Source organism: Camelus dromedarius, chromosome 8 (assembly GCF_036321535.1).
Source record: "Camelus dromedarius isolate mCamDro1 chromosome 8, mCamDro1.pat, whole genome shotgun sequence".
NCBI classification, from domain to species: Eukaryota; Metazoa; Chordata; class Mammalia; order Artiodactyla; family Camelidae; genus Camelus; species Camelus dromedarius.
Window position 1 is genome coordinate 20,880,542 of NC_087443.1, and position 69,752 is coordinate 20,950,293.

General features: G+C 52.2%; 4 protein-coding genes across 4 annotated transcripts; 3 read left to right on the top strand and 1 right to left on the bottom strand.

Moving 5' to 3' along the window:
- Positions 1–2,169: 2,169 nt before the first annotated feature.
- GDF10 (growth differentiation factor 10) lies at positions 2,170–15,945 on the top strand. Its single transcript, XM_010998718.3, has 3 exons — positions 2,170–2,764; positions 11,300–12,225; positions 14,142–15,945. Exons 1-3 carry the CDS (start codon positions 2,449–2,451, stop codon positions 14,331–14,333), a joined length of 1,434 nt encoding a protein of 477 aa, XP_010997020.2. The 5' UTR covers positions 2,170–2,448; the 3' UTR covers positions 14,334–15,945.
- An 8,678-nt stretch (positions 15,946–24,623) lies between these two features.
- On the top strand, positions 24,624–29,179 carry GDF2 (growth differentiation factor 2). Its single transcript, XM_010998717.3, has 2 exons — positions 24,624–25,029; positions 27,425–29,179. Exons 1-2 carry the CDS (start codon positions 24,684–24,686, stop codon positions 28,372–28,374), a joined length of 1,296 nt encoding a protein of 431 aa, XP_010997019.2. The 5' UTR covers positions 24,624–24,683; the 3' UTR covers positions 28,375–29,179.
- Positions 29,180–39,071: 9,892 nt separating this feature from the next.
- RBP3 (retinol binding protein 3) lies at positions 39,072–48,346 on the top strand. Its single transcript, XM_010998716.3, has 4 exons — positions 39,072–42,119; positions 44,120–44,310; positions 46,179–46,321; positions 47,868–48,346. Exons 1-4 carry the CDS (start codon positions 39,072–39,074, stop codon positions 48,344–48,346), a joined length of 3,861 nt encoding a protein of 1,286 aa, XP_010997018.3.
- Positions 48,347–56,903: 8,557 nt separating this feature from the next.
- ZNF488 (zinc finger protein 488) lies at positions 56,904–57,887 on the bottom strand. The gene has a single exon (XM_010998715.3). The coding sequence runs from the start codon at positions 57,885–57,887 to the stop codon at positions 56,904–56,906; it is 984 nt and encodes a 327-aa protein (XP_010997017.3).
- Positions 57,888–69,752: the final 11,865 nt, after the last annotated feature.

A 69,752-nucleotide genomic window follows, 5' to 3' on the forward strand; every position in this document is an offset into this window, starting at 1 on the left:
TTCTTTCCCAACAATGTCAGAGAATCTGTACCCTACAGGTTTTAGTGCCGGCTAAAGCCTGACCCTCGGGTTGGCTTGAATGGAGCGGGAATGAGTTAAGGAGAGCAAGGAGGCTTTAATGGACACAGATCCCGAATAGCCCAGCTTGGCCTGGCCTCCTGCGGACTCACCCTCCTTTTCACAGGCCTCGATTGTGTATGGCCCCAGCAGAGACAAAACTACCCATGAGCAGAGGTTACCCCCAGCCGGTACAGGTCAGAGGCATTCTGGGGGAGAAGGGGAGAGGGGGGCAGAGGGGAAGTGAGGGGCACACGGAGAAGGAGGGAAGTGGGGGCGGGGGGAGGGAGCAGTAAAAGTTAGTGTGAATCATTTACGAGGAGAGATTCATCAAGTCCAAGACTGTGACTGGTCCTCTCACCTCCAGGCCAACCCTTTTCGAAAACTGCTTCACGGAACAAATGGGAGATGGGCTAATGGGAGGTTGAATGCGATGTGTGCTAATTGTCAAAAGAAGGAAAATGTTTCCCTATCGTCTTCCAACAAAGCTACAGGCCTGAGGTTCCGAAGCTCTCAACAGGATGACCTCTCATTTGACACTGCAAGATTTTGAAAAATTACAAATGGGTGGTTTTACCACCATCTTTTCAGCAGTTTTTCAATTATAGTATTGTAAGCCCTCCAAGCAAAGTCATGATTTGGGCTTGCAGAGCCCAGAGTTACCAACAAAGGGAAGAGCATGCTTGCAAGTTTGAAGATAATAATGTAGCATAGACAACATCTTGGACTTCGCTGGAAGAATGCAGGTTTGGAGATGTCCTTTCCTTCCCTCAGAGAGGTTCCTAAACCGTTCGTGTGGGCTTTGAACCCCTGACTCAGTCTGAGGAAACCCTAGACCCTTTCTCAAAAGAATATTCTTAATATGCGGGATTATAGAGGAGGCTGATGACATTAAACTAGTTACCAAAATGTTTTTTAAAACAGCTTTGCAACATAGTGATACATGTGCCTTTTAATTAATTCGTTAAATAACTAACAGCAGGCTTAAGTACTTGAATTTCAGAATAGTGATGAGCAAGAATGATAGTTTCAAGAAGTCTGAAACATGATAGGGAAGTGTGATATGAAAGTATCTGTGGGTAGTGGCTATCACTGTAGTTTGATTACTTGTGTTTCTAATATTATGGAACGCTAAGTTTCTGGCACAGGTTAGCAAAAATAAAGATGTCATTTTTCCCCATCCAAATTCACAGCCGCCCTGGAATTCTATCCATAGACAAGAAACCTTGCCCCCAGACTAGACTGAGGGGTGGTGAGCCAGGGGTTCATCACACCCTCACTACATTGTGAAACCTTCTTAGGAAAACCAAGCTTTTCCTTCTCCTATCCTGAAGCTTTGGAAATGGTTTTGTAAAACAATTTGAAACCGTGTCCGTTCTTCGCGACAACTCTGCTGGCCACCTGTCCAAAGATTAACAAGCACCTTTGATGTGTTTCTTCAATAACTGGAATCATTGTCACCAAATAAAGTGTCTGTTGATCGACTAATTCTGAATTTTAATCGAGATCTTTTTCCTTTAATCAGGATCGCCCTGAGTTGGTTGAGCTTTGGTGTTAGGGTTTTTCTTTTCAGAGGCTGCCCAGGGAGGGTTCGTGTTCCCCTCGCGCTTGCATTTTGCACACACAGTGGCTCAGAGACAACTGGGCGCACACACATCCCCCCATCGGGTCCTCACGGGGGAGCTGTCATCTCACAACCACATAGTCATCACATGCCATTGCAGGGGCAACCCGGCAGGAGGGCCCCCCTCTAAAGGCCGCCCAGCCCCCGCGCTGTCCTGCCAGGCTGAGGCGCCGACACACAGGAGCCGGGCCGGGTCCGGGTCTCCGGCTCTCCGCAGGGGAGCCGGGAGCGCGCTGGCCCACGCCCACGCCCCCCACACGCCCGGGCGCACACTCGGGCGCACACCCCTGCGCGCGCACGCCGCCACACTCGGGCGCACGCACACCGCGGCCCGGCCAGGGACAGCCGTGACGGCGGCGGCCCGGAGTGGTCCGGGGCGCGCAGCCGGGTTCTCCCCGAGGGCGCCGCCGGCCGCCCCGCCCCGCCCCGCCCCTCGAACCCACCGAGCCGGGCGCGCCTGGGGCTGCAAAGTTTCGCTGCGAGTCCGCCGAGGCAGCGCGCTGGCTTGGGCTCAGCGAGGCTCTGCGAGGCTCCGGGCGGCTCCGTGACCGTCGTCCGGGGGCTCGGGCGGCGCAGACAGATCGTGCGCTTGGCTGTGCGCCCCACTCTGCCCCGCGCCCCGCGCGAATCTCCGCACTTCACGCCTCTGGCTTCCCGAGCGGGCCCGCGCGCCCTCCGGCCCCGGGGTCTGTTCTCAGCCTCCTGTGCGCCCTCGCTCTCCCTCCTCCTCCTCCCCGGCTCCGGCCCCTTCGTCGCCGCCACCCATCATGGCCCTTGGCCCTGCTCGGACCAGCCGGGGATCGGGGTCCCGACTGCTGCCGCTGCTGCCGCTGCTTCTGCTGCTGCTCCGGGACGCGGGCGGCAGCCACACGGCCCCCGCCCGGTCCGCCCCGCCAGCGGCCGCCGACGGTCTGATGGGGGAAAAGGACCCGCAGCGGTCCCCGGGGGACGTGGCCGCCGCTCTGGGCCCCAGCGCCCAGGACATGGTCGCTGTCCACATGCTCCGGCTTTATGAGAAATACAGCCGAAGGGGCGCGCGGCCGGGAGGGGGAAACACGGTCCGCAGCTTCCGGGCCCGGCTGGGTAAGTCGAGGGGGCCCCAGGGCCCCTTCTCTTCATCCTCCCTGGTCCTCACTTGTCTATGCTCCCACCCCTTCACCTCCGTTTTCCTCTTCCTTATAGTCATTGACTGGTTCATTCATTCTTTCATTTAACTGTTCCTCCAGCACTCCATCCCAGGCCCTGAGCCTCTGATGGGGACACCAAAGTGGCACAGAGTGACAGAGTTCCTGTCTCTGGGGTGTTGCCGAGCCTGGGAGGGTGTCACACTTGCTGGACACAGATCACCCCATACACAGGGCTTTAAGCACAGGGTAGAGTAGGGACTGGGCTGGGGAGGTTCATAGCATGGGGGGTATCCATGTCCTAGGGGTAAGCTGTGTTAGCTCTCCACAGAGGAGGTAGGAGAGCCTGTCAGGTGGATATAAGGCAGCCCTGATAGACATACCAGTCACTGGGCCTGGACAGACGGTGTGCCCCTCTAGCTGGGGCCAGTAGGTGGGTGTGGTGGTTGGGGGAGCAGAGTGGACTGAGAAGGGTCCTGGGTCCCCAGCCTTGGGTGCACAGGACTTAGGCCTGCTGGGCACTAGCATTGAAGTGTTGAGACTATGAGGGCTTGAGGAAAGGTCTAGAAGCTTGGGCAGTGGGGGATCCCAGCCCCTCCCCTGCCCTTGCCCCACCTGGGCAGATCCTTTCCCCTCTCCCTACTCCTTGGATGGAGCTGGACAGAGACCACTTGCAGAGCCCTCCCTGCCTTGCCTTTGAGAGCACTTCAGAATCCAGCCTCTGACATCTGCCTGTCCAGCCTGGGCTACCTCTGCCAGCCCTGGGTGAGCAGAGAGGATGTGCATCCTGATGGCAGGGGCGGTGGGAAGACCCTGGTTGTCATGGAGATTACTCATCATCCCAGAATGCCATGGCAGAAAATATGGGGAGGGGTCCCCTGCAGCCCTTGTGAAGGAAGAAGCCATTCATCAGGGGCGAGACCATTGATCTGTAGGGTGGAGGGGAACCAGACCAACGTTGGGGCCAGACAGCCTCGGGTCAGATCTGCCACCTACCTGTTGATCACTGGCTGTGTGACTCAAGGTAACATCAGTGGCCTCAGAGCCAAACATGGGAAGCTTGGTCTCACATAAACATGTCCCGGGGAGCACTAGGATGGCCAGACTCACTAGGTCAGTGTTCCTGGGCTCCAGGCCTACCAAATCTAACTCCGTCCTCCCTGGTACCTCTTATTCACCTCTTGGGGCCCATTTCTGGAACATCAATATTAAGCTACTCAAGAATCATTTAGCATGACCGTGACCTTGGGCAATCACTGAAGTTCTGTGGACTTGAGTGCACTCATCTACAAAATGGGCAGACCATAGCTGTATCTTCCCTGTTGGGTAGATGACATGAGGTGATATGGGCAAGCCCTGCGCCCAGCACTGACAGGGTTAGGTGTTTCCCTGGAATACAAAGCATTTGTGTTCATATAGGTGTAGACTTGACCTGGCATGCATTAACTCGGTCCCCAAAGCTTTGCAGTTGAGGAAAGCAAGGCTGGCAAGGTCACTACTGCAACAAGAGGTGAGCATGCCTGTTGAGCCCACCAGCTGCTTTTGCCCACAGTCTGTTTTTTTATTCTCCCAGGCTAGGGTAGTATAAGGAACAGCGAAGCAACAGTTATCCCTGAAAAGGACCTGGAGATGGTACTTTAAATCCAGCCCTCCCATTTTACAGATAAGGAAACTGAGGCCCGGGGAGGGGGAGCTGTTCACAGTGGCACTTTCCATCTGCCAGGCTCGTGTTCCCCTCACTGTTAGTCCCCTCCACCCACCTTCATCAGAACTGAGCCCAGGATGTAGGAGACAGAGGGTGGAATAGACAATTCTGGAAGGTCAGAATTATTCTGGAGCAGTCTGGGACTGTCTGACAAATCCAGCACTCTTGTTTGGAACCACCTGACAACCATGGGTGCAAGTCCCAGCTCCATCAGCTACTGGCTGAGAGCTGTGGTACACATCATTTTACCTCTCTGAGCATCGATTTCTTGTGCACATAGTGGGATGAGGTGGATTTTGTTCCGGGCAGAGAGTGAGCCCAGCCAGCTGGGTTTCTCATCCCTTCCCTTGCTTCATGCCTAGCTCCTTGCTAGCCCTCAGAGGTTCCCGCTTTGTGACCCAGAGACTCAACGGTAAGGAAGCATGAGCTTGGGCAGAGACCCCCTCATCTTATGGATGAGGCACAGATGTTGGGGGCTTCAGCTCTGGTTCTGAATCGTACCGGTCCCAGCCTGCTCCATGACAGTAGCCTCTGCTGCCTCAGTTGGGTGGTCCTGCAGCTCTCGTTGCAGTGGAACCATGTCCCTTGCCTGCCACCAGGCAGCATAGCTGAGGCTCTGAGTGCAGGCTGTGAGCTGGACTGGTGAGGTCCCAATCCTGAGTCTGTGATCTGGGCCAGGGACTGAACTTGGCCATGACTTTTTTTTTTTTTTCCAGTTCTAAAGTGGGGCTTTTCTTTGTAGCATTTTTTAATTGAACTGAGATAAGTGCGGTGCTTAACACAGTGCCTAGCACATGTAAGTTCAGTAATTTATTAGCTCTACTATTATTATTCCAGCCACCCCACTCCTTCCCTCTCCGAAGGGTGTCTTGTTCCCTTTTAAGTCTACATCACCCCCAGCCCCAAACGATTTGCACTTAAACCTAGGCCTTTCCAACTACCTGTGTGATATAGGGCAAGTTTCTTAACCTCTCTGAGCTTGATTTCTCCATTTCTAAAATAGGAGTAATAATAATGCCCATTTGTCGACATTGCCGAAAGTCACATTCAGTTTCCCGAGTCTTTCCTAAGCACCTCATTCGGTGGCGGGTGCTGTAAGCTCGGAGGACACAAAGAAACCTGGCCTACTGACCCTGCCCAGAAAAACTCACTAGCTGGTGGAGAAGGGAGAAGTAAACAGGAGAATGTGAGCAGTACAGCAGGTGGTACAAGGGAGAGAGAAAGGCCTGGGGGTGGGCACTGATCCAGCAGGGGAAGGGCTGGTGGGGAGGGGCCCGTGAAGCCTTCACAGAGCAGGCGGAGCCCAGAGAGATTTAGAAGGGCAAATGGTGTTAGCCAGAACTGAAACAGAGCCCTGTGTGCCAGGAACTGTGCAGAGGTGGCTTCAGTGAGGAAGTAACAGGAGGAGAGAGGTGGGAAATGGAAGCAGATCAGTGGGCCGCCAAGGCCACCAAGAGCCTCGAATGTTATGAGTTTGCCTGTAGGCAGTGAGGCTGTATAAAGTGTGTATCCAGTGAGACAGGGAAAGAGGGAGCGAGAGGGAGGGAGAGGGAGGAAGGAAAGAGAAAAAAGGAAGAGGAGAGGGGAGGAGAGGAGAGAGATTATAAAAGAAATGCATACTTATCCAGAAATAATAGAAAATCAGAGTAAAGAAAAGAAATCAAACTCAATTGCAACCCAGGTATAACCAGAGTTAATATTTTGGTGAAACATACATATATATATATATATATATATATATAGGTTTTTTCACCCTAATGGGGTCATATTTTCAACATGCAGGTAAAACTTGTTATAACCTCATTCTCATTTGAAGTTTCTGTTTTTGTTTTTGTTTTTCATTACTAGTCATCTTGAATTGGTTTTTCATGCCTTTTGGCCATTTGCAGTTTTTCCTGTGGAAATCACTTCATCTAATTGAGGTTCTGGTCTTTTTCTTACTGATGGGTAGAGGTTTTGAAGGATATAAACTCTTCATCTGTAACAGATGATTTCCTTGTGAAGCATGAGTGTGACGTGAGGGTGGCAGTGTCCTGGGGTCCCATGGCGGTTGAGGTCAGGCTGTGGACGAAGACAGTCGTGGAAGGATGGGGAGTTCCAGATGGTAGTGGAGAAACAGGATGCGGCGCCAGCAGGAACTGGGATTGGTTGGATGCAGGAGGGGGTCATGGCCATGACAATTCTCAGGCTCCTGCTGGAGAGGGTGGATGCGTGGCAGTGCCTCCGATTGGGCATGAGGACAGGGAACAGAGGTGAGGTGCCCTGAGCATAGCAGTAGCTTGTGACATCACATGACCAGTATGTTCTGAGCACGTGCAGGGTACCATGCACCTTGCTGAGAGCTCTGCGGAGAGGATCTTCCAACTTCAGGAGGCTCATATACAGATTCTGCCTGGTTTACAGATGAGGAAACTGAAGCACAGAGAGGTTTTGTGATTTGCCTTAGGTCCCACCGCTAGTAAGTGGTGAAGCAGGTTTTAAACCCTGACTCTGGAGCTTACCTAAAAATAGACCCTCTTCCTTTCTCTGCTGCACCACTGGCCGGCGCACTGCTTTCTTCCTTCATCCCACTTCCTTCTGGTGTTCTCACTCCAGTCACCCTGATGGCTGTTTCAGAGGCAGTGGGTGAAGGGACAGATCTCCAGGTGGCTTGGATTCTGCTTGGAACAGTCTTGAGGGTTCTCAAGGGTTGGCCAGCAGGGAGCCTGGGAGGACCCGCAGGCTAGGGCCCCTTCCCTACCTCTTTCCTCTCCAGCCCCATCCCTGACGAGTTGTGAAGGAGGTTGAGTCCCCAGTAGAGTGGAAATGACTAGGGCTCTAAGATTTCCAAAGATCCATAGAGAGATCAGCTTGTCTAAATAAGGTCGATCCTTTCTTTCTTGAAGAGTCAGAACTCAAAATCATCCAAATAATGACTTGTGTTTTTAAACTATTTTAGAGCTCACAGCACCTGATCTTTGTTACATTAGCTGTTAGGCAGATCCAGAGCACGTGGTATGGGAGGGTGGGGAAGGGCCTGGGCTTGGGGTCACGCAGGCCTGGGTGCACATCCCGGCTCTGCCCCTAACTGGCTGGGGGACTCCAGGCAATTGATGTAGTTCCGTCTCCTCTCTGAAGCGCCATCTTTTTGTCCACTCGCCATCTCTGCTCCCCTCATTGTGAAAGTGAAGAATCAAGTGTGCCTATATGCTTTGAGCTTCATAATTAGTAAACCATATTATTCCTATTTTAAAGATGGGAAAACTAAGGCTCAAGGGGGAAGCAACTGGACAAAGATTCCACTGCCCAGTGCCTCCAGTTGGATTTGCATAATCGGCTGTGTCTTTCCAAAGAAGGAGGCTTTCTAGACCTCTTTCAGGATGTTCGCTGAGCCCCAGGGCAGCAAGCCAGGAAGCCCCTTTGTTAAGTGAAGCGGACAGATCTAGCAGACTCCACCCTCCCCTGCCATTCAGCATGTATTTCTGAGCACTGACATCACAAAGTGCCAGGATGTAGGGATGCAGCAGTGCGCACAGCTGGCGAAGCCCCACTCTCATGGAGTTCGCATTCTAAGAGGAAAGAGAAACAATAGCAACAAAATATATATCAGGGTGTCCAAAGGTGAGGTGAAGACAAGTGAAGCAGGGGACAGACAGAGCGAAGGGGCTGCTCCTCCAGCCAAGGGAGCCAATGCGACCCTTTGTTGAGGATGCTTCTCAAGCAAAGATCTGAAGGAGAGGGGAGTGATTCCTGGAGGAGGAGGGGTGATGGCAGAAGAAACAGCTGGGACAAAGCCCTGAGACGGGAGCTTCGTGTTGGAAGGACAGGAAGGCCAGGGTGACGGAGTAGAGATCAGGGTGCTGGGAGCAGATGGAGTTGGGGAGGTCGGCAGGCCAAACCAAATAGTGCCTTGGTAAGGTTTTGAGTTTTATTTGGGGGGCAATGGAGGGCTCTGAGTGGATGGTGACCTGAGGTTGAAGGCACCTGCCGGGGCCTCACCTTCACTGTGTTCTTGAAGCTGTGACAGGTGCTGTAGATGGACATCCCCACAGTTACCACTGTCTCATCCCTGGACTGAGCTCCTCTGAGTACCTCTGACCACCTTTGCCAGGAGCACATTCAGTTGGGAACTTTGATGTACTTTAAAGGAACTACGATAGATCAAGGAAGGAATCAGCCCAGCACTCGGCCCAAGTAGGGGTTTCCCAAGCCTTGATCAGGCTGCCTGACCCATAAGGCTGCCAGACCTCCCGGTATGAGTTCTTGAGCATGCTCTCCTCGGTTTTCCATCCCGAGGGAGGGGCAGCATTGGCCGTCCCCTTCCTCCACCTCAGGCAGAAATGACCTCCAGAAAAGGCCCCCGCCCCGTCCTCCTCAGCACCCAAGGAGGTGGTCTTCCCAGCGTCTTCCTTGGGCCACACCCACCTCAAGCCGAGGTTGCTGTGCCCATCCTGGTGGTCACGGTTGTCCTTCTTTGTACCCTCTCTCATCCTTCACCTCATCACTGGAAGGGGTGGGGGAGCCAGGTGCTTTCCTCTCTGGGCAGCCCCATCTCTGTTCCCCCAAGTCTGCCATTTTTCGTTCTCACCAGCAGCCGTAGGTTCAGGCCAGCGTCCTGCTATGAAAGGCCAGCTTTTTGGAAGGAGTCAGAAATGTCTCTCCTAGAACCTCTTAAGTGTTCTCCAGCAAAGAACCTGTTAGCAGAACAATGGAGTTAAGACTTGAGTTGGATAAAAGAAAAACACTTTTTTCCGCTATGCTAGCTGGGCCATTGTGTGACAGGGACCTAAACTGGTATAGGAGGAATTTGCTCTGGCAGCCTTGGTCCTTTAGATGAAAGTGACAGGGAACCACATTTGGGGAGTCTTCCTTTGGGCCTGGCACATCACATGTTATTTATTTAATCCTCCAAGCATTCACGTGAGACAGAGATTCTGTTGTCCGTCTGAGGCAGATGAGCAAATCGCGGTCCCATCGGGGCCTGGGAGCACGGTTCCTAGGGTCTTTCCTAGCTTGGAGGGTGGAGGTTGCCTCATTGGTGATCTTGCATCCCCACCCACCACCTGCCAACCCCAGATGCTGTGGATACACAGCCATTGCCCACCATTGCTTCTTAAACTTCCCTGATGTTTAGAATCCCTAAGATGCTCATTAAAATATGAATATCTGGGCCCTACTGTCCCAGACCCTCTGAATCAGTATCTCCAGGGGAGGGAGACAGTGATCAGGGAGGTTTGGGAAATGCAGAACCGGAGACCATGACACTCAGGGCCGCAGGGTTTGGGGAAGCCAACTTTAAATGTGCGTCAAGACCATGAACTACTTCTTACTTGTGGACATGTTGAGGGGCCGCTGCACCTCTCTGCGGGTTTGTTCTGAGAATTCAGTAAGGTAGGATCTTTGAGTGTCACCCAAGTCTTGACTGAAATTTATCAGACCCTCCGATTTTTCTTTCCTTCCTCTCTTGTAGAGCCTTAAAAATACGTGGATGTTCCCAATTGAATTATGCCTTCTTCTCAATAGAAACAAATAACCTTAAACTAAAGATTTTGGTTTAAAAAAAAATACCAGCTGATCCTGTGGGTGCAGGTGTCAGAGAAGCTGTGGCCTTCACACATGCCCTTTGGAGAGCCCATTGTCCGCACACACATGCATGCATACACGCACACACACCCATGCATACACGCACACACACCCCCACTCTTGGGAGCCCTGTACCTCTCCCGGCCTCACCCAGCAGACAGACACCTGGCAGCAGGAAATAGAGCAGCGGGAGGGAGGCAGCTGACATAGCAGCTCTGGTCTCCTGTTCATCTGCAGCATCACGGGGCGACCCCAGGAATGATGCTTCCGTCCATCCAAACCTTAGAGAGGGCTTGCTATTTACAGAACTCATGCTGCCAGGGCTTGGGGCCTCTTCTTGAGGCTGCAGACAAGGGTGTTCTGCCCTGGGGCTCTGCGGTACACCTGGTGGACCCGAGAGACAAGGGCGGGCTGGTTGACAGCCCCAGGGATGCGGGGACGGAAGGGTTCTTGAGCTGCAGGTATGATGTTTGCGGGCTCCCGGTCCTTTTCATGGTTTGGGCCTCTGGAGAGCAACCTGGATGTTGGCGATTTTGCTGAGTGACCTGGGGCAATCCTGATATTACTCTTTCTTTGTAAAAGAAGTGTAAAAGGCCTTGGGCAGAATAAATAGTAGGCGCCCCAGTGGCTGTGCTCTTAAGCCCAGTTTCCCTCAGGAGACACTCAAAATGCAGGAAAAGTATGGGGCACTCTACTTATTTTAACTCATTTGGGAAAAGGGTTGCATTTAAAGTCTATAAAATAGAGGGCTATGCAAATACAGGGTGGGGGGGCTGCAGTCAGCAGGGCCTGGACCCATCCCAGACCATCCTGAACACCTGATTCCACCTTATCTCATGAATGAAGGTGTAGGGGATCATTTGTTTATTTGCTCACTGAGAAGTGTTGGAGCGCAGAGGTGGGAACAGGAACTGCAGGGTCCAGCAAGCCTGAACACCTACCCTGCTTGCTACCTTTTTTTCTTCCTTTTTTTGCAATGGGATATTGACAGTCCCCAACCTTCTGACCTCCATCCCTCATCTCCATCCTTTCACTGAAAATAGCAAAGGGTGCCCTCATCAGTTTACTGTGAGAATTACATGAGATGAGGAAAGCCTGGCTAGGCTGGCAGCGCTCCCTGGATTAGCGAGTTCCTCCTCCACCCTGGCCCTGGGCCGGAGACCCTAAGAGCACGGGGCCTCTCCAAGGAGACAACCTAACGGGCTGTGGTCTGTCCTCCCCTCGCAGAAGTGGTCAACCAGAAAGCCGTGTATTTCTTCAACCTGACTTCGATGCAGGACTCGGAAATGATCCTCACAGCCACATTCCACTTCTACTCGGAGCCGCGCTGGCCCCGGGCGCGTGAGGCACCATGTAAACAGCGGGCCAAGAATGCATCCTGCCGCCTGCTGCCCCCGGGCCCCCCGGCACGCCAGCACCTGCTCTTCCGCAGCCTCTCACAGAACACCGCCACGCAGGGGCTGCTCCGAGGGGCCATGGCCCTGCCACCCCCGCCACGGGGCCTGTGGCAGGCCAAGGACATCTCCCCCATCGTCAAGGCAGCCCGCCGTGATGGCGAGCTGCTCCTGTCGGCCCAGCTGGATTCTGGAGAGAAGGCCCCTGGGGCCTCCCGGCCCAGCCCCCACGCACCCTACATCCTCATCTACGCCAACGACCTGGCCATCTCAGAGCCCAACAGCGTGGCAGTGACACTGCAGAGATACGACCCCTTCCAGGCTGGGGACCCAGAGCCTGGCGCAGCCCCCAACAACTCTACAGACCCCCGAGTGCGCCGGGCCACGCAGGCCACTGGGCCCCTCCAGGACAATGAGCTGCCGGGGCTGGACGAGCGGCCGGCACACGCGCCCCACGCCCAGCACCACCACAAGCACCAGCTGTGGCCCAGCCCCTTCCGGGCGCTGAAGCCGCGGCCCGGGCGCAAGGACCGCCGGAGGAAGGGCCAGGATGTGCTCATGGCCTCCTCGCAGGTGCTGGACTTCGACGAGAAGACGATGCAGAAAGCCCGGAGGAAGCAGTGGGACGAGCCGCGGGTCTGCTCCCGGAGGTATCTGAAGGTGGACTTCGCGGACATCGGGTGGAACGAATGGATCATCTCGCCCAAGTCCTTCGACGCCTACTACTGCTCGGGGACCTGCGAGTTCCCCATGCCCAAGGTAGGGTGTAGGTGTATTCTACCCCTTGGCTAATTGTGACTCTCAGCTCTGCCCCGCCTGGCGAGCCCCTCTGCCTTATGACTGTTTTCTGCCTCTAAATAGGGATAATAACACCTCCCATCTATTCAAGGCAGGGAATAGTACATAGAGGTGCCAGCGCAGCAGCCGGCGGGGTGGATACAGCCCACAGATGGATGCAGCCTGGCTGTGCTTTTGCAAGTGTTGCCTTCTTGGAATTTGAATTTTAAATCAGAACAGTTCTCCTTTTGCAAAGCAGGAGAATCCATCTCCTTAGGGATGTGTTCCTACATAGCAAAATCTACACAGGTGGAGTAGACACTGCCCCGCTGCACGCAGGTCAGACCTCTGAAGCCCCCTCCTCGCAAGGGCTCTCGTTTCTGTTCCTGGGCTAGACCTCGGGGCGTTGGTGTCTGTGACCAGTACAGAGCTGGCCTCAATGGCTTCCCAGGCTGACTCCCCCACCCTCTCCCTTCCACTCAGGCCGGGGATTCACGGGGCAACTAGCTCCCATTGTGACCGCATGGGGCTGTTTTATCCATTGCACTGGCCTCATTTTTCAGATGCTCACCTTCCCTCCAGGCTGGGCTATGGCTCTGTCCATCCATCACCCCACCGCCTGAACACCGGTGGGCCGGCGGCCAGCTGATGTCGACCTCCACAGGGAACACACACTTTCCTCCTACTTAGCTCCTCCTCTGAGTCCCAGGTCGTGCCTTTCCCTCCAAGAAAGGAAGTCAGTGCATAAATCCAGCGCGAACCATGAATGAATCAGCCATCTGGGAAATCCCAGACCCAGACATGGGGCCGCATTAACCTGGTGGGGGAATTAAGAGGCTTCTTCTCCAAGCCGTGCATGTGTGGGAGAGAGGAAGGGAGGAGCCTGACAGAGACAGGCGTCCGCCGGAAGGGCCCAGCACAGACCTGGGGCAGATGCAGGGTGAGTACTGGCTGGCTGACCCTGCACTTACCTTATCAGTCTGCCTTGCTGTCTTCCCGCCTTCCCTGACACTAGCCTGATCTCCCCAAACGCCGGTGTCCCTCTCCTCCCCTCCTGCCCACCGGCCGCCTCCCTCATCGATGCACTATATATATAAGACTGTCTTTGGCCGACTACGAGCTGAAGCACCTGTGATGTGGTCCTGGTCATCCTGTGGGAGGTGCTTAAGGAACAGCCTTCTCTGTAATTAGGGCTGGGACCCAGACCCTTCTGGATGTGAGAGGCTGCCAGGGGCGGGAGGTGGGGAGAGTCGGTGTGGGCCCAGTGAGCATGGTTTCCAAGCCAGACTGCTTTCTAACTGAGGGCTCTTGGTCAAGTTAGTCATGTTAAGCCTCAGTTTCCTCACCAGTAAAATTAAGGTCCTACCCACCCTGTAAGACTGATGCGATGACACGGCAGGGTGATGCAGGTGACACCCTGAGGTCAGACCCGCCCAGGAATGAGGAGTTTCCAGCCCTACAAGCCGATGTACATGTGTGCCTGCAGGCCTTCCCCTCCAGTGCTGAGAACATGCTCACGTGGCAAGCGCGTCGGTGTGCCTCAGGCTGACGTCTGGGCAGCTGTGGCCCTGGGTGGAACCAGCTGGGCATCTCCCTCAACCTTCCCTCTGGAGTTCCCATCCAGTTCCAGGTGCTCCTTGGGGATGTGTGACGCACAGGTGCCCCCAGGTGGCCAGTGCCATGTAGGGGATGTGACTTCCTCTGCTTGAGGGCCAGGAAGGCCTTTTGCAAACGGACTTCACAGGAAATGTGTACCCTGCCCTGGGACCTCACCTTTTCTTCTAGGCTGATGCCTTTCCTGTGACCTCAGTCAAGGACGTGCAGGTGGTACGGTGGGCGGGTGAGGACTGCCAGGTGGGCTGAGCACAGAAGTAACCATGCTCCTTTCCGCCTTGCAGATCGTCCGCCCGTCCAACCACGCCACCATCCAGAGCATCGTCAGGGCCGTGGGCATCGTCCCGGGCATCCCAGAGCCTTGCTGCGTTCCCGACAAGATGAACTCTCTCGGGGTTCTCTTCCTGGATGAGAACCGGAACGTCGTTCTGAAGGTGTACCCCAACATGTCTGTGGAGACCTGTGCTTGCCGGTAAGACCGGCCACTCTGGAGTGGAGGAAACCTGTCCCGCCCCCACGCCCAGCAGGACAGCATTCTCAGAACCTTCTGGAGCGAGCACTTGACTCAGAATGCAGCCGCAAAGGCAGGGCAGAGCTCCCAGGGAGCCATGCTGGGTCCCAGAAAGATCCGTCCCCTGGGGCATCATTCTGGGGTCTTTCATTGCTAGTGACTCAGCCCCCTAAATGTCGGTCTGAATCCTCCGAAGGGATCTGAATTAGCCCTGGCCTTATGGTCACCCACCGCCTGTCCCCTCTGTCCTCAAGGCCTGAAAACTGGACGTGTCCACAATGTTGGGTTTTGTAACCATCATCTCATAACCTGGACAGAAGGCTTCAAACCTGAGAGCTTCACTCCCTTCACATAGAAAGAAACTCTGTTTAAATAATCAGTTTGAAAACACTTGGGGCCACGTAGTGATGCTGGAAAACAGGGCCTAAATGATGATATCAATGGCCGTTTTCTTTCCAAATCCACTGCAAAAGCTTGTCTACATACCGAATACACATATAACCAATTTCGGTTTCTTTTCCTCGATATATTTTTTATTTTAAAACAGAAAGGATGGAACTGACATCGTTCCCCACAGAGGTGATCATCGCTGGTTAAGTGTGCGTTGTTTAAACATGCTTATGGAAATAACAGCTACAGTGCTATGTTGGAATACTAAAACTTAACCAAGATTTTATATTTTTGTAAATTATACTTTCTCTACCATAGATGGTGTGTGTTACATGTTTTTATGGAAAGCTAATAAATTAAAGGGACAGTGCTATCTTGAAAAACTGACGGTCACCCATTCCAAAATACAGATGGACCCCCATGTGTCAGTATGACACCTGGGTGGCTGCGGGGACACAGCCACTTTAGGAGCCGACATCCTAAGCTCCAGACATCATCTACTCCTCGGCCATCCAGGGTCCGCCCACTCACTGCAACACACGTCCCCACTCTGAGCTCGTCCAGGCAGGACAGTAGCTTTAGCCTCAGAGGACATCCATTGATGAGGGGGTGACTGAGGCATTTAAAGGAACATCTGTGGTAGCCTGGTCAGGGACCTTTTACTCAAGCCACTTCAAGCAGGAGATCCAGTGGAAGTGAGGGATCTCTCCTGAGATTCAGGGGCTTCTGAGGGACTGGAATGTCTGCTTCTCCCTGCTTCTTTGTCAGCATCTCCATCTCAAAACAGCCTCCCCACAATTGTTCCCTACCCCCAAGCTGACATCACCTTACAGCTGTAGCACCCAAAGCTGGTTGACTGGCATTTCTGAAGAAGCTGGGTCCAATTTGGGGCAGGTATGTAACAGTCTTTGGCTGGGAACTCTGAGGATGGCATGGTCCCCAGTCGTACCTGGAGGAGGCTGAAAAGCCAGGAGCAGTTCTCCAAGAGGGGACTTCGAAGGAGGAAAGAAGCCCAGGGCTTCAAGGACTCCTGAGGCCAGGGTTCCCGTGCAAGGGCTGTGGGAGGAAGTGCTCCCAGGAGAAACAGGCAGGGAGTGGGTAGAGCAGGATGAGAGGGCAAGAAGCTCAGCATCCCAGCCTTGCCTGGACCCTGAGGGGAGCTCTGGAGCTTCAGCTGTACCTCCGGGTTAGTCTAGCTTTGAGGTAAGGGAGCTGGATGTTCAGACCCCCTCCTCAGGCTGCCCCTGGTGGAGAGATGGAAACTCGCCAGCTCTCCGGCCCTCTGCACAGGCAGCCACTGTGGTTTAGGAAGCCCAGCAGCATCTGAAGAAGGCCACAATCACAGCTACTGGAGGTAAGGAGAGCGACACTGACGACAGTACCGAGGACAGGCAGGTGAGGGCTGAGGGTGCCTGGATAGGGGTGCAGGTATTTTCCCCATAGACATCTTCGCTGCAAGAAGTTCCTTCACAGGCATTTTTGCTGCACAACTAATTGACCATGAAGCCATTTTGCCATAAAAGATCAAATAACTGGTTGAAAATTACATCAACTAGAAAGTGATCGCAGGTCAGCTTTTCCAAATTCTTCCGTGAGCAGTCATCCCTCCTACCCATCAAAACCAAAAGTTTACCAAGCTATCAAAAATGTAAGAGGCAGCTACTAATTCATGACAGTCTTCAAGAGCATTAATGATGAATGTTTTTAAATTGAAGGATAATTGATTTACAACATTGTGTCAGTTTATGGTGTACAGCATAGTGATTCAGTTACACATGTGTATATTCCTTTTCATATTCTTTTCCATTATAGGTTATTCCAAGCTATTGAATAGTTTCCTGCGCTATACAGTAGGACCTTGTTTTGTTTTCTATCTATTTTCGATACAGTAATTTATATCTGCTAATCCCAAACTCCTAATTTATCTCTCCCTGCCTTTCCCCTTTGGTAATCATAGGTTTGTTTTCTATGTCTGTGAGTCTGCTTCTGTTTTGTAAATAAGTTCCTTAGTCTCATTTTTTTTAGATTCTACATATAAGTGATAGGATATTTGTCTTTGTCTGGTCTGACTTTCTTCACTTAGTACAATAATCTCTAGGTCCATCCATATTGCTGCAAGTGGCATTATTTCATTCTTTTTTATGGCTGAGTAGTATTCCATTGTATAAATATACCACAAGTTCTTTAACCATTCATCTGTCAATGGACATTCAGGTTGCTTCCACGTCTTGGCTGTTGTAAATAGTGCCGCTATGAACATTGAGGTGTATGTGTCTTTTCGAAACAGAGATCCCTCTGGATATATGCCCAGGAGTGGGATTGCTGGGTCATATGGTAAGTCTATTTCTAGTTTTTTGAGGAATCCCCATACTGCTTTCCATAATGGCCGCACCAAACTACATTCCCACCAGCAGTGTAAGAAGGCTCCCTTTTCTCCACGCCCTCTCAGCATTTAGTGGATTCTTTAGCTCATTTAGATACAATGGCTTGTTCTCTCATGCCATCTTTACCAGATTTATCATGTGGTATCAGAAGTTGGAGGCAAAGAAAGAATAAAGCTCCTCTTATTCCCCCAAAAAGGAGATGGTTATGTGATTCCTGGTTAAGTATACATCCCTTGAAAATGATGAAAATTTTAACAAAATCTTAGATTAGCTCCACCAAGGATTTGCAAAAACTGATGTGTTGCCTTTTCTAGTGTAATATAACTGTCAAGCAGTTATTTTATTTTTTTACTGCAAAACGGCCTTACGGCCAATTAGTTGTGCTGCAAAACCACTTGCGGCAAAGCTGTTTACGGCGAAAACGCTGGACACACCTGGCTGGGGCCCAGCCGCATCTGCTCAGCATCTCCTCTGAGGTGCTGCGAGTGGCCGCGGGGCGTGTGTGTGAACAGCTGCCCTGGGCACATGGCCCTGCCTCTTGGCAGAGATCAGGTGAGGCGATGGGGGTGGTCCTTAAGGCGCACACTGCCGTATTCCTGCAGGACTTGTACTGGGGCTAAATGATTCACTCATTGGATTGCTGCGATGTCTCAAATTGGTCTGTAAATTGGTCATGGCTTGGTTTGCCAGGTCTAATCCTTTTTGAAATATGACAGGATATAAATTACTAGCAAAATAAGTCAAAACATTAGGGCTTGATAAGGTTCCAAATGTCTTGCTTCTCAATATTAGATTCCTCATTTCCCCTTCTCTCCCTCGGTTTTTTTTTTTTTCTCATCTAACTGCTCCCTTTCCATTTCTTGGTAAAGATGGGGTGTCCTATAATAGTTCTATCTTACTGTTCCTGGCAGTTGCAGTTTCTGGGAGATCTTCTGAGTCACCACCGAGGCCTACGACGTCTCTGAGCCTTCATTTCTGGATGAAAGGGATAGAAGGAGCAGGCTGGGGGGATCACCCCTGTGTCCAGCCACGGACAGGGGCTTTGGGCTTGTGCCAGGATAGATGGTACCCAGTGGTGATGACTTTGGGGTGTGGTGGAAGGAACCAGTATCGTCAGTGACCCATCTCCCATGTTTACAGAGCACCCTACAATTTAGACATGGCCTTTCCGTGAGCCTCGGAGCAACGTTGCAACTTACTATCCACTTAGTGCCTCAGAAAAACAGGCTCAGGACATTTAGTAATATGACCACCACCATCTTTCCAAGACCAAAGGTAACGTCAGCTCTGACACCCAAGGCTGCCTAGTTCAAGTCTCAGGTGTCTGGTCCTGCCTCCCAGCTTCCTGACCAGTGACCCCTACTACCAGCCTATTAAGGCTGTCCCAGTGCCACTGAATGGCCTTCCAGTAAAGCAAGATTTTAAAAGAAATGTGGGTATGAAACAACTTTTTTTCCTCTTAAAACCAAAATATCAATGTCAGATTATCACAAGAGCAAGAGATTCCAGCACACAGATATGCATGGGTCCCTGGATCTCTGAGGTCATCAACTGCCTCTGGGTCAGCCTGGAGGGAGCAGGGTGGTGGCCTGCCCCTGAGCCCGTTTCCTGAAGTCACACATCCTCTGATAGGGTAAGGCTTTAGTTCATGTGACAAATATAACAAACAGTACAATTATGAGCTAGAAACGTTAAGGCTGGGAAAAACTTCCAGAAAACTTCTGATGCAACCCTTTAACTCCACAAGTGGGGAAACTTGAGTCTGGATGCCCACCAGGTGTCTTGCCTGAGGCGTCCCAGCAGGTACCTCTTTATGTCTAAGTCACTTGTAAAATATCACAGCGGGAGCCTTTAACTGATGCTCCTGTGACCAGGGTGGACACAGGGCCATGATAGAGGGGCCTCCAGAAATCTGAGGCGGGGATGGGAGAGTTTGCAGAGGAATAGAGACGGCTCCCCCAGGATGCACGAGCTGGACTTAGCTGGCGGCATGAAGCCACTGCAGGCATCAGCTTGTGCAAGATGAGTTTGCTGGCCGCACATGCCAAGGAGGGCTGGAGAGGGTTTTGAGGGGGAAGAACCAGTGAAGCAGCTTGGCAGCACTGGCTCTAAGTTGTGCACCAAAACACTGAAGTTAGAGCCGAAGGCTATTTCCTTTTGCCAAAAGCTGGAAACGTAAAATCCTTCACTGATAAACGGATGCTTCTGTGACTTCCATTCACCTCCTCTCTTTTGCTCCCTGAGACGATCATGCTCTTTTAAGCTCTGGTCCACTTTTCCTTCTCACTCACTCTAGAGCCCTCCAATCGCCCCCAGCAGTCCTGGTGGTATGTGTAGAGGGTGGGTGAACAGAGGAATGACCTGTTTATTCATTATTTAGCCTCTCCTGTGTGCCAGATACCGTATCAGGCAGCGTACACATACTTAATCTCTTGGACGGTCTCTCTGAATTTCTTCTTTTATCAAAAGCAACATGCAGACTTGAATATGCATCGGAATCACCTGGAAGGCTGGGCCAGGTTGCTGGACCCTGACCCTGACCCTGATTCAGGACAAGACTTAGCATTTCTAACTAATTCCCTGGTGCTGCTACTGCCGCGGTCCAGGGACCACACTTTAAGAACCACTGTTCTAATAAATGTGCTGACAGCCTGGGCACAGTGCAGGAACAGGGAGCACACACTGGCTGAGGACTCACATTTGGCTGCGTGCCAAACAGAAGTAGGCTCTCAGGAAGGCAAGGCCCAGAAGTGGAAAGGACATACCCCCCTGCTCTGCCTGGCTCGTGCTCGCTCCTCAAGGTGGGTCCAGTCTTTATTCCTCTGAGCAATGTGTGGGTGAGTGCAGCCCCTGAGAGGCTCACAGAAGGACAGATGTCTCATCGTCACACCTCCTGAGACAGAAGGGACCCCTGACCCGCTGGAGGCAGCTGTGTCACAGACATTCAGGCAGATCCTGTCCCATCTCCATATGAAAGCTGAGGTCAGTGTCCGCTGGAAGGATGAGCTTCAGTCATCCTTGACATAAATGGGTGAGTCAGCCCTGCCTCTCTTGTTCACTAAATTGTACTTCTCCCGTAGTAATGGCGTGTGATGACTCTATTTCTGTAATTCCAAAGTCCTGGGAGAGATGATGTTACAGAGGCTTCGGTTAGAAGTTGCCACAGCACAGTCATGCCAAACTGACCGGGCATCAATTGTAGACAAGTGCACCAGGCTGAGCTGGCAGCCACAGAGGCAGGGCCAGCCTGGTCCACACACCCGCTGGAGTGCCCTGAGGTGTCCAAGGACGTACGTAGGGATGAGCCCAGAGGTCTGCCCGGGAGGGGCTTTAGACCCTCTGTGAACACAGGGCTGGCCTGCTCAGCACATCAAATTGTAGGAAGGATGCCATTTGGCCAACCCAAGGCAACAGCAGCCAGCAGTCCTAGGGCCCTTTGCAGTGGTTGTAAGGCAGATCCAACAGGATGTCATCACTCAGAACACAGAGGCTGCGAGGAGGAGGGGATCTGAGCAGGCACTGAAAGGCAGGACAGGGTGGCCCCAGGTGGAGGACAGTGGGGAAGAGCATGAGGCATCCCTAACGGAGAACACAGCCAAAGCAGGGGCTCTGAAGAAATGAAGGGCAGGTTCCCCACAGGAGTAATAGAAACAGTGATAGAAAAATCAGCATTCATATTGACAAGAATGCTGTTGAATGTTTACCACGTGCCAGGCTCTGGGCTAAAGAGCAAGCACCCAGGCATCTGAGGAAGCCTCTGGCCTTCTCCCTGGACTGAGAGCATGGTACCAAATATGACTCTCCAGCATAGCCTTGGACCAGCATGGATGAAAGGTGGCAACTTCCATACCTTCTGGAAGGCTGAAGGCCTTTGGCTCACTGAAACAGGAAAAAAGAGTCCAAATCAGCTAGCAATGCAAATCACCGTTACTTTGTTCATCAAATTACTAATGATTAAAAGGAACTACAAGTGAAGGGTGCAACAGGTGCTCTTAGAGTCTGCCAGCGGGAATGAATCTTAAAAGAGTATTTCTGGAAAGCGGCTTTGCAACTTTTACCAAGAGTTTTGAAAATATGTATTTTCAAATATTTAGATATCCCCCTTCTGATGAACTCTCTTAACAATATATATTTATATAATTGTATGTATGTAAAATATGCCTTGCAATATTATCTTAATAAATAATCTGTCCTGTAGCTGGAAGATGTTGACTACATCAAGATATGTCAATATGGTTGGGTATTGTTCAGTCATAAAAATGGAAGTACATGAAAATTTTTCATGGCGGGAGAAGATAGTTACATAATCTTTTAGCTGCATCTTCTTCCAGTGACCAAATCTAGGCCCCTCTGGGGAATCATCCCATCCTGACTCTCATTCCTTGCTACCAGTGACGTCACCTCCACCTAAGCCAATCAAGGCATTGAATTTCCGTGGCCACAGTGATTGGCTGGGGCCTGGGCAGATGATCCAATCCGGACCAAAGAGATACCATAAGAATAACCAGGACCACCTGGAAAGGGGGCTTTTGCTCCTCCCTCAATGGATGTGAATTGGATGCAGGCCAGCGATAGCCATCTTGCCAAGATGCAGAGATGGAGCTCCCACAAGAACCAAGAGCTTTCTGGAAGAGGGGAGAATGGGATCAGAGTGTGATCATGGATGACCTCTTCTCTCAACCCAGCCCCCTGGCACAGGGGTGTGCCTGCTGGAGAAATGGGTAAGCCTGGGAGTGTGTCTTAAGAAAGTTGTTACCTTGGTGCCCAAAAGGAGACATCACGGGGACCTGGGCAGAAACCTAGATCAGCCGGCACCAGCAGCTGTAGGATGTGTGGGAGCCACCCCGACAGCAAAACTGGGTGTCATTGAGAAGCAACAGCAATTGGGACCTACCAAGACCCTTACCCCACCCCTCTTCCCTCTTCCAGCATGAAGAAGCTGGACTGATACCAACTCACCTCCATCTCCTTTGGACTAAATCAACCTACAGGCTCTTAAACAATTCAGGAAAGAGATGCCCTGAGAGAGGAAACCAGACTTTCTGATAATACAGATCAGGAGGCCTCATGCAATTACTTAAAAACAATAAAGGAGATGTGAGCATAATGATACTCTGAATTTGTGGGCAGATAATTCCAGAAATGCATAGGCATGCCGTACTGCACAGTTCTGGGGGTGCCTTCCCCGTCACAGTCTATGTAACCGGGACCTCCAGGAGGTGTTCACATGCGACCTTCATGGTTGGATGTGGTGACCCCATATGTAAACAGGTCCCTAGTCCTCAAATCCAAAACTGACTTTCTTTCAATCCCTTGCATGACAAAACTTGATCTGAATGGGTATTTGTGTTTTGATTTGTTTCATTACAGAAATATTAATGTGTATGAGTATAGGGTGTTGTACCCAACCCCGCTGGGGATATCACAATATACTCACCATATCAAATTCCCCAAATCTGAAGCTTTCTGAATCGCAAAACACTCCTGGCCTCAAGGATTTTAAACAGGGGATTGTGGAGTTGCAGCTGCCTCAAAATGTTGCCTGCGCCCATCACTGGAGGGTGAGATTGCAAGTTATTTTTATTTCCTCCTTTCTAATGTTTTGCATTTCCCAAATTATCTGCACTATATATTACTGTTATAAGCAAGCAGGAAAAATCTGTCCTGTTTTTAAGAAAACATCAAATCAGCAGCATCTCCAGCTTCAAGAGACAGCACGTTCAGGCCGCCCTCTGGCAACCCTTGGCTCCACCTCTTGAATGTGACAGGTTTCTGGGTGGCCTCCAGGGACCGGAGCACTGTGAGGGATGCCTGCTCTGCCCCCCAGCTCCTCCCAGCCCACTCCCTGCTGCTGTGAAGTTGAAGCTTCACTGCCTGCCCTGTGCACCCATTCTCCTCCCTGCCTCAGGGAGTTCATGCTCAGAGCTGGCTCAAAGCCAGGCAAGCTTCCTGCCCCCTCTGCAGGCAGCACTTCTGAAGCTGCGCCCTTCCCGTCCATCCTCCCTGGCAGTGTCCCCAAAGGATGGGGACAGCAAGTTCTGTCCGAGCCTGGCCCCTGGAGATTCCTGGTTTCACACACACACCCCCCCCACCGCCACCACCACCACAAGGAGTAGAATAGAGCTGGGTGCACACCGGGATCTCTGCACCTACCTGCCCTGGCCCCTCGTCCATCCTCCTGAACCTGCTCAGCTTACTGCAACCCCTCCCAAGGGCCCCACCAGCTTGGAAAAACTCCGTGTTCAAATCCTCTTTAGAGTAGACCCCTAGAATATTTTTATGCTCATTCTTTGCTGTGGTCGAACCCACATGCAATGGAAATGGACAGGGTCTAAGTGTGGGCAAGCTGCTTTTAAAATAACAGATCCTGGGGCCTCCCAGGCCCTGACTGGGCCCTCAGGCAGGGGGAACATCTTCTGGGCATGTAATGGCCTCAGAGCTGCACCCCCCCCCACCCCAACTTTGTCTCCCAGATGACAAGTGTGGCCCAGGCTGACATGACCAAAGGTTTCCCCCCACCCCACCCCCCCGACCAGTGACAGAGCTCTCCTGGGGTCCCCAAGCCAGCAGGCCTCAGTGTGTAAGTGGTGTTTTCACACAGCAGGTCAGGGAGGGGCAGGGCTTCCTCCCCAGCTCCCATCTCAGTCACACCCGGGGTGGAGAAGTGGCAGCCAGAATACAGCCACCCAACTGACTGAGTCTCACGGTGACCTCTGTGACGTTCAGCACAGAATCCCCTTAAATCCTTAAAACTCTCTTCTGAACCAGAGGCTCAGAGAGGCTTGCTCCAGGTTGAATCACTGAGGGAGCTGAGACTTGAACCCGTATTTGGCCTGACTGCAGAGTCTTCATCATCTCACTAATTCCATGCACTACATCCACCCATGATCTCTAAGGCTCAGGAACTTGCTTGACAAATGAGAAACCAAGGCACAGAACGCTTAGCCACAAATGCACATTCTGGTTCCCCGGGAAGCAGGCCTCTTATTAACACTGACAAGTAAGGTCCCCACCCCGCCACCCACCCCAGGTCCCAGTTAGCTGAGGTCTTCTGGGAGTTTCCTGCTGTTGTTTCTATATTTGGAGGACTTTTTGGTCTTATTGGCTTCCTGGATTCTTTATTTCCGTGGCCCAGGAGAGGAAGCATATGTCACCCTGTCTGGAGATGCTTCTGAACAGAGCTGGCAAGGAAATGAGAAAGGATCCTAATGAGAGGGCGATAACCCCATGGAGAAATTCAGATTCTTTGCAGCAGGCCGTGTCCTTCCCACAAGCCCTGTGTGCTCGTGAGATGTTTATAGAGCCTTCATTAAGGGAGAGCTCCCTTAGATAAGAGGCCGAGCGCAGCATCGAGGGCCAGATAAGAACAAGTGGGGGGCAATTCGGGGACGGCGGGTGAGAGCCTGTGAACTGGCGGGGGTGCTCGGTGCAGAGCGTGGGCAGGACAATGCGGGCTGGCTCCTTCCGGCCTCCTCCCCGAACCCGCTAACCCACCGCGGCTGCCGCACGCAGTCTCCCGTGCAGGGCGAGAGCATCCCAAGATGTGCCGCGGGGCGCTCTGGGCGGCCCTGCCCGTGCTCTCCCTGCTGGCCTGCTCCGCGCAGGGGAAGCCGCTGGAGAGCCGGGGGCGGGCGTCGGTCGGGGGAGATGCGCACCGCCTGCTAGGGGGGCCCGGAGGTGAGCAGGATGGGGGCACCTTCGACCTGAGGATGTTCCTGGAGAACATGAAGGTGGATTTCCTGCGCAGCCTCAACTTGAGCGGGGTCCCTTCCCAGGACAGAACCCGAGCCGAGCCGCCGCAGTACATGATCGACCTGTACAACAGATACACCACGGACAAGTCGTCCACTCCCGCCTCCAACATCGTGCGCAGCTTCAGCGTGGAAGGTAGAGTCGGCTCCGTCGGGGCGCCCCGGGTGGGGACGGGGGACTCAGTGGTCCACTGCTGCGTCTTGCCCGGTATGGTGGCCGCTGGACCCGTGGGGCTCCTTAAGTTTCTATTTAAATTAATTTCAATGAAATGAAATCAATAGCTTAGTTCTTTAGTTTCACTAGCTTGGATGCAAGTGCTCAGCAGTCATGTATGCCTAACGGGGACCCTATAGGACAGCGGAGATTATAGAACACTTCAATCTTTGCAGACAGTTCTTCTGGACAGCTCTGCCCTAGAAGATTCTCCCTCCCTAGGCCCAATGCCAAGTTTAATGTGTTAGGTGCCAGCTCCCCTTCGTCCATCCCTGCCCCACTTCCCCATTCCTGTGCTGACCCCTTCCTACTTAGACACAGACAATTTATTTAGCCTCCAACCAACTGGCATTTTTTTAAACACTGAATGAATGTCTATTTCACTCTCAGCAAAAGGTGTTTCAAATTCTGAGAAATTCCTCCAAGATAGAAACATGGATGGGCAACTTATTTCCTAAATATAAAATAATTTCCCTGATTTAGGAGGACTGGATGATAACAGACGTCAGCATAGGGTGTACATCCACTAATCCACACAATGGAGGTGAAACGGCCTTGCGAGCAGGGAAGCCAAGGCTCGTCCACCCTGAGGGGACCTGTCCAGTTCACATATTAGCTAAGCTGCTGGATTCTGACCCAGGCCCACCTGCCTGCAACACTCAGACTTTTCCTGCAGCTGCAGCCTCTCTCTAACCAGCCAGGCACACAGGGCCTCTTCCCTCTTGAGCGCAAGACCAGCAGACTCCTAACAGGTGGACGCCCCATCTAAAGGAGGCTGCGGTCATGCTGCGTGCCCAGCGAGGCTGTATTTTCTGATGGCCCAAAATGAGAAAAATATGGATTTTACATGGACTTGCCTGAATTTTAAAACATTGACCATTTTTTTAAAAATGCAGTTTGCAGGTCCCACAGATACTGCCAGCCTCTCAACTGTGCCCACGGGGCACATCTGTAACCTCTGCTTTGGGGGAAAGCCCGGCTTTTTTGGCTGGATCTAATCACCAAATCCCATAGTCTGGGAGTCCAGCGTGTGGAGACATCTAAGTGACCCCTCCCCCCAGGACTGTCCATGTCCCGGACACAATGCACCCATCATAGGCCCCGCTGGCTACTCACATAGGCCGTGGTGGCTCTGCAAGAGCTAGAATGGCACACCCACACTGGGTGAGGGGACACAGAGGGCTGTGTGAAAGCCACGGGCTTGGGATGGCAGGGCATGCACAGGTACGGAAGATGGTCTGGGGAGGACCCAGAAATATTGACTGAGCATCTGCAATGAGTCATGGACAGTGTTGGGTTAAGTTCCATGTGCCATCTTGTCGAAGCCTTACACCAACCCTGGGAGGCAGGGTGGATGAGCCCCCATTCTACAGATGAGGAAACTGAGGCCCAGAGAGACTCAGGACTTCTCCAAGTTCACACGTCTGGAGGGGAAGAGTCAGGACTGGTACCTCCTTCTGTCAGACACAGCCCGGTTTCATGGCAGCACACAGTCTGCCCTCATGTTGGCATGTAGTAGGTGCTCACAAAATACAACTCCTCTTCCCTTTTTGTGACCGAGCCACGGATAATAGAGATGAGCTAATGGCTATGTATCAGCCAGAGAGCGGAAAAGTGAGAGCCCTGGGGCGAAAAGGCAAGCTCCATTTATGCCTAATGGGACCTGCCGTTGACGTTAAGATACTTTTTTCCTCAAACAAAAAAAATGACCCACTTTGGTTTCGCTCTGAAGTTACTGTTCTGAATGGTTTTTACATCTTTTCGATGCTCAGATTTTTAACATCGTTGTAATGTTGGAATTTCCCCTGCTGGGATCTTTCCTTTAAAATCATACACTCAGGATCCACAATCTGAGGCTGACAATGTGCTTTGCTGTTTTGTTTATTTGGTTCTTTTCTTTTTTTTTTTTTTTTTAAAGTGAGGATCTTTACAGGATGTGTGCAGTTTGGCAGTTAAACACCCTAAATCCCAGTTTCCACATCTGTAAAAGTAGAATAATAACGAGATCCTCCCAGGATCAGTGCGAAGAGAACAGTGAAATAAAGGACACAGAGCTCCTAGTGTAATGCTGGCAGCAGAGTGATGCCCTGTCAACAGCTGGACCTGTCCACTCCAGTGCAGGGTATTGCCCGCTTCTGTTTTTCTTTGGAAGATGCCAAATGTACCATTTACAATCCCGTTCTACATTAAGGGCTTAAGTGGCACCAGATAACGTCATCCTGGATGCCCTTCCACCCAAGCCATGAGTCTCAGCTTTGGTGTCATGAAAACAGACCCTCCCAGCAGAGGTGACCGTCACCATGTATTTGCATTTCAGATGCCGTCTCTGTAGCCGCCACAGGAGACTTCCCTTTCCAGAAACACATCTTGCTCTTTAACATCTCCATTCCCAGGCATGAGCAGATCACCAGGGCTGAGCTCCGACTCTACCTCTCCTGTCAAAGTCACGTGGGCTCCTCCCACGAGCTGAAAGGGAACATGGTCATTTATGACGTTCTGGATGGAGCCAACGCCTGGGATGCTTCGGAGGGAACCAAGACCTTCCTGGTGTCCCAGGACATCCGGGACGAGGGCTGGGAGACCTTGGAGGTGTCCGGTGCCGTGAAGCGGTGGGTCAGGGCGGACTCCACCAAGAGCAAAAATAAACTGGAGGTGACCGTGGAGAGTCACAGGAAGGGTTGTGACAAGCTGGATATCAGTGTCCCCCCAGGCTCCAAAAACCTGCCTTTCTTCGTCGTCTTCTCCAATGACCGCAGCAATGGGACCAGGGAGACCAGGCTGGAGCTCAGAGAGATGATCAGCCACGAACAGGAGAGTGTGCTCAAGAAGCTGTCCAGGAACGGCCCGGTGGAGGCAGGTGGGAACAGGGACGAGGAGGAGGAGGGCGTGGAAGGCCACGTGGCCGCAGGATCGTCTTTAGCCAGACGGAAGAGGAGTGCTGGGGCCAACAACCACTGTCAGAAGACCTCGCTGCGGGTGAACTTCGAGGACATCGGCTGGGACAGCTGGATCATCGCGCCCAAGGAGTACGATGCCTACGAATGTAAAGGCGGCTGCTTCTTCCCCCTGGCTGACGACGTGACCCCGACGAAACACGCCATCGTGCAGACCCTGGTGCATCTCAAGTTCCCCATGAAGGTGGGCAAGGCCTGCTGTGTGCCCACCAAACTGAGCCCCATCTCCATCCTCTACAAGGACGACATGGGCGTCCCCACCCTCAAGTACCACTACGAAGGGATGAGCGTGGCAGAGTGTGGGTGCAGGTAGTGCTGGACCAGGCGGGGGATGCAGGATGTGGGGGGTCCTAATGAGAGGTCCTGTGTCCCCCTGGGTGTGACAGGGACTAAGTCCACCTGCAGTCAGCCCAGAGGAGGAAATGGAGCCACCAGGTCCTAGAGGTAAAGGCCCACTCTCCCTCTTACCGCCTGCCTCCAAGCACACACCACTGGGTTGAACGGCAGGGGAAGGGGATGGTAACAGGAAGCGGGGGTTGGGGGAGAAGAGGAAAGCCTGAAAGCATCGTTGGGGTGGAAGGGGAGCTGAAGAAAAGGGAATAAGAGGAAAAATAATCCAGAGTCGGCAAAAAACCGAGCAAAAATGCAGGAGATGTGCAGAATTGAATGGAAATTAAAGGACGCGAGAGAGATGGGGTTTATTGCAGTAACCTCAGGGAGCAAGGGGGAGAGCAAGAGGACGTGTCCTCCACACCCACTTCACCTTACCCCCACAGCCCGGGAGATGGGCTTTATGACTCCCAATTCACACACGCAGAAACCAAAGCTCAGGCAAATCAAGTATCAGTCAATGGCATGATTCCAACCTCCATGGGTCTGTCGATCCGCAAAGCCCAGGAGCTCGCCGTTACCCCACTGTGGTTTAGCAGGTCCCCTTGTCACTAAAGACAGTTAGACTGTGGGAGGCGGGGAGCAGGGAGCAAACTGGACAGAACCCAGCCAGTACCCAACAGTACGACTGGGCTGCTTGGCCCACTCAGCGTAAACTTCAGACTGCGCCGCACCTGTGCTGAGTCAGCGTCCAAAAGTGCTTTTGAAGATGACCCCGGAGGACTGAAAACTACCCCCAAAACCAGCTGCAGGATGGAGAGTGTGCAGAATAGAAGCCCTTGGGCTGCAGTGAACACTGTGCCCAGGGGTACTTCGACCCGCTGGCAAAGAGCTTGTGCGACCTGTGGTTCATACAGGGTCCCCTGCTGCCGTGGACTCACACGTGGACGAGGTGGTTTTGGAGGGGTGGGCACAGTTGACTCTGAGGGATGGCGCAGCCCGTGGCCTGTGTCTGTGCAGCTACTTATTCTGCATAACCAGCTCACCAGCACCACACACCTGTGAGCGCCCCTCCCACAAGGACTCCACAGGAGACAGGACCCGCGTTTGAATTTGTTGGAATAAATGCACTCTTGCTTTGGTATTTGCAATGTCCCTACTTTTAGTCCTTGGTGACATGTAGTGATGTCATGGTGACTCAAGTGATGACATCCAGTCTTTCGGGGTGAGGGCTCCCGGCCACGGAAGAATTCCGGTCCTTATTGGCCGAAGTCGGTTCTGCCTGGACCAGCCGGCTTTCTTAAGTAACGTGCGTCCAGCCCCTGTCCTGGGCTTGGGCTTTGGGACCAGACTCAGCCCCCACTGACCCCAAGGGAGGACCTCTGACTCTCAAGGTCACACACAGAATGGGGTGGAGTGAGGAGGAGTCTGGAAGCGGTGACGATTCCACTCCATGGCCCTTCTGACCACTGGCCAGAGCAGACGCTATAGAAGGCCTGGAGAGACCCGGGCCTTTCCTGTTGGTTGAAGCTCCCAGAATTTTTTTTTAAAAAAATGGTTTGTGTTAAATGTTTACATGGAACCAATGAACAGCTTTAACACAAAACTACAATAAAGCATTATTGTTTAATTACTGGAGTTACAAAAAATACTAAATACAAAAAATTCCTGGTACGACAATGTTGCTCAATCACCAAGATGGATGACAGACAACTTTTAGTCCTGGTGGTGTACTTCTGTGCCTGCGTCAAAGTTTCACTTGGAAATAAAGTCAAATGTCTAATGGGTGGCTTTTCTTAATTGTGAGACCTGGGCTCGTGGTCCCCTAGCCCCACACCTTGCCCACCCCTCCCTACAGGCTCTGGGGGAGAGGAGGGGCGCGGGGTAGGGGGGGTGACAGGTGTGGGCAGTGTCTCTGCAGGTGAGTGCACACATCCGTGTAAGCGCACACGTGTGGGTGTAATTGTGAGCGTGAATATTTGCAGGTGGGAAATGACAGTCAGCCCTGTGCCTTGACCTCCCCATGTCAGGGGAGGGAGGCCAAGCTCTGGCTATGAGACACATCTGCCCCTAAGTCATGTCTGCCGGTGTCCTGAGGCCCGTATGTCTCTTCCAGCATCTGCTCCCTCTGTGTCCCTGCTCAGAAACCCAGCTCCAGTCAAATACCATCAAGGCCACTCCCTGTTCTCAGCCCTCGGGTGACAGTGTGGCTGCCCCACTCCCAGCTCCACAGCCCAGGTCCGCCTTCCGTGAAGGCCCAGCTTTAGTGTTGTCCCCTCGGATCTCAATCCTAATGCCCCACCTCTGATCTTCTTGGCTCTAAGGGGCACTGTGGTGCTTCTGTCCCACAGTCGTCACTGGCCTGGTGTAAGGACCTGCGGACTGACCTCTTGTCTTGAGCCGTCTGTGGCACCAGGTCCTGTGGGGGCACGGCCCAAGAGCCTCCGGCCTCCATCACTCCCTGGAAGCCCGACATGGCCTGTGGCTTTGGACAGATAGATGTGCTGGGAGAGAACTCGCCAGGAGAGCCAGAGAAACACCCCCTGGTTCCCATTTCACTGGGTGCTCCTTCCCACCAGACCCTCCAAAGCTAGTTCACCCCCTCAATCAAGTCAGAGAATGAAATCCAACAGCGCCATCCGCTGGACACTCTGCGAGGCAACCAATTCACCCTCTGCCTGATGACCGCCACCGTCCCTTCTGCAGTGTTTCCTGAAGCCTTTTCACGTTTGTCAGGGTGGGGATGTGAGTGCTGTTGCTGGGATCAAAGAGCTGAAGCCCAGAGAAAAGACGAATTGTTGGGGTCAACCGCTGGCCCCTGCCCCTCACGTGACCTACCCTCCAGGCCAGGAGCAAGGGAAGAAAGAGAGATGCTCAGGGATGCTGAGCAGAAAGTCACGGGCAGACGCAGAGACAGTGAGATGGGGTGGGACACAGAGACTTTGAAGGGATCCAGAGAGGAAGCTGGCAGCGCCCCGAGCACCAGGCAGGCTTGGAACTTGCACTCACCTGGCGGCCACAGAATAATCAACGTGTTTTCCCCTACTTTTACCAATGAGGAGATGGAGGCCTCACACTTTGCTCAGAGCCACCAGCCAGGAACTGCTGGAGCCAGGATTTGAACCCCTGTTGTGATGCCCAGCTTACTTTCTCTCTGCTCTCCTGGCCTCTGTCCTAAATTCTTCCTCAAGGTCAAGGTCATAGTCACACTAACAGGAAGAATCAAAGCTACAGCATAAGACAGATGCACCAGACGGGGCTTGTGCTCTCCTGAGCAGACGCTGCCCTCCTGTGGTCACTGCCCGTCTTGTCCTGCGATGTAGGGTCCTCTGGTCAGCTGGGCACAGATGGGGTGTTATTCTCTGGTGAAGGAAGGAGGGGACGGAAATCCTTCTATTCTTTGGTTGGTTTGGGAGTGAATAAACTGGTGCTGAGAGTGTTGGTTCGGGGTGGTTAAAATTAAGTGAGGGTTTTGTTTGGGTTTGGGGGGTAATTTTTAGTCTTTTAAATTTTTTTTCCAATTTTAAAAGACAGAAAGAACAGCATATGGCTAGATCCATGTCCGTTCCCTCCTCCCTTCTCCCATGGGCTCTGTGCTGGCGTGTACCTGTTATCTCTTACTCACCTGTCAGCGCTTACAGAGTGATGAGATGGACAGATGGGGCAGAAACATTTTCAAAGTCAGCTTGAACTTCCCATCTTTTGGTGTCTGAACCCCACTGCACACACCGACGACTCTCCTTGGTCAGGGAGGGGTGGGGGTCACCCAGGGCACTTGGAAGCATCAGCACAGTGGAAACAGGAGGCCACTGGCTGTCCAAGCCAAACGAGACTGCACCAGTGACCCACAACAGCAGACACAGAAGAGGAGACCCAGCTCGCAAAAGCATGAAGCTGCAGGCATTTTTAAAATCCCTGACAATGTCCAAGGTGCAGCCTCCCTGTGGGAGCCGGAGAGCATGGCTGGGTCTGCGCAGCTGCACAGGGAGTGTGTGAGCTCCGTGGTCCTCTCAGGACCCCAGGATCACACTCACATTCAGGAGGCCATATTGGGTCCCACCCCACAGTGGGCAGGGCTTGGACAGCCTGTTCCTCTGGCTCAGTGACCATCAACCTGGTTTGCCTGTGATGGTCCTGGTTTATGCCTGTTGTCCACCTATAATTGAAATTAGGACCTGTCTGGATAACAAATTATGTGTTGTCACAGTCAGGGACACAGAGAGCAGCTGGGGCTGGAAAAGCACGAGGTGTGGGGTTGCCTGGCCTGGGCTCAGGTCCTGACAAGGTCACTCACTGGCTCATGGTCACATCAAGGGACACTGGCTCACCAAGTCTTGATGTCTTTGCTTATCACCCCCAAAATGACATACAAATGCTGCCTAGGGACTTAGGAAAAGTCCGTTTCGGTCCTTGCTTCTTTTTCTGAGCCACTTCCACCTGCAGGTGCCCTCCCCATGCACACACCGGAAGTCCTCCCTGTGCCGGGCACCCAAACCTGAAATGTAACCAGACACCCGAGAACTGCAGACAACTCTCCACTTCCCTGATTAGCCTGGACCCCGTGGCCTCACAGAGAAGATCCTGATGCCTGTTAATTATTGGGGTTCAGACATATACAGACATGTCTGATGGACCTGGGAGAAATGAGAGAAAGAAACGCAAGAAGAATGGCGAAGTCATGGAGGAAAATGGTTCCCAGGCGAACCTGCCAGTAGATTTCCAAGGCTGTGTTCCTTTAACCACCCCCACCACTCTCACACCTCTGCGTTATCCCATCTTATCCCGTGGATTCCCATGGGGTGAGGGATGGTGTTCCCCCTGCTGGGTTCAGTCGTCACCTCAGCATCCAGCAAACTATGTGTCCTGGAGTTGCAGAGACAAGGCATTGCTGGGGTTACTCAAGCCATAAGGGGCTCGAATCCCTGCTCCTTTCCCTCCCCCCACCTCCCAACACAAGTCCACACCTGGGGTGATGACTCAGGGACAGGAACCAAAGCCCACATAAGTGTGTGGGGAATCTTCAGAAGATGGCAATGTCCTCTCTTCCTTCAGCCAACCCATTGATTCTCGGCTCTGTGATCTTGGGAGATTTCTGTAACCTCCCTAAGACCCTGCTTCCTCATCCATAAAACAGGAAGAAGGGTGGTTTACGAGAAATCAGCTTAGAAGAGGGCTGTGAACAAGATCTACGAATGAAGGCATCACCCATGAACAAGTACTTACTGCACAAGACTTTGTAGGCTTGGAGCAGCGGGAAATTCACTTGACCCTTGTTTACTAGCCTCATAAGGCTACTAAAGCCTTATGATTTTACCTGTCTGGTAAAAATGACTTCTTCGGCATACATTTTCTCCAGATTTAATTTAAAATAAATCTCATTTATTTGTTTAAAAAAAAAAAAGTGTTCCCAGAACCTCCTTAAGCCCAGCACTCCTGTGTTCTGTGTTAGACTGGCTCTGGCCACAAGGTACTTTGATCGTCTGTGAAGTTGAATTTCTGCCTTCACTGCACAGAAAATGTTTGGTGCGGGAAAGAGGCAGGCAATCACGGGCTGCAGAGAGGTTTCCACTCAGCAGAGAAAGCACGTGGGTGATGTTCCCACTGCTGTTAGGACTTTGGTCACTTCTCCGAACCCGCGACACACCTCAGAACTGAAACTGGTTCGAGCCCCCCGCCCCGCCCCCGCCCGACTCATCGCCTGGCACACAGCGCCCCCTGGAGGTGCCTCTGGGAGCTGCACCTTCAGTTACTCCCGTTCTCTTCTGCCAAATGATGTCATTTGGGGGCTGTGAACACTTCCTAACGTGAGTGATTAACAGCTGGAATAATCTATACTCTGGGGCCTCAGTTATTGTTTTCCTTTCATGACATAAAACTGTGAACATGCCTTATTGGGAAGTGGGAATAAGGAATAAACAGAACCAGCCCTCCTTTCTGGCCTAGAGCAGTACTTCTTGGCTCCTCAAATAACTAAAACCATATCAATTTTACATGAACTGTTCCCAAAAAATAGAATTAATTCCATAAAATTAAGCAATAGGAAGAGGAATAAAAATACCAACTCATCTTATGAGTCAGCATTACCATGACACCAAAGCCAAAGGAAAAGACTATATATGGCTATCCCTCATGAGCATGCAAAAAAGCTCAACAAAACACGAGTAAACTGAATCCAACAACATACAATAGGAAGACACATCGTGACCAAGGGAGATTTAGCCCACAAATGCAAAGCTAAAGCTTTTCCTAAAGAGGAAAAAGCATGATATCTCAATAGAGGCATTTGACAGTATTCAACATCCGTTCATGATTTTTTTTAATTCTTAAAGTAGTAGGAATGTAAGAAAAGTTTCTTAAAAACTGATAAAGATCATCTACCAAAAAACAAAACAAAACAAAACCAAGCAAAAACAGATCTACAGCTAACATTACACTTATGATGAAAGACTGAATTATTTCCCCCTAAGATCAGGATTGCAGGTCCTAAGGAGTGCCGTAGGGCAAGGATAAGATACGAAGTCTGTAGATGGGAAAGAAAGAAGTACGACATGAATATTCCTTTAGAAAATTCCAAGGAATTTGAAAAAAAAAAAAGTAGGATAAATCAATAAGTTTAACAAGGTTGCAGGATATGAGATCAATACACATTGAATAACTGGAAATTAAATTTTTTTTAAAATATCATTTACAATAGCACCCAGAAATAATGAGAAATATTTAGGTATAAATCTAACAAGATATTTATATGATTTATATTCTGAAACCAGACAACACTGATAAAATAAGTCAAAAGAGATCTAAATAAATGGCAATATATATCATTTTCATAGATTGAAAGTGTGAGTATTAAGATGTCAATTGTCTCCCAACAGATCTAGAGATTCAGCTTAATCTCAGTCAACTGTCTGATTCTAAAATCGATTATCTGTATCTAAAATGTATGTGAATAATCAAAAGAACTAGAATAACCAAAATAATTTTGATGAAGAATAACAGAGTTGGAGGGATTACATGACATGATTTCAAGACAGGCTATAAACTATTGTAACCAAGACAAGTGTGGTATTGCTGAAAAGACCAGCAAATGAATGCAGCAGAACAAAGAGTACAGAAATAGACCCACACATATGTGGTTAATCACTTTCTGATCTAATGCCAAGGCGATTCAATAGAAGAGGGAAGTGTTTTCAAGAACTAGCGTTGAATCAACTGGATGTCAACTTGGAAAGAAATAAATCTTGACCCCCTAGCTCATATCATAAAAGTAATATGCTCATATACAAAAATTAACTCGAAATGGATTATAAATGTAAAAATTAAAACTATAGATCTTCTAGAACAAAATATTCAAGAAAAGCTTTGTGACCTTGGAATAGGCAAAGATGTCTTAGATATGGTGCCAAGAGTATGAATCATAAAAGAAAAAAATGGTAAATTGGAATTCAGCAAAAATAAGAACTTTAAAACTTCAAAAGACACTGTTAAGGACATGAAAAGACAAGCCACAGATTGGGAAAAAATATCTGCAACACATACATCAGGCAAAAGACTTAACATGAAGAATGTAAAAATAATCTTTATTTTATTAATAATAAGACAAACAACAGCCTCCCCCTCCTCCCAACAGATGGGCAAAAGATTTAAACAGTCATTTTACCTTAGAATATATACAGGTGGCCAATAAATATATAAATATATGCTGCTCAATACAATTAGTCAATGAGGAAGTCCGAGTTAAAAATCACAATGAGAAATTACTATATACCCATTAGCATGGCCAAAATTAAAAGGTCTGACTATGCATATCAATTGTTAGCATGGATGTGGAGGAATTGGAAGTCTCATGCGTTGCTGGTAGAAATTTAAATTTTGGAAAACAGGTTGTTTCTTTAAAAGTTAAACATGCATTCTTGGCATAGCAGAAATAAAAATACACATCCACACAGAGACTTGTACTCAAATATTCACAGCAGACTTACTAGTCTTAGTTATACACTGGAAGCAGACCGTAGGTCTATCAACACATGAGTGGATAATAAATTATGGTATATCTATACAGTGGAATTCTACTCAACAATAAAATAAGTGAACTTATGGTACATTCAATAGCATAGGTGAATTTCAAAGTCTAAGTTACGTCGAGTAAAAGAAGACAGAAAACAGTACATGTGGTATATAATTTCATTTATATAAAATTCTAAAAAATGAATGTTAATGTATAGTGATGACCGAAAGTGAATCAGTGTTTGTCTGGAGATGGAGATGCAAGGAGGGTGGATAACAAAGGGGAGGGAGGAAAATTTGAGGATGAGGACAAGATACATCACCTTGCTGGTGGTGATAGTTTCATGGGTGTATACACATGTCAAAACTCACCAAATAGTACACATCAAAGATGGACAGTTTGTTATCTGTCAATTGTCCATCAATTAAGTTGTAAAAAAGAAAACAACAGAAAAAAATACACATTTATTACATCATTTTAAAGTTACTGAAAAATATAATAAAGAGAATACTAAACAAACAAGTGTACAACCCTTTGATTCAGCAAGCCCAGGTTTGGGAATTGATTCGACAGAAGCAAGAAGCACTCGTCCTAGGGACATGTGTTTGAGAACTCTTATCACAATATTATTTAGAGAAGCAAAACCAGACACAACTTAAAATATCTTTCGTTTAGGGAAATGGATCAGCAAATTGTCAAGGACTCTTATGCAGAAATTGAAAGAATGAACTTGATGGATATGTTTCAGCTTGGAAGGCTGTTTCTGCTGTATGTTTAAGTGAGTCTAATAAAATGTAAATTGCCCTGTATACTTTTATGAGATGACACTAGGTAAATGGATGGATGGATGAGCATCATATATGGACAGATGCATAGACAGAAGGACAGATTTCCTATAGATGTGCTTCCACATATGAACACAGAGAAAAGTGAGGGCAGCCACATCTTAAACTGTTATTATTCACTGAATTGGAAAGGCTTTGGGAAAAGATTGTTAGGGTGTTTATGAATTATTTAACTTATGTATAGGAGTATATTTTACTCTTTAAAAAAAAGTAAAAAATAAAAAGGATTAAAATAAAATAAATACAAGATTCATCTTGCTTTGAAATGCATCCAAAAAATAGGTTGGCTTGAGTCAAGACCCGGCAAGAGTTCCCAGCATCCCACCCTGAGACTGCATGTTAATAAGGGTCCAGGGGAAATACATTCCCCAAAGAGAGACTTATTCCTGCTTATCTCCATCCCTGCCGTTCCTGGTCTCGAGGCTCTGCCTGGGCTCAGGTGATGATGGAGAAGTGTCCTCAGAGGACCAGGAGGGTGTGTTCCGAGTTGTGATTCCCCCGGCGGAGGTGGAGCAGAGGGCTCAGCCTTCCCAGTGAGGACTAAGGAGGCCTTATTATTATAATAAATCAGTCTCAGTTGATTGGCTGCCAACCGTGGAGTGATGTGACCATATGTCACTTGGGCATTAAACAAATCCTAATGAGCTAAGAATATGTTTGTTTTTACTAATTGACCTCTTTGACCTTCATCAACCGCTTGGTAAACATCCTCAGATAATGACTTCCAGAGAGCGGATTGTGGCTCTCAAGTGTGCTGAGAGGGCTCCCCTCGGGCCCCCAGACCACCTCCCCTGGCCGCCCGCTGAAGCACACGTGTGCGCCTGCCCACTGCTGCCCGCCCGGCCCAAGAAGGATGCGCTGGTGGTAACGGGGCGATGGGAGAAGCATAGAGCCAAGCAGTTAGATCTAGGAGCTCATGTCATCTGCCCTGGCATTCCCAGTCCATTCATCACGCCCCACGATGAAATTCAGACATTTCATTCCTGTCGTCTCACAGGGGTCGGGCGGTAGGGGTGGGGAACACTTCGGTCCCCTGGATACATTAGGAAGACATGGGAATAAACTTCAAGCCCTGAAACGGGGTGCGCCTCCAACTCAGCCTCAGCTTGATCTGAGTGACTGTGAACCCGCAGGCTTTTCTCGCTGCCCCTGACATTCCCCACCTAGGACGGTGGGCTTCAGTTAGCAACTGAACTCTGTGTCTTCAGCTATAAAACAGAGAGAATATCTAACATGGAGAATTTAGTAATTGAGGGCTTCCTTCTTGCCTGACAGTGTGCAGCTCCTTACTCAGATTTTCTCACTTCATCTACACAATAAGTAAGTTGCTTCCCTAAGGCCACAGAGTAGAGGGTGGCAGAACGGAGCCTCCAACAAGTTCTCCCAAATTCCAGAGGGGCGGGTCACCCAGTGTCGTGGGGAAATGCTACTTTACTTGCAGATTAATAACTCTACTTTGTGAAGTGATGACTGTCGACATGGGAAGCGTGGAGCACAGTGCCTGGCATGTGGCAGGCACTCAAAATGAAAGGTAGCTATTGATGTTCCTAGCCCCGAGGGGGCGCAGCGAGATGAAATCCCATGTACCTTCTGGGTCAAACCACATCGGCCCCTTCTCCCCGGTCCCCAGGGCTGACGCGTTTGAATTAGACAGGATTAAAGGCTTATCGGAGCTGGAAGCCGTACCCCAACTCCCGTGTTTAGCCCCAGACCTTCTGTCCGCCGGCTGAGAAGGACGTGGGAGAAAGGCAGCTGCCCGGGGCAGCGCTACTGCCTCGCACACAGTCAAGAGAGCTTTTGTGCAGGAGCCAGGCCTCCTTCTGGGTCCTCATGTCGAGAAGGTGGGCCCTGGTCCTGCCCATGTTGCTCTGTGGCCTGGCAGGCCCCTCACACCTGTTCCAGCCGAGCCTGGTGCTGGACATGGCCAAAGTCCTCTTGGATAACTACTGCTTCCCAGAGAACCTGATGGGGATGGAGGAAGCCATCGAGCAGGCCATCCAGAGTCGTGAGATCTTGTCCATCTCAGACCCTCACACTCTGGCCCACGTGCTGACAACTGGGGTGCAGAGCTCCCTGAATGACCCACGCCTGGTCATCTCCTACGAGCCCAGCACCCTCGAGGCTCCCCGGCAAGCCCCGGCCCTCGACAGTCTCACACAAGAGGAACTCATTGCGGGGCTGCAGAATGGCATCCGCCATGAGGTTCTGGAAGGCAACGTGGGCTACCTGCGGGTGGACGACATCCCAGGCCAGGAGGTACTGAGCAAGCTGAGAAGCTTCCTGGTGGTCAACGTCTGGAAGAAGCTCATGGACACCTCCGCCTTGGTGCTGGATCTCAGGCACTGTACGGGAGGTCAAGTTTCTGGCATCTCCTATGTCATCTCCTACCTGCACCCAGGGAACACGGTCCTGCATGTGGACACCATCTACAACCGCCCCTCCAATACGACCACTGAGATCTGGACCCTGCCTGACGTCCTGGGAGAGAGGTACAGTGCTGATAAGGATGTGGTGGTCCTCACCAGTGGCCGCACTGGGGGCGTGGCTGAGGACATCGCTTACATCCTCAAACAGATTCGCAGGGCCATCGTGGTGGGGGAGCGGACTGTGGGGGGTGCCCTGGACCTCCAGAAGCTGAGGATAGGCCAGTCCGACTTCTTCTTCACCGTGCCTGTGTCCAGGTCCCTGGGGCCCCTGGGCGAGGGCAGCCAGACATGGGAGGGCAGCGGGGTGCTGCCTTGTGTGGGGACACCGGCTGAGCAGGCCCTGGAGAAAGCCCTGGCCATCCTCAAGCTGCGCCGGGCCCTGCCAGGAGTCATCCAGCGCCTGCAGGAAGCCCTGCAGGACTACTACACACTGGTGGACCGCGTCCCCGCCCTGCTGCAGCACCTGGCCAGCATGGACCTGTCCTCAGTGGTCTCCGAGGAGGATCTGGTCACTAAGCTGAACGCCGGCCTACAGGCTGTGTCTGAGGACCCCAGGCTTTTGGTGCAGGTGGTCAGGTCTAAAGAAATCTCTTCTGGACCTGGGGGTGATGTTGAAGAACCACCAGAGGTGGTCCCAGCATTGCCCGAGGATGAGGATGCCCGGAGGGCCCTGGTGGACTCTGTGTTCCAGGTGTCGGTGTTGCCCGGCAACGTGGGCTACCTGCGCTTTGACAGTTTTGCCGATGCCTCCGTGCTGGGGGAACTGGGCCCGTACATCCTGCACCAGGTATGGGAGCCCTTGCAGGACACGGAGCATCTCATCATGGACCTGCGGCAGAACCCCGGGGGGCCATCCACTGCCATGCCCATGCTTCTCTCCTACTTCCAGGGCCCTGATGCCGGCCCCATGCGCCTCTTCACCACCTACGACCGCCGCACCAACGTCACCCAGGAGCACTTCAGCCAAACGGAGCTGCCGGGCCAGCGTTACGGCAACCAGCGTGGGGTATACCTGCTCACCAGCCACCGCACTGCCACCGCGGCTGAGGAGCTGGCCTTCCTTATGCAGTCACTGGGCTGGGCCACGCTGGTGGGTGAGATCACCGCGGGCAGCCTGCTGCACACGCAAACGGTGTCTCTGCTGGAGACGCCCGAGGGGGGCCTGGCACTCACGGTGCCCGTGCTCACCTTCATCGACAACCATGGTGAGTGCTGGCTGGGAGGCGGCGTGGTCCCCGACGCCATCGTGCTGGCCGAGGAAGCTCTGGACAAAGCCCAGGAGGTGCTGGAGTTCCACCGAAGCCTGGGGGAGTTGGTGGAAGGCACAGGGCGCCTGTTGGAGGCCCACTACGCCCGGCCAGAGGTCGTGGGGCAGACGGGCGCCCTGCTACGAGCCAAGCTGGCCCAAGGGGCCTACCGCACAGCAGTGGACCTGGAGTCGCTGGCCTCCCAGCTCACGGCCGACCTGCAGGAGATGTCTGGGGACCACCGTCTGCTGGTGTTCCACAGCCCCGGCGAGATGCTGGTTGAGGAGATGCCCCCACCACCTCCTGCCGTCCCCTCCCCAGAGGAACTCTCCTATCTCATCGAGGCCCTGTTCAAGACGGAGGTGCTGCCCGGCCGGCTGGGCTACCTGCGTTTCGATGCCATGGCCGAGATGGAGACGGTGAAGGCCGTCGGGCCGCAGCTGGTGCAGCTCGTGTGGCAGAAGCTGGTCGACACGGCGGCACTGGTCATCGACCTGCGCTACAACCCCGGCAGCTACTCCACGGCCGTGCCGCTGCTCTGCTCTTACTTCTTTGAGGCGGAACCTCGCCAGCACCTCTACTCCATCTTCGACAGGGCCACGTCGAGAGTCACGGAGGTGTGGACCCTGCCCCAGGTGGCGGGCCAGCGCTACGGCTCCCACAAGGACCTCTACATCCTGATGAGCCACACCAGCGGGTCGGCGGCTGAAGCTTTTGCTCACACCATGCAGGACCTGCAGCGGGCCACCGTCATCGGGGAGCCCACAGCCGGAGGGGCGCTCTCTGTGGGCATCTACCAGGTGGGCAGCAGCCCCTTATACGCCTCCATGCCCACGCAGGTGGCCCTGAGTGCCAGCACAGGCGAGGCCTGGGACCTGGCTGGGGTGGAGCCGGACATCACCGTGCCCATGAGCGCGGCCCTCTCCATAGCCCGGGATATAGTGGCCCTGCGTGCCAAGGTACCCACTGTGCTGCAGACAGCTGGGAAGCTCGTAGCAGATAACTATGCCTCCCCGGAGCTGGGGGTGATGATGGCTGCCAAACTGAGCGGTCTGCAGGCCCGCTACGCCAGGGTGACCTCAGAAGCCTCCCTGGCCGAGATGCTTCAGGCTGACCTGCAGATGCTGTCCGGGGACCCACACCTGAAGATTGCCCACATCCCCGAGGATGCCAAGGACCGCATTCCTGGGATTGTGCCCATGCAGGTGAGTTAAAGGGAGACTTGGTCCAGCACGGGCCCGGAAGGGAGTCAACCAATTGTCCGCACATCCGGAGCTCTGCACAGGGTGCAAGGAAACAGCTCCTAGACTTGTTTTCGTGTTTAAGTTTTTACCACTCCCATCTTTTCCTCTCTCTCACCCTGTCATCCATTCTCTGTGCCCATGTGGTCCCTGAGCACCTCTGTAGAACTTTGGTACCCACAGGAAAACTGCTGGTAAAGAGGGAGCTTCACTCTTGTCTGGGAGGAAGGCAAGGGTCTGCAGGACATCATCATTGCTGTTGGGGAAAGAGGTCACTAAGCCACACGAGGTCCCTGTGATGTCCCCCTCTGGAAATGCGAGGTTTGTGTCCATCTGCATCCCCTGCCTGCCTCGGGGGTTTGTAGTTTGGATGGATGAGTTGAGGGGATGGAGAGAGGGAGGCAGGCAGATTTCTTTTCCTCATGGTCACCTCAGAGCTAGAGCATGGAGCCCGGGCACAGGCCCTGAAGTGCCAGTGCATAGCCGGGAGAACCCCGGTAGTGAGTCTGCCTTGATCATCACCAGCTGCCTCTCCTTCCGTCCCCCTAATGCCAAGTCCTGTCTCCTGATGGAATCGTACTGGTGGGCGTGCACCCTGATACAAGGGCCAGCCAGATGGGGAATTCTGAACAAGGCTGTTTTCAAAATATCTGAAGCCAGCGCTGCAAGTTGGGGGAAATACTGAAAAGGTAATTAAGGTTGAGGAGTTTTGATGCAGATGAGGGAAAAGGTCTCCAGACCAGGGGCCAAACTACAGCACAGGGTTCACCAAGCTCCCACCAGCAAAGAGCTCCTCTGAAAGCAGCTTTATAACACGGTGTGCATCATCTGCGATTTCTCGGCAGAGTCACAAGTAGGCAGGGCAGCATCATCCTGGTTCACTCGAAGGCAAGACCTGAGACAGCGGTTGGGTGCAGGCAGTCTGGAGCGGGAGTGAGGGAGTAGGGGGAGCAAGATAAGGAGGGAGGGAAAGCCCGCAGGTGGGGGCATTATTGAGGCTGTTGCTTCTGAAGATTCCAGCAGGACCCTGACAAGTGTGAGGAATGCTTCCCAGAGCCGTCCCTCTGCAGACGGGACCCTGCAGCCCCCGTCCTCCATTCGCTGAAGGTCCCCCTAGGGACACGAACTCTCTCGGACTCTGGGGCAGCTTGGTCTTGAAGTAGAGTACGAAGACAGGGGTGTGCTGGAGGCAGGGCCCTGTCAACCCTGTGGCTGAAGTCAGAGGAGGGCTGAGGGCATCAAAAGCATCTCTGCAGAACCGTCATCCCATTTTACCAAAAGGGGAACTGAGGCCCGGAGGGGGCTTAGGAGAATGGTCTGGAGCCAAAGAGTCTGTGACTGAGGTCAGTGCCAGGCCTGGAGGCCAGCTGTCCCAGTCAGCAGGGCTGTTCCTGCTGGAGTTCGGAGTCACATGTGAATTTATACTCTGGCTCTACCACTTACTGGGCTGTGTGACCTTGGGCAAGTTACTTAATCACTCTGCGCTTCAGTTTTTTCATTGACAAGATGGGGATAAGAGTGTCTCCTCTACAGGAACTGGGCCTGGTTCCTGATAAAGATTCAGGCCCCCAATAGTTAACGTCTTCCCTCCCTGCCCCGGGGAGGGAGAGGATCATGCACTCAGAGACATCAAAAAGTGTCTGGTGAGCTCAGGGGAGTCAGAGTGGAGACCATGCCTGAGCCTTTCAGCTCTGACACCAGGGCGAGGCGTAGGTACCCCTTCTCCGTAAGGAGGCTGCTGACCACACGTGGGTTTACATCCCAGGCCCACCACCCGTGTAGCCTCCCAGATACCGTCAGGGAAGGTCCTGGCTCCTACAACCTCCTTCGGAAATGTTAGCTACCTTCCCACGCCCTCAATATTTCTCGTGGTGTGCAGGAACTTCCTCTGTGGCACCCACTTTCAAACCCAAGCTTTCAAATCTCTCCTCTCCTGACGCTGAGCCAGCCTCCCAATCTTTCAGATCCCTTCCCCTGAAGTCTTCGAAGACCTGATCAAGTTCTCCTTCCACACTAACGTGCTGGAGGGCAACATCGGCTACTTGAGGTTCGACATGTTTGCGGACAGTGAGCTGCTCACCCAGGTCTCCGAGCTGCTGGTGGAGCACGTCTGGAAGAAGATTGTGCACACGGACTCCCTGATTATCGACATGAGGTCAGTGGGCCGGGGCTCAGCAGGTCCTGGCCAGGCCGGGGCAGTGGCTGGAAGACAGGCAAAGCTGTGGGTCTTAGTTCCCATAGGTAGGGAAGATAAGGACCCTGGGATGCAAGGCAGGACCCGAGTGGAACAGCTGCCTGACTCTCAGGGCTCCAGCCAGCTAGCTTGGGGTTCTAGGCTTAATTGGCCAGGTACGCCACCAGTATTGGTAGTTTTCTGTAAGCTCAGATGACCTCAATGTGTACTCCAGGCTGAGACTCACTGGGCTAATCAGGTAGTCCCCAGACTTGCTTGGTCATAGGAGTCAGTGAGGAGACAGGGGAAGGGTGACTTTAAATACATTGATTCCAGGGTCCTTCCCAGCCATCCTGAATCCAAAGCCCCCGGGGCAAGGTCCAGTGACCTATGTATTTGACAAGCATCATCCAGGTAACTCTGGTAATCAGTCATGTTTGGGACAGCTGGCGCCCTCTTGTGGTTGTGACTCATATCACACAAAGCCAGCCCAGGACAACGATGGTCACGAGAATCATACAGCCAGGGTCCCAGAGAGAATTTGCAATTTAGCCACCATTGCTGCAACAAGAATTCTTTGCACCACGAAATGATTATGGTGGGGGGTGCTTTCAGCTAGTGACCTCCCTTCTGCTTCTGTGAAGGTGTGCCTCATACAGGGTGAGTGCCCTTCACAGAGCCGGAAGACTGGGGGTAGGGGGTAAAACGTAGAAGAATGCTCTCAGGCAGTGGTCAGGCCCCTCATCACTCCCAGGGCCATCAGAGGACTTGTCCTGGGCACCCTCCATGGGCACTGGGAGGGGGTCAGCCTGCTCCCCTGGGGTGTGGACTCTGGCCCCATCCACAGCTGCTGGATTGACTGAGAGGGAGCTCTCATCCCTGGCTTGCAATACTCCTGTGATTCTGAGTCATCACTAGGTGGCGCTGGATCCCAGAGGTGGGCTCTCCTCCCTGGAAGATAAACCATCTCCCAGGGCTTGGGTTTCTGCGAGCCCAGAACCTGAGCTTGGGGACTCCTGTGGTACCTACGAAAACTTTATTCTTCAAATGCTCTATTGAACATCGGAATGACCCTTGTGCTAAGTCCCTTTCTGCTTAACTGTGTCATGTACATTTTTTAAAGAGGAGACCCAGCCCACAGGTGTGCTTTGCTCAAAGACCCTTCCAAGCCGAGGTTTGGAGGTTTGAATGCTGAAGTCATGAGCCCTGAACCCAGCCAGGCCATCCTAGACCATCAACTGGCAGCCCAGGATTCCTGGTTTCACAAATAAGGAGACAGGGTCCCAGCAAGGTCACACAGCGGGACAAATCCAAATGGCCTGGGATGACCACAGGCTCCCTCACCAGCAGTGTGGTTCCACAACTCTGAGCATTCCACCCCACTAAATGCCACGTTAGGATACCTCAACCAAGACACGTAGTGGGTTTTGTGAAATTATGGAGACTGCAACTGGAGAAGACAGCCTTCCCAAAATGTGCTCCACTCACAAGCAGCATGAATGCAGGGGAGCAGTCCATCCATGGTCAGTAAGCAGGAGAAATTTATCAACAAGTTCCCGGCTGCAGGACTTGTCAGAGCCCTTAATGTGATGTACACAATATGTATCACATAATGTCTTAATGTGTGATCAGACGGGGTGGGTATGCAGTATTTTCTAAATGAATTTGACCTCAAAGTCTCTTGTTCTCAAGAGACTTGGACTCTGAGAAATGCCGACCAAAGGATTCTGGAGGAGGAGGAAGGGGCCCTCGACTGAGGCTGCCTGGAATTAGAACCCTCCACAGGGCAAGGATTCAGGCTCCCAGGGGCCCACTGAGGGCCTCCTCAATGGACATTTCCCTTCCGTCAGGTTCAACATTGGTGGCCCCACCTCCTCCATCTCCTCCCTGTGCTCCTACTTCTTTGACGAAGGCCCTCCTATCCTGCTGGACAAAATCTACAACCGGCCCAATGACTCTGTCAGCGAACTTTGGACCCACGCAGGGCTTGAAGGTACGTGCAGAAGCCTTCCCTTCCTATTATCATTCTAGAATTGCTGGGAAATCAAGAAAAGACAGTTTGGGTTCGGGTAAAAGTAATAGTAACCAGACTATAAAGCCCTGTCCTATGTCATATACTTTGTACCCATGGTCATTAATCCCTGCAAAACGTGTACCATTGCTGCCTATTTTCTGGAGGAGAAAACTGAGTCTCAACTAGGTTGAATATCCTGTCTAAGGTCACACAGCTAAGTGACAGCGCCAAAACTTGAACCTTGTTTGTCTAAAACCAAAGCACTCCCCATTCTCGCCACTACAACTGTCAGCCTGCAAGACGAATGCAGAACCAGAAGGACCCCCTGCCCATCACCAAACCCCATGGGGTTCCCAGTGGTTTGCCATCATACCTGAGCTCTCAGCATCTCCTCAGCACACCTGCCTAAAGAAAGTTCGTAACTCTGATGAGGCTTCTGTTACCCGCCCTGGGTCCAGAGCAATGGCCGGAGGGGGCAGTGCAGTTCCTGTGTTTTACAGAGTCACGGCTCTCCCAACCATGTCTTGGGTGGATAGCCTCACTCCGTCTCCCTTGCCTGGCTTGCAGAACCAAGGAACTTCTGCTTCCATCTAACAAGTAGGCCTGGGAAACAAACAGGGGTGGGCATCTGATCCGAAAAGCACCCTGCAATCTTCATTTGCACACTTCCTCGTCACACATTCAGGGGTTCATTCCAGAACATCCATTCAATAATATTGTACAATGTAAATAAAAATCAGGACAGCTGAATTCTCAATTCAAATAGATTTTTGAGATAGGAGGTGAAACACAGATCTGCAGACCACGAGGTCCTGGAATTACAGTGTCCTGTATGGGAGCCACTTGCCACAGATGGCCACTGAGCATTGAAATGTGGCTTGTGTGAATGGAGAGGCATAAAGTGTTACATGCACACCAGATTTTGAAGACTTTTTATGAAAGAAAGGGATGTACAATATCTCAATATTTTATTGATTGCATTTTTGAGAGGATCATATATTAGATACATTGAGTCAATAAACATTATTTTAAATGAATCTCATCAAAGTCTTTTTAGTTGTTTGATGTGGTTCCCAGAAAACCTGAAATGATGTCTATGGCTTGCATTCTGACTCATGTTGCATTTCTATTGGACCTCACTATCCTAAAGGGTTGTTGTCATGAAGTCACAAATTTTGGTTCTTCTGAGGGTTCAAAGTGAAAAGAGTTTAGCCAGGTTAGCCATTCTCATTACTCATGAAGAAGAAACATGCCCTTTTCTTTAGTAAGTCAAGTCTTTTCCCATCACTTGGTAATAAAAGCCCTCAGGCACCTATATGCTTGGAATTAGGCACACATGCTTATCCCCATTTTGCAGATGCAGAAACTGAGGCTCAGGAAGGTAGAGTGACTTGCATGTGAACACAAGAAATCAGAACTGAGTCCCTGGCCCTGCTGTCTGTAGGTCTAGGCACCATGAATAAGGCAGGTGCCCAGGGTGGGGACTTGACTCCCTATTTTTTTTTAAGAGACTTCCATCTTTCAGGTGAACGCTACGGCTCTAAGAAGAGTATAGTCATTCTGACCAGCAGTCTGACAACGGGCGCTGCAGAGGAATTTACCTACATCATGAAGAGGCTGGGCCGGGCACTGGTCGTCGGGGAGGTGACCAGCGGGGGCTGCCAGCCGCCACAAACCTACCACGTGGACGACACCGACCTCTATATCACCATCCCCACGGCCCGCTCAGTGGGGTCTGCAGACGGCAGCTCCTGGGAAGGGGTGGGCGTGGTACCCGACGTGGCTGCGCCTGCAGACGCAGCCCTCAGCAGAGCCAAGGAGATGCTCCAGCACACTGTGCTCAGGGTGAGGCGGAGCCCAGGCCTGCGGGGTCGCCACAAGGGCCTCCTGGGGCAGCACCTGGGAAGGGCGGGGCCTCTGGGCCACTTCCAAGGGGCACCCCGGCATGAGGTCCTGACTGAGGTCCCCAAAGGGCGGAAAAGGGGTGTGATGAGCTCTGGTTAGGCCTAGAGTCAGGGGTACCCTTGGAGCTCACCCATCTGATCCCTTTCCCATTGCCAGTGTCCTCTCTGTTGGAACACCTAGGGACAGGGTGCTCACCCCCTCCTAGGCTCAGCCCCTCCATAACAGTTATTTTAGGGAAATGAAGTCCAGATCTATTTCCCCCCAGGCTCTTAATCCCCAACCCCTGGTCCTCACGCAGTCTGCTGGAGCATCTCTGTCCGACAGCATCACTGTGTGAGGCACAGATGCCAGGCACGTGTGTCACTTTACATGTTCTCAGCACCACACTTAAGAAGAGTATAAAGGAGCAGGTGAAATTGATTTTAACAGTATACTGCATTTAACCCACTGTATTCACAGTAGTATCCTTTCCACGTGTGCTCACTATCAAAATTATTATGAATGAGATGCTTTTGCACAAAGTCTTTGAGATCTGGTTTATGTGGCCCGCACTTACCGGACATCTCCATCAGCACATGTCGCATGTCTAGCGCACAGCGATCCCCTGCAGCTGGCGGCTCCCATGTGGGACAGTGCAGGCCCAGAGGTCACTGGTCACTGCCCCGCCACACTGGCTCCCTTCTGCCCTCCCTGCCCTTGCATCTTCCCCATTTGAGCACCTCTCCCACCCTGCCCTGGGGTCATTTCTGTCCCCACCCTGCTGAGAGCCCTGAGGGACAGGAACCATCCTCCTCATCCTCGTCTCCTCCTGCATGCCACCTGGCGCAGCAGCTGGCACGGCGGTGGGCGCGCAAAGAACACACATGACTATCGGGCTGCAAATCCACATCTTCCTCCGGGTGGCAGCCCTCAGACCCCTGAAGACAAGTCAGGATTCACTTAGAAGCCTCTCCTCCCTGCCCCCCAGCCCTCCCCAGCCAATCTGACACAGCAAGTCTGACTTTCCTTCACATGTTCCTTCCTCATCCTCATTCTCTCGCTTCTGCCAGAGACACTAAAGTGAGCCCCGGTGCCACGCAGCACCCCGACAAGCTTTGCTGCTGCTGGAGGGGAGAGTGGCTCTGGGTGGCAATCTGGGCACCTGCCCTGCTCGTCCAGGTGCGGCCCATCTCTGTGCTGGCTCTGACGACCAAGCTGACTCCTAACAGGGTGAGAAGCTTGCAACAGGCAGAGCCCTAGACCCCCCTGCCAGAGCTGGGCTGGTCCTGGGAGGGAGCCCGGAGCCCCGTGGTGACCTGGGGGGAAGGAGAGGCCCCAGCTGGTGCCCTGGGACCAGGGGGCTCTGCCCAAATTCATGGAGGGAGCAGGGCTGGGGGGGGGTGGGACCCGAGCACCCAGTCCCTACTCCCGGACCCCCAGGCCCCAGGACTGCCTGGGTGAGGATGCAGTACTGTCTGGCCCTGCGCTCTGGTGAGTCCAGGTTGCAGCTGCCACAGGCGCTGCCCCGCAGCACCAGGCACGGCCCTGACTTCATCAGCCCCTCCCCAGACCCCATAGATCTGGGGAATCCAGGCCACCACCAATCTCTAGGGGTTTCTCCACTAGAAGCCCTCACACCAACCCCATGAAAGCAGGAGAGCCCTGATGGAAGGGAAGATTTCACTCCAGCTCCTTTTCTTCCTGCTAAATTCAAGCAAGAGTCAGGGCATGATTGAATTTTAATAGTTTCACATTTACTATGATCTCGCCTTTCTCTTCATTAGACCTTCTAATATCTAGGCAGATGTGGGACCACCCTCCATGCTTACACTCCAGGAATCTCTCTCCTCCCTCTCTTCTCTCTCTCTCTCTTTCTCCCTTGCTCTCTTTCACACACACACACACACACACACACACACACACACACACACACACACACACACAGCTAGCTGATGATAACCTAAATCAAACAATGGCTTCTTCTAGGTGGTAACATTTGGGGTGGCATTTTAACTTTCTTCTTTATGCTTTCTCTTTTTCTTAAATCCTTATAATTAGCATATATCAGTATTTTCAAATGCAGCAGTCATTATTCCAAGAATACAATAAATGAGATAAAATAAATTATATAACTGAATCACTATCCAAAACTTTCCTGGTCATTGGCGGTTGTTAATTTTTTTTCATGGTTTTCCTTTCACATCATTTGGATTTCCTTGATTTGCACCCCTGGCATCTATTACAGCTTATTGTGTCTAAGGTGCCCCAGAGGAACTGTGGGGTCAGCAGATGGCAAAGATCCCGGTGGGTCTTAAAGAGGGGAAGGAGCGGAGCGGTTCTTGGGGCAGGTGATATATATAGTTCTCGCTTCTGAGCATCACACCAGAGGGACATCCGCAATTATCATCTCCACCGCGGTCAACTCCACCTCAGAGCCTCAGACAGGATCAGTAATTCACTGCGGTCACACATCTGGCCCAGTGGACATCTGCCTTCCTTCAGGCCATCAGCATTTGCCCCACCCGCCTTTGGATGATCAGAGAATTGCTCCCCATATGAACCTGTGGGAAACAGACTCACTCAGAAGCAGAGAGAGAGGTGATTAGGTTCCGGCTTGAGTCTGCCGGAGTAAGAAGGCCAGCCCTGCCACTTCCCAGCTGTGTGACTCTGGGCAACTTACTTCGCATCTCTGTGCCTCAGTTTCCTCATCTGTGCAATGGGAGAGATAATATCACCTTTGAGGCTGTGTGGATTAAATGAGTTCATCCAGTGTCCGCTATAACTATTCCCTCTCCACAAAACTGGACCCCCCTGGAAGCTCACTTTTCTAGCTCCCTGGCAGTGAGGTATGGACATGCGGGCCTGCCTGGGCCAATCAGAGCCTCCTGTGCAGGATGTTTTGTTTTGTTTTGTTTTTCTGGAGCAAGTGACCCAGGGAAGGTGGGCAGTAGCAGTGGCCAGATGTCCGGTGTGCAGGGCAGCACAGCCATGCCCCGACTTGGCAGGGGCAGCAGCAGCGCCCTCTAGAGGCAGTTCCCTGCCTGACCTCAGCTGAGGTCCTGCTGAGTAGCTCCTTGCTTCTGTCCACTGTCCAGCCTGGGCCCCCAGCTTGCCCATCCAACACTGGGTGCATCCAGGCTCCTCTCCAGACATCCTTTCCTGTTTCAACCAGGCACAGATTATTTTCTTACAACAAACTGCACTGTCCGTCCTTCTCCCTTGTCTTGCTTGGGGTCCTGGTTTAGTGCCTAAATCCCCACCACAGCCTCCTCCCCGTTTCTGTGTCCCAGCCTGCAGCCAGGGCCACTGCTCTGCTCTGCAACTTTCTCAGATCTCTCCCTGCTGGAGGACCCCTCAAGGCACCCACTGACCTGCCACAAGAGGGGCTGGACCAGGCTGTCCACCCTCCCCGCCAAGGTGTCCCCAGCCACAGACAGGCTAGACGCTCACTAGCAGGATCCTTGCTGGAGACTGGACCCAGCTTCCTGGCCCCATGCTGGAGCCCCAGACGGGAGGACCCCAGCTCTTCTCCCATCTCGCTCGCCCTCCTGCTTCCTGTGTCCTTGCATCTGCCCACGCAGCCCAACACGAAGCAGAAGGCCACCTTTGTGTGTCAGTGAGGGTCATAGCCATCCACACCAGCTTGGATGCAATGAGAGGATACAGCGCAGAAGGAAAAAGGACGCAGCCCAAATCACAGCTGCAGGCAAGGAAACCGACATCCTAGGTCCCCGCTGGAGGGCGCCCATCCCGCACCTCTTGGTTCCTATAGGATTAGCTGCCATCTGGCCTAAGGACCTCCTTGCTGCCTTGCAGATCGGGGCAGCCGGCAGTGAAAATAGGCCCCTAATCCAAGCAGCTTAGAACAGCGAGGGTAACAGAGGCCACGGGCTTCCTGTCTCCTGGGCCAGGAAAATACAAGATGGCCAGGGAAAGAAAAAGTTAAATTGAAAGAACTCCAGCCCTCCTTCCAGGATGCACTGCCTCCCCACCCCAACTCAAACTTGCTTTCCAAAATTTCTCCTCTTCTAGGACGTGGCTCAAATCAAAACACATTGGAGAATCATTTGTTTTTAAAACAATAGGTTTATTCTATGGGAGGCATATCTTACTATATGATCTGTAGACCTCCCAGCTGACTTCTACTATGAAAAACAAAAACGAAATTTCACGGAACAGTCAGGGTGTGTGAAACACTTTCTCTAAAGAGAAGCAGCCTGCCGGGGAGACATGCTGCCACAAGGGGGTGCCAGCACCTTCCAAGAAAAGAAAAGATGTGGGGTTCACCTTGGGACAATTTCTGCTGACTTTCACCCCTATGCAGGGTTCTCTTCCTGTACCCAGAGGAATAGGGTGGTATGTATGAGGTTAGCAGAATGCAGCCAGCTCAAAGGCTGGGTGCATAATAGAGTTAGGGGTCTCTGGCTGGTGGTTCCTGTCCCCTCCCCATCACCACCACCATTAATATGTTTCTTTAAATCCATGCATTTGGGCAACCAGTTTTTAAAAGACAACCGAATAAGTGATCACTAATTCCACATGCAGTCCTGACTTCTGGCCTCTCTTGAGGCCTGCATTCAGCCTAGCACTGAGGGGCCTTCACCCCAGGACACAGGAGCTCCAGGTGCCAGGACCACCCCCACCTCCTCTTTCCTCCCCTCCCCACAAGCCCAGTGGGCTTCACTCATTTTCATTAACCCAATTACATAGTCATTGGAGTAGAATCCCTGGTCTAAGTTTCAGGAATTGACCAGAAGTTGAAATCTAGGATCGTGGACTTATTAAGGTTTTACTTCTCTTCCAGGTGAAAGCAGAAAGAAAAGCAAATCTTGGTTAAAATTGAGAACATAAATAGATCTGAATTCAGAATGTCTTATTTGAGCCTCATTAGCGTATTCCGGGGACTTTTATAAATCCTAATTGAATGGCTGTTGCTTGGGCGATAATGTATTAAGATGTAATTTGCTATTTTTCCAGCCACTGTCGGCATTTTCCCTTCCATTGTCCAAGAAGCAAGCCAAGAAGACTGTCTGTTTATTGGTTCAGGGGCTCCTGTGTTACTTGCCTAATGACATCATTGCCAGCAAACCAACCAGGCCTGAGATCCTGGGAGAAGAGTCCGAGCCTGCTGGAGGACAGCGGCAAAGACAGCAGTGCAGCACGGGACACCGCATGGTGCTGAGAGGGCATCCTTGGGTGGGAGGTGCTGGGGATCCTACTGTAAACTGGAGAGACAGGAGAGGAACTTTAAAAGACAGATTGCCTGTCCTACCAGAGCCACAAGATTGGGGTACAGAGCAGATTAAATGAATTTAAGGAAGGTGGCCACTCTTACCCTGGAAATCTCAAGTGAAATTCATATCTGCTGATGTGACGCTTTGTGGCAACATCACCCGCCAATGCTTAACTGGTCTGGATGGTGGCAGAGAGAGGGTGGGCGAAGTCCTGATTAAAAGTGACTGCTCTCCCGCAGATACAGGAGGGCAGGAGAGAAAAGGGACAAGACAGGCTTTGACTGCCATAGGGACTTTGGGGACCCAGCCTGGTGACAAGTAGGAGCTGCCACATGAATAAACTGTAAGTCGTCACCTCCATAAGTCATCTCTGCGTCTGCAATTTGAACGGCTGCAAAGCAACTTGCATCCACATCGAAATGAACTCCATCTTAAAAAGCTGAGTTGGGAGAAGATACTTTCTTGTGCTTCTTCATAACATTAATTTAATTAACTAATGTTTTTTCCAAAATGTCTCCCTTGCTTGTAAATGACATGGTCCCTATTAGTAAGAATTCCATTTGCAGTCATATTGGAGATTCCCAGAGGAGTGTGGGCGGGCCAGGGAAGACACATCGGTCTCGACACCTCAGGGGTCCTAGCCTGGACCGCACCACCTCTTGCCCTGCATCACTCTGTACATCAGTGGACCTCAGTGCTCACTGCCCTAAGTGAGAGGATGGACTAGGAATGCAGAGTCCCTCCCAATTCCAAGTGTCTGCTGTGTTTTGGGACGACACACTTATGCCTGTCAAACTGATTTCAAAGAGAATGATGGAGCGATCCAACCAGCCAGAGGAGGACAGCTGTGCCCACAGTCTGACAGACGTCAAAACCTTTATGAGAAGCTGATTCAAGGTTTGTCAAGGGTGAGGCCGGAACCAAGCAATTCATTCATTCCTTCGACAAAGGTCTGATGAACGCCTGCTACTTGCCTGCATTGTTCTAGCTGCCGGGGACAAAGGAGTGAACAAAACAGCAGAAATACCTTAAGGAACGAATATTCTAGTGATGGGAGATACAGTAAATAAGGTAATTCAGAAAAATGATTGTATGCAAGACAGTGAATAGTGCTCAAGAGAAGAGCAGTAGAAAACGCTGGAGGCAGGGGTAGGGTGCATGCTGAAATTTTAGAGGGGGAGTCAATGCGGGGCCCTAAGTCCTAGTCTTTCAAGCTTCCATGATGCCACGTGACCAGGCCCGGCTGAGCAGATGCATAGCAGGCTGGGAAAGATGTGAGCACCCAGTAGGGCGGTCCTGGGGTCTTACTCTTGCCCTGCTTCTCCTGAACCCATGGTCTTAGGAAAGCCAGCTGACCTCTTGGGACTCAGGGTCTTCCGCAGTATAACGAGATTGAATAGCTACCTCCTGGGCATGGCATGCGGATTAAATGACATAACGAACATCAGTGCAAGTGTGTCATCTCAAGTTCAAACCCCGCGAGGTGCCCTTTCCTGCCCTACATGGGACAGCAGGGGAGGGAGACTCCCTGAAGCTTCAGCCTCCTTCTGGGCACAGCCTCTCTGTAAGCAAATTCTAGCCTCATGCAGCTCCCAAAGGGGCCCGGCCTGCTGCATTCCTCACCTCCCTTGGGGAGGGCAGGGCCTCCAAGCATCCCTGGAGAAATGCAGGTGCTTCACAGGTGCTTCCAGGGAGCATGGCTGCTTCCTTGTAGAAGCAGAGGAAACAGCTCAGGGGGTCCATCTCCTCCCCTCCAGCCCACATTTCCTGCTGCAGCCAGAGGCCCCCTAAGAGTGTCTCTCAGAGCCATTTCTAGGTCTAAATTCCTCCTAGAAATGTCATGCATCTCCGAGGGCCACCTCCCCACTCAGCCCTCCCCACACCGGCCTTGCTGTACCCGGGACCTCTACGGCTCAGGACCACACTCTCCCCAGCACTGCACTGTCTGAATCCCAGGCTGAGGCTCATCCTGTGCCCCAACTCCTCAGGAGGCCCCCAGGGTTACCCCACTCCCCGACCCACAGGGCTGACCTGGGCCTGTCCCCCGAGGTGCCCAGCACTCTAGCACAGTCCTCTGTCCTGCATCTGTCACACTGCACCCTAGTCATCTCCCACCCTGACCAAGGACCAAGGGCCAAACTCACTGTGCCCCCCACCACGGCCTTGGCAGAGTCTGGCACAGCACGGTGCCCAGGGAGGCCAGTACGTGAATGATGATACCACTGGCTGTGGAGAATGGATGGGAGTGTGGGTGGGAGGTGGGGGGTGGGAGGGAGAGGGATGGGGCGGGGTGGGCCAGGTGGGAGCTGTGGAGATGGAGAGAAGAGGCGGAGTCTGGGGTGTCTGGAGGGTGAGCTGCCCACTGGCCAAGACCCCCACCTCCTTCCATCCACCAGCCTGATCCCTCTGGATGGTTGGAAACTGCAGGTGAAATGAACAAATCCTGAAAGTGAGGTGGAAACTGGTCAAAAGGACCGCACTGACTCAAAAGAAATCCGAGCACGTGGCTTCCACACACACTGGCTTGTGTTACCACAGAGTTTATGACCCGAGGTTTGCATTACGAGAAATGAGGACAAATATGGATAAACAACATAGGTACGGAGAGAAACTGAACGTGCATTAGACAGTGAACGGTACCCAGAACACCCCCAGTCCTCACCGTGTTTTAAGCCTGAAGGTTTTGTGCAGGCTCACTTCCTGAGAGCTAAGAGGGGTGTGTGTGTGTGTGTGTGTGAGAGTGTGTGTTCCATCTTCCCACTTTCGTGTATTCAGAAGGGAAGAACCACGGACCAGGTGTTGGTTGAATTCCTCAGATCCTGTGGTAGGATTATCCACTCACTCATGACTTCCCCCTGGGCAGTGGGCACATCTCACCCCTCGACTTTGGGCTCAGCCATCAACTTGCATTGGCCCAGGGGACATTAGCGAAAGTGACCCAAGCAGAGGCTTGAGAGGTGCTTGTGTATTGGGACTTGCCCTCCTGGGGTCTTGTCACAAGCCTGAGAGGAGCTTGACCTAGTAGCCCATCAGCCCCAGAGAAAGAAGCAAACTGGAGCCAAGCTCAGCTTGACGCACTGACCCACACTTGGGAAACAGGGGCTTTGCAGTGTCTGCCACTGGGATTTTCTCACTAATCTGGGCCATGATCATGAGTATCGCCTGCTCGGCGATGACACTGCTGGGCATGTGCTGGCCGTTGCCCCCACATCTTCCTGTCCAACCTTGACAACTTCCCTTGGACACGGGGGTCATCAACTCCATTTTACAGATAAGAAAACTGGGACTTAAGACAGTGAGAGCAATGTGTTCCTCCTCCAATGGCCCAAGAGAGATGGCCCTGTGGACAACAGTGACCAGCCTTTTGAAAGGCAGGCCCAGGAAGCCAGCTCTGCATCACTGCCAAGTGCTGGACACTGCACCTAGAGGTTCCAAACCACCTGTTAACTGTGGGAAGTCATGTGCCGGGAGAGGTGGTGGCGCTCCCGGAAATACTCGTGACAGATGGGGCATGTGAGGGCCTCTTCTCTCAGCTTCTTGGAATGGAGGTCGGGCCCCGGCTGCTCCTTTTTGTGATGGGACCGCATGTGGAAGACCAGGTCTGAGGTCAGGCGAAAGGAGAGGTTGCACTTGGCGCACCAGTTCTGGGTGGACAGGCCCAGGGAGGCGAACGTGGGCGGCAGGAGGGCCCAAGAGGCGGTGGTGGAGGAGGAGGAGAAGGAGGAGGGCGTGGGTATCTGGGCCGCCGCGTGCTTGAGCCACAGTGTGGGGGCATCCAGGAAAGTGCTACAGAGAGGAGCGTTTTGGGACACCCTTTGCAGATTCCAGAAATCACCCACCAGAAGCTTGGAACTCAAAAGTCGACCCCAGCAAGTGACATCCACTGTGTGGATGAGTCCCAGCAGCTCCCCCAGGGCGTCTGCAGGTCTGCCTGCCTGCAAGACGGAGGCTGGCCCGGATCTCCCTGCTGGACACCTGGCTGGCTTGCTGAAGGCACTTCTCTGTTCCCCTCGGGCTCTGCTCGGCCACCCTGAGAAGACCGCGCTGCCAGCTGGGTCCCTGGGGATGTTCAGGGTCAGCTGCTGGGGGCCAGACTGGCCGGCAGGGCCACTATGCTCCCTCTCCTGGGCCTGCCCGCCCCTCAGCCTCTTCTTGAGTTGAGGCACCTCTGTGAAGGCGCTCTGCCCCTGTTCCCAGCAAGCCTTCTGGGGCATCAGCCTTGCCAGCCTGAGCTTGCCCGGGGCTGCTGACAGCGCCATCTCGGCATAGGCCTCATCCCGGCCACCACTGCCCGTAGCAGCCTCAGAGCCCAGGTGGTTCGTTTTCTCCAGTAGCACGGGCTTGCGGCCTCGGCCCTGCTCGGGTTCACTAAGCCTCCATCTGTTTTCAGCTGAGGGGCTCCGCAGAGCTCCCTTCCCGGCAGCCATGGGGACCGCAGGGCCTGGGCCAGCTGAGCAAGGTGGATGCTCTGGAAGCTGTCACTCTCTGAGGCTTCAGTGTTCTGGAGGGTTTGGCCAGGGAGGGGCCGTGAGACTGGAGCACTCCCCTGGTGCCGAGGCCAGCACACTTGGACCACAGGGCTCTGCAGAGAGAGGAAGCAACAGGTGGTGAGACGTGAGCCCTCCTTTCAGGGACACATCGCAGCATGAAGGCTGCAGGGCCTTATAGAAAACCTCCTCTCACCCACGACCGTGGTGTCTTGGGCCAAGTGCTGATAGAAGCATGAACTTGGGGGTGGACAAGTGTCAGTGTGCGTCCAGGCTCTGCCAGTCCTTAGCTGTGTGGTGTTAGACAAGCCACCCTTCTAATTAATTTTCTTGTCTAAGTTGGCCAGAGTCTGTCTTTGTTGTTTGCATACAAAGAACCCTCACCTACTATGGATGCAGCAACTCAGCCTGACTCAGAGCACAATGCCACCTGCTTTCTCCTCCAGGATGCCTTCAGGGAAGAGGGACCATACCACACAGCACTGCCCCCCAGAGGCCAGGCTTCAGTACTGCCCCGCACCTGTCCGCATCCAGGCAGCAGAAGCCTGTAAGAGAGCGCATGAGGCTTCCACCAGCCAGTTCCGACGTGGTTGACAACTCTAACATGCTTGCACCTTGATTTACAGCAGCTTTTGGTCCTTGCTTCTCAGCATGCTAATTTTTCTCCCAAATCATCAGAAGTGCCAGGACACTTTAAGTACTCGGAGACAGGAGTTCCCGTAGCACAGGTGGCCAGAGAATAAAACCCGGACAAAAAACACTCAGACATGGCAGGTTGCATCCAGGGCTGTGCCTGGCCCCTGATCCCACACCTGGGTGGCAGCCACATCTCTACTTGGCCCTGCCCCTGGAACAAGTGTTGGTCTCCACCTCTCCACTTGCCTGAAGTGACCATCCGTGCTTCTCCTCTGCTCACCTGTCAACTGTAAAATGTCCTTTTGTGCCAACCTGCTGGGAATTAACGGGTGAACCAGCCTTTGCTTTGCCCTTGAGGTGCTCATAGCTGCAGGGGAGACACACAGAGGTCACATGTGACAGTGGCACCGAGGAGGAGAGGGAGCCATCAGCCCTGCTGGGAAGGCATTCATCCCTGCCCTTCCCTGATAAGCTTCACTAGGGAGTTGTTGAAACTGGGAAACCTATCCTCAAGCACCCCCCTCAGCTGGTGAGCAGTATTTCTGGACCACACTCCAAGGAGTGTTCTGAGTTTTCATCATTAAGAAATATTTACCCCCAAGCCCAGGAGGACCATGAGGAGTAGGTGGGCTGAGCGCCTTCCTCACAGGGACATTGATGGGCTCAACAATGGAAGGCCAATGGACAGTCAATTGGAAGGCCAAGAGCCTTCCTCTTGGCCAGCCTCCTGCCCCAGCTGTAAAAGGAAGCCCATGTATCTGCTCTCCTTCTTTCTATCTCAGTGACAGAAGTCTGTGACAGGTGTTTTGCATGTCACTGAAAGAGGAGGACCCAGATCCTTCAATAGTAAACACCCTGCCCCATGTCCCCTGCAAGGATGAGGCAGAGCTGGGATTGAAACCCAAGTGTGTGTCCCCAAAACCTGCTTTGGTTGCCCTGCCCATGTCACCCTCGCAGAGCCCCCAGTGGCCAGCACCAAGTCCAAACCACGCACCAGCGGGGGGATCTGAGTCTCTCCCAACATTCTTTCCAAACTGACCTCAAAGGGGCTGCCATTGACATCAGAGATGAGCGATGACCAGTGTTTCATGAAGAGGCAAAGGCAGCCACATTAGTCCACTGAGTGACCCTGAGCTACCATCCCACCTCACTCAGCCTCAATTTACCATCTATAAACTGGGGTTGGGCTGAATTAGCTCCTTTCCAGGTCTACCAGTGTATGACTGCCACTGGGATAAAGCCACCTCTCCCCCTTTCTCACTAGTCTGCTTGAAGCCCTGTTGCTGAGCTTCCATGAGCTCACAGAGATACACACACACACACACAGATACACTCACACACATACACCCACACCCACACACACTCACAACACATACAAACTCACACAAACTCCACCTTTCTCTCTCTCGCTCGCTCTCTTTCTCTCTGTTCCCCAGATGACAGTTTAGAACCACCTGATGAGTTTCCCAAACCCGGGCAGGAGGCTGCCCCGCCGACCTCATGGTCCAGCTGCCCCCGTGCGTCCCTCTGCACTCAGCCTGGCTGGGCAGCCTTCATAGCTCAGGCAAACTTGTCCAACCACAGCCATGTATGTCCATTCTCTAGAACTACCCCGACTGCTCTGAGCCATAGATGGGACAACACTCTTCTCAGCACTAAAATTTGGGACATGTGGTCTTCCTGCAGGATGGAATATTTCCTCCAAGTTTGCTTCATGATCTAAATATACAAGTCACCATTTATCGACTAGTCTTTACATGCCAGAGATGCTAAGAGCTTAACACACCTTATTTCATGGAATTTTCACAACAGCCATGTGAGGGAATATGCAGCTCTCAACCCAAGTGTGTTCATCTCCAACCTGCAAATGCCATGTTGGCAAACTCCATACTGCCCTACAGCTTTCTGAGACCACTGCAAATCTGGATTCTACTGACTGCTGAGTCCACCCAAAATCGCTTCCATCAATGCTACCATCCAAATCTTACTAATGATAATGAGAACGAGGAGGAGGAAGAAGACAGGGAGGAGACCATGGTACTGAGCTGATGGGGACTCTCAGCACACTGCCTGCCCTCCCTGAGGGTCACCACTCTCACAGGCACCACCACTGCTGAGTGAGGTCACTTAGGCAAGTGTGAAGTGTATCCTGCCAAACTTCACCTGGGGTCCCATCTAACCTTGGTCCTCTCAGTCTGCGACAATCGTCACAGCAACGTCTCTCAAATGGAAAATGATGTGTCTGATGTGGCTTGTTTCTGGGGAGTCCCTGCCAGCTCCTAACGCTCTTGTTGAAGGCTGGCAGGCTCTTTCCCAGGGTCAAAAATCAGACTTGGAGTCTCACCCAGCTCCAGGCTACATGCACCTGTGTCGTGACCCCCACTCCTCTCACTGGACCACTGCAGATGTGTGAGGTCATCTCTGGAGAGTGAGCTCTGGGTCAGGAGACCACGTGCACAGCCTCCACCACCCTGTCCTACATGGACCTATCAATGCCCTTTGCAACTGGAGGACGGTTCTCTGTCCAGATGATCGCGGGGCAAAGCAGAGCTGCTACCTCGTCTTTCTCCTTCCACAGACACCAGCGGTTCTAGAAGCAAGTGGATCTGTGCAGCCCTTGTTCTTTTGCTCCATCCAGGGTTCAAGGACCTTCGCTGTCCTCCACTCGCCTCAATACCCTCAGTTCCTTCTGGGCTCTCATGTCCTGACACTATTTACTCCTTGTCACTCTTGTGTGTGTCCTGAGAAGGGGCTCTTCTTGTCTTCCTTGAGTCTTTCAGACTGAGCTCAGCAAGACAACCCTCTGAGCCACACAGACATCCTTCATTACCACCCGTGGTCCTACTGAAAGAAATTGATTTCCATCCCTGACTCTCCAACTTTTTCCCAGCCCTTAGATCACAGGATCATGAAGTGATCATCATGGCAACCTTCTGAAACTGAGCTCCCCAGGTTGACAGGATGTCTGGCCATGTCCAGCTTTTTCTCCCAATGGAGATACTTCTCCCTCAGGGTCCCAGTCATCCTGAACCACCAACTAGGGTTCTACTGACCAAAACAGGAAGTTTTCTGAGAGATGAAGCCTCACCCACGCCATGGTGTAAAAGCACATGTTTCTCTGTTTATTCCCTTTCCTGGGGCACTGGCTGCAGACTCTGATCATTCCTTCATGTGAGAAGCACTGGCCACACTCTGCCTTTCTGTTCATGCTCTAACCAGGCCATCCCAGGAAACATCCAGCCTTCCACCCACATAGAGGTTAAGAGTGTGGGTTCTAGGGTCTAAATACAGCTCTGCTCTTACCAGTCATGTAAGCCTGGGGGTGGTGCTGATTCTCTCCCTGCCTCTGCTTTCCCATCATAGGTCACCCAGGGGCCCACTTCATCAGGTGGTTGCAAAGATTAAATGGACTCACCTATCTAGAGTGCTACAGAGCACAGATCAATAAATATTGGGTTGCATCAGTTTATTATTGCACTAGTGCTGCAGGTCAGAGTCAGCCTCCAGGCTGCCCTCCTTCCACCCGTGGACTCCCAGGGGCCAGCACATGACAGTGTTTCATAAGTGGCCAAGTGGCTGGGCAGTTGCCTCCTTCGCCCTCCACTTACAGTGGGACAAACTCTTTGCAGACAACTGGATGACCTCGTGTTCCGGATAGGCCTGCAGATCCTCAGCACTCAGGTCAGCTGGCCAGCCTCCAGCTGTTTTGAGCTGCAGCTCAGAAACTAGGTCTTACCCAGGGACGCCATCTACACCAATGGCCAGTGCCTCCCTGCGCTGCCTTTCCTCTTCAATGAAAACAAATGAGAACAGAAAAAAAAAAAAAATCTCTGGTGCCCCAATACTTTGGTTTCCCCAGACTGTGGAGACGCTTCTCAGACCTTTTTGGACAATTTCTAAAGACAAGCATCTAGTTCATGCGAACAGTGAGGTTTTCCTGAAGAGGGAAACACACAGGTTTTCTGGACATCCTCCTAGCCCTGGAGCCCTGAGAAAATTTAAAAGTGCAGAGCTGTCCAGGCCTTTCTGGAGGCTGGCTGGTGGCACCATGAAGCGGGGAAAGAGAAGGACTTCCTAGCCAGCCCTCAAAGGCTCCATGACCAGCTCTCCTACACCCCTCTGGCAGCGATACCTGCTATGTCCAAGCAAAACCAATGCAGGGCTCCCAGGATGCAGCCAGCTCCCAAGCCCACAGCGAGGTCAGCTGCAGCCCTAACACAGCTTGGCCACATGGACCAATTCCCGCGGCAGCCTTCAGGGGGCAAGTCCACGGTTGGAACAACAGACTGACTGCTCAGTCAGACTCCACAATAACATCAACGACTAGAAAGGAGGAGAGAGGCAGCCTATTGAAGAAGGAAAAGAAATTTAAAAGCACTGCAGCTTGAGACTTGGCCTTGACTCAAAAAAAAAAATGTGATTTTCTGTTTTAAAGAAAAATTGTCACCTCCTAGATTTTTGAAAAAGATATCTGCTAAGCAAAGCAGACATGATGGTTCTAAATTATTTGAAAAGCATCCCTTCTCCCCTGCGCCACCAAGAGAGTCCTAATACATGGGAAGTCATTGGTTATATAACTTAAAAGACAATTTAACTCTTCAATTGGGAAAACAGTCTCTCAAATCAAAGTGCCATGCTTATACCTATGAATTTGTCCAATGTTCTTTGATATAAAGTTGAACTAAATTCTTTCAATAAACACTGCAGTCCTCTTCCATCATATTTAATTTTTGTTCAATTCTGTGTGATTTATCTATTGGCAGATTTTTTTTTTTTTTGGATATCAACCTAAAGGTTAAATAAGCTGCATTATCGTTAAAATCGTAACAAACTCAAGGGACAGATTACATTAATTACAAGAACAAAAACTTCAAGTGTTAGGCAGTAATTAGCAGCTTTAAAAACAAATAGGTTTTCTTTTTACAACATAGTATATACACATTCTGTGTGTATATGTATGTGTTTGAACATATAGCTATACATGTCATAAAATATCAAAAAACGACATCATGTCTATCTGACAAGATACACTTTTAAGAAGCAAAAAACTGCTTTGATATACAATACCCTCTACATGCCTCAAAAATGAATCAGATTTGTTTTTCTGTATTTCTTCACTTAGTATGCCTTTGAGACAATCTTTGAAATTAACATGAAACATTTTCACTGTGGTCCTACATTAATTTCAAATGCTACAATAATTGCTATAAAAAGTCTGAATCACATAACAGTAATTATGAAACCCAATTTCTACACACCAGCAGCATGGACAAGTATATACTTTACAAATTTACAGCTAATTTCTTGTATCAACACTCACCCAAATGTCTCACATGCAAAGCAATGGCCTCCGTATTGTCTTCCCACAACTGAGCTCTGAATCCCACCCTCCCTCTCCCCACCAACCTGGCCTTGCAAGGCCTCCATGAACGATGGCGTGGGCCCCAGTGTCCCCGCTAAATGTTCCTGCAAGATTTAGCTTCCTGGTGCTGTCTGTGTCTATTACTAAAGGCAGAATGCCAAGAAAAGGATTCAATCAATGCCTTGTCTCTAAAGCCAAGTTTTTGGGGGTTTTGTTTGTTTGTTTGTTTCAGCTCACCCTGAAAACTCAGAGCTTTATAACTTGATATCCTATGTATTTTTCCCACAACAAGTACTGAACAGGTTACATGCCCGGATCTTTGGTTACAATCTGTTGGAGAAAAGCTCTGGGGCGGATGCAAGGTCACCACCCCGGTGCCCAGCACAAGCCTTGGCTGACAGTAGTGGAGCAGCACAGGGTGAGTGAGTGGGTGGATGGATGAATTAAAAGAATTGCAGCCCCAAAAGTCAACCTAGGAGAACAAGGACAACAAAATTCCCGAGTGGAGTTCTCGTTGAGGGGAAGGAAAGGGGGAGGAAGGCAGGAGGAGAGAGAGAGAAGGGGAAAGAGAAAGGGAAGGACAGGGAAATAGATAATAAAAAGATAGATAAGAAAAAGTGAGGCAGATGAGAGAAAAATACAGGAAGAGACAAGGAGACAAAAGACAGAGGCAGAGGCAGAGGACAGGGACCAGAGCAGCACGGGAAGGAAAAAAAAAAAAAAAGAGAGATGGAGAAAGCTGGTGACAGAGGGCAGGGAAGACCCGGCAATCAAAGGCAGGACTGAGAATCTGCCCTGGGGAAAGGCCAGTAGAAATGAGATGACTCCCGACCCCCACGCCCACCCGCGGCCCCGACCAGGGGGGCAGGACAGCGCGTCTCACCTCGGCTCTCCCGCGGCGCTGGGCGCTGGGGACGCGCTGGCAGCCCCCGCTGCCTCCAGGTCCGGGGCGCCGACTCGCGGGTCGGAACTTGGCGCGCGAGCCCTGGGGGCCGGCCGGGCCCCGCCTTCCGGGGCTGTCCCCGCCTCCGGGGCGGGGCCTCGAGGACCGACCCGCCTCCTGGGCGGGGCCTCGAGGACCGACCCGCTCCTCCGAGACCCGCGGCCTTCCGGGAGGGGCCCGCGAGGGCGCCGAACTCGCGGAGAGGTGCGCCTGGGAGACTCGCTTCGGAGGCGCTGCTGGCTGGGGGTCTGGACTCCTCCCTGGAGGCTGCGCTCGCCGCTGCTCACCCGCCCTCCTGTGCCCCGCGACTTCTCTCCTCTTGGGTCTCTGAGACTCAGGGGACAGCCAGGATGTCAGTGCAGGTGGTCCGCGCCCCGCTGCGGCAGATCCTTCGTGCGCTGCCCAGAGACCCCCGTCAGCGCCCTGGGCTCCCCTTCCCCCTCAAGCCTGAGCGGCCTCCCAAGCTCCATCTTTGCAGCGCCCTGAGACTCTCCCAGACTTCACTGGAGCTAACCCTCGGCCTCTCTGCCTTTCCTGAGCCTCCTCAGTTCTGAAACGGTAGCTTTGTGCCAGATGAAGGTGAGTTCTGTGACTTCACAGAATGCAAAGGTGTCGGGGAACTTAACTACCTCTGGAGGGTGGGACAACCTGGGGCCTGAAGGGTGGGGACTGGCAGGAATGGCTACATTCACGTCAGGGCTTGGACTGCCTAGGACTGCCACCTGTAGGGAGGATGAGAGGAGATGGGATGGAGTCTCAGGTAACCAGAGCTGTTGCAAGCGCAGCCAGCTGTGTGGGTCACCTTGTTTGAGCCCAGGGGACAGGCGGAGCAGATTAAATTGGGGAAGAGAGACTCCTTGAGAGGGAGCCCTGAGTCCCTGCTCCTTCCTTTCTCCATTCAGTAAACGTCCTGAATGCCCCTGAGAAGGAGAAGGGACATAAGGTGACAAAGCTCTGTGCTTCTCCCCAAGGTTTTGGAGCATCTGTTACACAGATACGATTGTAAAGGAACAAAATTATGATGAGTCTGAGGTGGGGAGAGGTGGGAAAAGGTGGGGAATGTGGCATTCAGAACAGACATTAAAGCTCTGGGCAATAGTCCCCAGAGCAAAACTTTTCTTCTATGAAGAGAGCTTACTAATGAATATGGACATGAGAAATCAAATCCCTAATGTGCAGTCACACAGCCTTAGTGAAATTATGGAACTTCTAGGGTAACCTTGAAAATAATTTGTCCACATAGAATTCTGTAACTAACTGAACTGTTATTCAAGAGTGAGCACAAAACAGGTATTTTCAGAGGTATAAAGCCTAAGTTTAACGTCCTCACAACCTTGGTGCACAAACTCCTAAGGAACATATTTCCGAAGGAGGGAAACCGAACCCAGATGAAAGGAGAGAGTTTCAAGAGGCAGTGACTGGAAGTCTAAGGTCAAGGCGTCAGCAGGGTTGGTTTCTGATGAGGCCTCGCTTCCTGGGTTGCAGCCGGCCACCTTCACTGTGTCCCCACCTCAGGGTGCTGGGGGATAGGGGTGGAACACGATACCAGCAAGACAGCACATCTTACAGGCCTCCCAACCCTTTACAAAAGGAATGGGAAATTCCAAGGTTTGGGAAATGGGGCCCAAACAGAAGAGTTGGGGTGGGGAGCAGGGAAATTGGAATGTACCCCTTTCTCGTGGCTCAGGGGTGTAATTTTGAGCTTCTTACACACACGTGCTTCCTCCCCAGCCCTGAACTGCGGGTGTCCTTCATCACCTACTTGCAATACAGCAACGTCCTCATGCCCCTCACCTCAGACAGGTAAGTTCTGCTTTGATCCCCACAAGGGATCAAAGGGCCTCAGGGAGAGGCAGGAGCTGAGAGGTTCCTGGAAACCCCATGGGGATTCACTGGGTACAGGCTGGGCTGGGTGGGCTCCCCTCAGTTCCCACCTGAACCCCCAGCCCCAGCTCCCTGGCTCCCACTGACCCGTGGCTGCACTGGCACTGGCAGACCCCTGTGGGGCTAGACCATCTCTGCCCCCTCTAAGCCCTGCCCTCTGCCTGTCCTGATGCTGCCCTTCCCTTTTCTCAGCTCAATCTGGCTGAGGGGATTTCCTTGATCTGGTGGAGCAGATGTGTGGGTCCTTTATGAACACTGGCCAGCTGCTGTGTGTGCCACTCCCTGCTCTGTGCAGGGTGAAGAGGAGACAGAGTCAGAACCAGGGAGGGAGGGATGGGTGGTATTAAAGTGCTGGAGACTTCAGGGGAGAGGAGCTGGGTCCCTTGGTGGGACTGAGACAGGAGACTTCCTGAGTGTGGTTCGGAACACCAGGCTAGGCTAGGGTGCAGGAGGGAGGCATGATACACCAGCAGCAGAGGTGGGCCATTGATGGGCCCAGCAGTGGGCACAAAGTCCTCGAGGTGGGACAGTATGGAGCTTCTGAGTAGCTGGGAGGTTAAGATTCCCATGATGCAAGTGACTGGAACCCCATTCAGTGGGTGAAGCACCAAAGATAGGATGAGGACATTTGGGACTGGATGCATCCAGGAATTGTGGCACAGACCACTCTTCAGGACCTTGGAGAGAAGCCAGGAGCAGCAGGTGAGCCAGAACAGCAAGGCTGCAAGGGAGGGAGTGTGTGTTGGGGGGGGGGGGGGGCCAGTGCCTGAGGACAGCACTCCCCGAGACTAGCTCCCAGGAGAAGAAGGGACTGGACTTCCTACTCAGTGAGCTAGAGGAAGGCAAAACTGTGTGCTTGTGTGTGGTTCAATTTTAGGAGAGAGACTGGAGTAGGTTTGAAGTAAAAGAAAGCAAGTCTGCAAGGAGGGACTCTGGCAGGAGGCAGAGAGAGAGGCAGTGGGGACTGGAGGTGGGTTTCTGGTGGAGGAGCTGCTCGTGGGGGAGAGGAAGGCCACTGACTTCTCCAAGTCAGGGGCTCAAGGCTGGGACCAACAGAGCTTTGGTGAAGCTCATGGAAGTCCTTCCTGTTCTTCTCTGGAGAGGAGGGGAAGTCTTCCATGACACAGGGTTCAGGAGCAGGGAGGGTGGTGCTCAGAGTTGAAAATATGTGAAATCCTGAGGGTGTCGGGGCGGGGGGACATGCACCTAAGAAGACATCTCAAAATCAACCATGGTCCTAATGCTTCGGCTCAAGAGGAGCCCACAGAATCTTACTGGAAGCTGAGCCTGGGTTTGGGCATTCCCAAAAGTGTCCCACAGCCTAGGAGTTTAGGATGTGTGGCAGAGGGCTGTGGTCAGCCCTGGTGTGCAGGGTGAGTCCAGAAGTGGCCAACGGAGCCTGATAAGAGGTGTGATTTGTGAGTCTGCAGAGAAGGTGAGGCCAGGACTGTGGCCAGGGATGGTGCTTTCTGAGCCTTGTCCACTAGGGGGAGCAGGATGGAGATGGCACAGGCCACACAGGAGCTTGCTCTGGGTGCTGGAGAATCCAGACAGCACAGGGACTAGGAAGCCCCAGGGATAATGGCTTGGTCAGTGAGAACTGGGAAGAGGTGAAGGGGCTCTCAGGAGTTGAGGGGGTATTTTAAGAGCAGAAGGAATTGCTGAGGGTGCCAGGGGCCTGGGGTCCCACTATGAGCCGAGCTGGGAGTAGCACTGGAGGGGCAGCACCAGGGAGAGCCCACACAGGCAAGAACTTCACCTGGCAACGTGGGTCCTGGGCAGGAGGCTGGGGAGGGCTGAGAGTTCCAGTGTATTTCAGGGTGTGATCGAGAAAACGGAAATCTTCCCAAAAGTACCAAGACAGGTGGCTGGCTAGACTAGGCAAGTCCTGGTTTGGCCTCTGCTGGCCATTGTTACCTGCCCTCTCCTCCTGGGCTGGGCTGGGAAGGCCTGGGCTCTCATATCGCACCGCACATCAGAATCTCTTCTGCCCACAGTGAGAAGCCAGCCTTCAGGGTCCAGATTCTCCTTGGACTTCACGATCCAGTCACACTGGATTAGCCTGAGCTAGCCCCACCCCATCATGTGTCCCAGCCCACCCCTCGCTGTCTGCTTTAACAGAGGCGAACAGCCCATCCTGGTGAGCCTGGGGTCACTGCTCTCCTCCTGCGTGGACCACCCTCAGGCCTCTTTTCTAGCTTATGCTCTGTTTCTTCAGGGGCACATGAAGTCCAGGAGCCCCAGCACTCTAACGAAGTGGCTTGGCCACTTCCTTAACATGGATCCCAAGGGGAAGTGGCTTGGAGGGACCAAATAGACCTCAGGGGTCAGTGGCAGGGGCTGATGGGAAAGGGCGGGGGTGTCAGCAGGATGACTTTTTCCAAACCCAGCCTTGTCTGTTGGAGTACCATGTGCCCTCACCAGAGACGTGTGAGCACTGGATTCCCAGGTGCACGACCCTGGGTGACACCCTCTCACCACGGACAGTCAAGGCAGGGCCCTTGCTGAGTCCCTGAGGTCTCCCTTCCTGAGACAGAGGTGAGCACATTGGAGGCCAGACCCTTCCCATGGGACCAGCAAAGCAGCATCCCCCACGCCCACCAAACAGGGGGCAGAGGAGTCCTGAGCAAGGCCTGTCATGTCAGAGACGTGGGCAGGAAGGTCATGACGGGGTAACTTGTGTCCTCTCCAGTCCAGGCAGGTCTGCATGGGGCAGAATGACGCCAGGACAAGTCTGCATTTTTTTTTTAATGTGGCAATCAACCTTCATTCCTCCTCTACACTTTTTTTCTAATTTATTTCAGAGGAGACACACAAGCTAGTCTTAAAAGACTTCAGAACGTAATAACTTCAGGACCCAGAAACATACATGAAGGACTGAAAAAGGTACAGACTACAACTCTGAGAATTTATCCTGCTTTATCAAGTTCTTAGATACTACTGGGGCATCTCACTGCCCTCCACCCATATTCCTTCGTTT

Excerpts from the sequence above, each read along its gene's own strand:
- GDF2 (XM_010998717.3), top strand. The coding sequence starts at position 24,684 with ATGTGCCGCGGGGCGCTCTGGGCGGCCCTGCCCGTGCTCTCCCTGCTG. Across the intron at positions 25,030-27,424 it reads GCGCAGCTTCAGCGTGGAAG|ATGCCGTCTCTGTAGCCGCC; the intron begins GTAGAGTCGGCT and ends TTTGCATTTCAG.
- ZNF488 (XM_010998715.3), bottom strand. The coding sequence starts at position 57,887 with ATGGCTGCCGGGAAGGGAGCTCTGCGGAGCCCCTCAGCTGAAAACAGA.
- GDF10 (XM_010998718.3), top strand. The coding sequence starts at position 2,449 with ATGGCCCTTGGCCCTGCTCGGACCAGCCGGGGATCGGGGTCCCGACTG. Across the intron at positions 2,765-11,299 it reads CAGCTTCCGGGCCCGGCTGG|AAGTGGTCAACCAGAAAGCC; the intron begins GTAAGTCGAGGG and ends CTCCCCTCGCAG. Across the intron at positions 12,226-14,141 it reads GCGAGTTCCCCATGCCCAAG|ATCGTCCGCCCGTCCAACCA; the intron begins GTAGGGTGTAGG and ends TCCGCCTTGCAG.
- RBP3 (XM_010998716.3), top strand. The coding sequence starts at position 39,072 with ATGTCGAGAAGGTGGGCCCTGGTCCTGCCCATGTTGCTCTGTGGCCTG. Across the intron at positions 42,120-44,119 it reads CTGGGATTGTGCCCATGCAG|ATCCCTTCCCCTGAAGTCTT; the intron begins GTGAGTTAAAGG and ends CCAATCTTTCAG. Across the intron at positions 46,322-47,867 it reads GACCCACGCAGGGCTTGAAG|GTGAACGCTACGGCTCTAAG; the intron begins GTACGTGCAGAA and ends TCCATCTTTCAG.